The following is a 71,459-nucleotide window of genomic DNA, read 5'->3' as shown; positions in this document are numbered from 1 at the left end:
AGTGTGTAGTAGTGCATGAAACTGAACCTAAGTCTTCTGATTCCAAGTGCAGTGCCTGAAACACAAGACCCCTCCTCACATTTTTCTACTCTAGTGATGTTCCACAAATAGTACACCCAGATATTAAATTACCGGTACTTCATAAGCCCTCAGTCAGCGCAGAGCCCAATGACTCTCAGTGAGAGAAATCATAATTTCACAGAAATCAACCCCCGCCAGGAACAGACACCAGGAACAACAGCCTCTTTGCAAGAATTCAGCACACTGGCAAAAGAAAGAAGCACTAGCAGAAACTGGCCACAGCCCCATGACACTGGTCCTTGCCCTTCCTGACTAGTAGAAGAGTGAAGTACACCTTGGTACCTCCTGCTAAAACAACTGGTTGAGGCGGAACGTGGGCAAGATGCAGATAAAGCTCATTTGAAAATCTGGCCACTTAGGCAAAGCTGAGTCATGACTTGAGACACTTGTCCAGCTCTGAGGTCACAAAGTGCTCAGAGGCCCAAGAGGACGGAAGTAACCTCAGGAAGGGTGAAGAGAGAGTGAGTCTGTCTCACTTGAAAACCTTGGTTATGGAAGGGTAGCACCATTGTTGTATCCCTGACTCTGCTGTCCTGTGTGAGGGCATGTGGAAGTGACGGTCTTTCACACACAGGAGCTGGGGACTATACAGACTGACCCCTGAAGCATGGGCAGGGGGGTGGGGGGAAATCATTGAAGAACCCTGCACAGAAGACAACCCAGCTACTTCTCAGCCCTCCTCTCCCAGCTTCTAATACCAGAGAGGACAGGAATCCTTACCCAGCGAGGTCACAGTCTCATAATTCTCCCGCATCACATCCCTGTAGAGGGCTCTCTGACCCAGGTCCAGCACAGCCCATTCCTCCTCGGAGAAATACACAGCCACCTCCTCAAAGGTCACTGGCTCCACTGCAGCCATTTCCCTTCCCTGTCTTTCCATGGATTGGATGACCTGGAGCAAAATGTGGATGTTATTCTGCAACCTGTCAGGGCAAGAATAGACTCATAGACTTTAAGGTCAGAAGGTACCATTATGATCTTCTAGTATGACCTCCTGCACAACGCAGGCCACAGCATCTCACCCACCCACTCCTGTAACAAACCCCTGATCTATGTCTGAGCTACTGAAGTCCTCAACTTGTGGTTTAAAGACTTCAAGGTGCAGCGAATCCTCCAGCAAGTGTGGCTGGGGAGGTTTTCAGAAGGGATTTAGTCCATTTCAAACCCTGACTTCCCCCAGACTTTCTCTACCATTCTAGGGGAATGCTAAATTAGTGGCCTACATTTGGATTTAGGTGTCTAAATTATGCTCCTGTATTTAAAGATCCCATCCTTCATCACTTTATTTATAACACAGACCCATCTCCTCCTCCAGGGGACCACTCAGAAGTTTGTGGAATCAGATCCTAAAATTTATAGAATTTAATGCCTGACAGGACCACTGTCTGACTTTCAGTATGTCAGAGACCATGAATTGTTACCCAGTTAACCTTGCATCTCCCGAAAGACCTATGTTTGGCAAAACATATTTTCTAGAAGTTATCCAGTGTTGATTTGAAGACATCAAGAGAATCTACCACTTCTTTGGTAATTTATTCCAGTGGTTAATCACCTTCACTATTAAAATTTATGCTTAGTTTCTAATTGGATTTATCTAGCTTCAGCGTCCAGATACCAGCTTATGTTGGGCCTTTATCCACTAGAGTAAAAAGCCCTTTATTACCACTATTTTCTGTCCCTGAAGTGTAATCATACAGTGTAATCAAGTCACCTCCCAGTCTTCCAATATATTTATTTTTTATGATAAACTAACATATTGAGCTCTTGATGTTTCTCAATGTAAGGATTTTTTCCCCACCCATGAATCACATTTGTGGCTGTTTCCTACATTCTCTAAAAAGTCTCCAGCAAAAGAGATTTTGCCAGACTGGAGAGAGAACTGTGTCTGACATAGGAATTCCTTCTTTGTCAATGTAAAATGTCTAGTCCAAATTCTTAAAGCACTAGAACTGATTAAAAAGAAACAATCCTTTTTGTAATGGTAAAATTGTAACTTGCTCTTGTTCCCATTCCCTTTTCATTAACAGACTAATTGGCTTCTTATCAGACTTTCCAAAATAAATTTACAGAGGACAGAAACTATAAAGATAAACATAGCAATTGCCAGACTACATGAGAGGCCAGATGCATCTAGTAACTGTGAGGATGTTATAAGCAACTGAAGAGGCTCCTTTAGTCTGAAATTGTGCAGCCAACACTAACTGTCAGTGTCACTCTGTGCTCCAGCTATAATGATTAAAGAATCCACTTTGAGAGATTTCCCCTGACACTGTCCCCAGGGCAGCGCATCCCCCCAGCAGCACCGGGACTAGGCAGAGGCAGGAACTGGCTTTTCCTCTCCCTGCCCCTCACCGTGTCCCAGGAAAGTCTCCCGCTGCCTCTGCCAGTCTCTCCCCTGTCTCCCTCCTGCCCTCATCCCTCGGGCTGGAAGACTCGGTCCCTCCCCCGGCCCGGGGCGTTCGCTTTCCCGGAACTGGCTCGGCTCCTGCAGGCGCTCAGGGGGGCAAAGCCTGGGGGGGTCAGGGAGGGCAGCAGCTCTGGGACTCGCAGACCCCCGCCCCCGGGAGCGGAGCTGGGGCGAGGAGGGGCCGTTGGTGCAGAGTCACTTTCCTGCCCGGCCCCAGCTCTTTCCCCCGGGTCTCTCCCCTCACCTGCAGGCTCCGGCTCAGGAGCTGGTGTCGGCAGAGCCCGGGGCTGCCCCAGGGGCTGGTTCCAGCCCCCGGAGAAAGTCCCTCCCGGCTGGGTACAGAGAGTTGCTAGGGAAGGGCTCTCCCCGCACACACCCCGCTGGGGAGCAGCAGCGGCTCAGCCCAAGCTCCCGGCTCACAATGGAGGAGGCGAGGGAGGCTGTAGCAGCTGCAGCGTCTGACCCAGGAAGTTCAACCCTCATCTGCTGAGCAGCAGTTGCTGCCCTCCCCTCACTCTGCCTTGCTACCACCAGACTCTGCTTCCTGCAAAACAGACATAAAGGGGGGAGCCAAGGGCAAATTGGAGGGGTGGGATGGGGCCACTGTGTAGAGTGGGCAGCGAAAGGAGGAGGGCAGATATATGAAACCAAAGGCAGGGTGCAGGAGCTGGGGCTCAGGACGTGGGAGACATTCTCAGCAGCACCCTGTATCTCCATATGGTTTGATGGTTAATTCGCAGTGCAGCCCCCTGCCTGGACAAGGCAGCTGTGTTTTGTGTCTGTGTACGTTTAAATGAATTCTGTCAGCTGACATGGACGTAAGATGCAGATCCATGCAGCCTTCACAAATTTGACTTATCTGCTCTTGCTATTGCCTGAGCTGGACGGACCCCCTTTCCTGTAATCTACAGTAAATGTTTTTTCACTGTTTTTAATTATTTGTTTTGATAAGTTATTTTATGCCTTTTATTGTTCTTAACACTCCATCATTTCACTTGATTAACACTGTCCAGATGAGTGTCATTTGCTACCTTGTTTTTATAATAAATCATCATAAACAATGTTATTAATATTAACAGTAGTATTAATGTTAATTAATATTAACTGATGGTAGTAGATTAACCAGTCACATCTCACAATATTCTAATGTAAAACTGCCTGTATTTTAATTAATTTGTAATATACAATTTATAAATATAAATATAAAATTCCTCCATAGCAAATGCTTATTCTTCATGTTCTAAACTGACTATCGAAACTTCTTCAATTTTCTTTGATGCACCAATGAGGACTGCCTTTTTCAGCTGTTATTTTGCCTCTGTATCCAGCTTTTTTGTGCTTTTTTGGTGTGTGCTATAACTAATTTCCAAAATATTCTATATTTTATATGAAATCCATCTGAAAGGAAAATTCCAACTCTAATTATTATTAAATGTTGATATATAGAATTTAAAACTTTAATAATTCCAAAGTAATGATTCATGCACCAACAAATTAAGAATTTTTAAAAATAAATGCATTTTCAATTCTTTCATTGAATCATAGAATATCTGGGTTGGAAGGGACCTCAGGAGGTCATCTAGTATAACCCCTTGTTCAAAGCAAGATCAATCCCCATCTAAATCATCCCAGCCAGGGCTTTGTCAAGCCTGACCTTAAAAACCTCTAAGGAAGGGCATTCCACCACTTCCCTAGGTAACCCATTCCAGTGCTTCACCAACCTCCTAGTGAAAAAGTTTTTCCTAATATCCAACCTAAACCTCCCCACTGCAACTTGAGACCATTACTCCTTGTTCTGTCATCTGCTACCATTGAGAACAGTCTAGATCAGGGGTTCTCAAACTGGGGACATTGAGAATAGTCTAGATCAGGACCCCTCAGGGGGTTGCGAGGTTATTACATGGGGGGTCACGAGCTGTCAGCCTCCACCCCAAACCCTGCTTTGCCTCCAGCATTTATAATGGTGTTAAATATATTTTAATTTATAAGGGGGGGCACACTCAGGGGCTTGCGATGTGAAAGGGGTCATCAGTACAAAAGTTTGAGAACCACTGGTCTAGATCCATCCTCTTTGGAATCCCCTTTCAGGTAGTTGAAAGCAGCTATCAAATCTCCCCTCATTCTTCTCTTTTGCAGACTAAATAATCCCAGTTCCTCAGCCTCTCTTCATAAATCATGTGCTCCAGACCCTTAATCATTTTTGTTGCCCTCCGCTGGACTCCTTCCAATTTTTCCACGTCCTTCTAGTGTGGGGCCCAAAACTGGACACAGTACTCCAGATGAGGCCTCACCAATGTCGAATAGAGGGGAATGATCACATCCCTCCATCTGCTGGCAATGCTCCTATTTTATACTGCCCAAAATGCCGTTAGCCTTCTTGGCAACAAGGGCACACTGTTGACTCATATCCAGTTTCTCATCCACTGCAACCCCTAGATCCTTTTCTGCAGAACTGCTGCCTAGACATTTGGTCGCTAGTCTGTAGCAGTGCATGGGATTCTTCCATCCTAAGTGCAGGACTCTGCACTTGTCCTTGTTGAACCTCATCAGATTTCTTTTGGCCCAATCCTCTAATTTGTCTAGGTCCCTCTATATCCTATCCCTACCCTCCAGCATATCTACCACTCCTCCCACTTTAGCGTCATCTGCAAACTTGCTGAGGGTGCAGTCCACGCCATCCTTCAGATCGTTAATGAAGATATTGAACAAAACCGGCCTGAGGACTGACCCTTGGGGCACTCCGCTGCCACCTAGACATGGAGCCATTGATAACTACCCGTTGAGCCCAATGATCTAGCCAGCTTTCTATCCACCTTACAGTCCATTCATCCAGCCCATGCTTCTTTAATTTGCTGGCAAGAATACTGTGGGAGACCATATCAAAAGCTTTGCTAAAGTCAAGGAATAACACATCCACTGCTTTCCCCTCATCCACAGAGCCAGTTATCTCATCATAGAAGGCAATTAGGTTAGTCATGCATGGCTTGCCCATGGTGAATCCATGCTGACTGTTCCTGATCACTTTCCTCTCCTCTAAGTGCTTCAAAATTGATTCCTTGAGGACCTGCTCCATGATTTTTCCAGGGACTGACGTGAGGCTGACTGGCCTGTAGTTCCCTGGATCCTCCTGTCCTTCCTCCTTTATCTTTGCCTTTTTGTTTCTGGGCCTTTGGGATGCATTAGCTTCATATTTTCAAGGCTTTTTCCAAAACCACAAAGGCTAGATTTCCTTTCCTTTCATGAAACCTGTAGTTCTCAGCTCATCTCAATGCCAGCAGCTTGTGTTTCAGAAAATCTAGCAATATTGCCATAGTCATGATAAAATCACATGAGTCGGCAACACTGCAGGTTTATTTAGGCTATTACAAGATAGTGTCACTCTGTCAAATTCTGCATTCTGACAAGTTTACTTTTCTGTTTTGCCAAAATCATTTTTAAATTTTTTAAAATGAAATATCCTGTACTCCTTTGCATTGATCTCAGAAAACTAATTTTGCTGCTCTATCACAGCATTTTAAAACATGTGCATATAATGATTCTAACTAATCAATTAGGTTTACATTAGCACATTTCTATGACATAAAACATTGGCAATTGCTGTTTTTTTCTGTGACTGATAACAATTATTTCCCTGACTTCAGTAGTCATTGCAATGTTCACTCCCATGTAGTTATGGATTAAAATAAACCAGATTGTAATAAAAGACTTGCTGTCTGTGGGCTTCTCTTCACTGTAGAATAAACCCAGTTTATGAGCCTGGTATAGACAGCCAGAAAGTGCACCTCTGATAAGAGAGGTAGGGTATAGGCGGATGAGGGAAGTAAGAGATGGCATGGATGCCCACATCTGCACTATGCGGGGGAGGGGAGGGGAAAGGAATCATCATTGTAATGGATAACCTGTGAGAACCATATCAGTGAGCTGTACTGATTTGCCTGTCTGATTCAATGTGTTCCATTTCCTCATTGCCAGTTTTATTATAATTTATGGTGCTGATCTGAGATTTTATTAAAAGTTTTGTCATGAAATTCCTTCCTCTCTAGTGTGTGCTAAGCACTCACACACCAAAAGATTGAGCAGCACAAATCATTTATTACAAGTTAGCAGCTCATTCCTCCCAGCTATCACAATGTGAACTCCTGCCCCCCACCCGAGTATGTCAGTTATAAGAATGGAACTTCCCATGACCAAATCACAATGGACACATCTGTCCATGCACACTTCCACCCATGAATTGTATGGAGTGGTTCATTCCCCACCCAGAATTAATCATTGACAGCAGGACAATGGTAGTGAGGAGGAGAAACAACTGGATGCTCTAGTGGGAGGGGGAAGAGAGGGTGGCACCAGGGCTGGAATTTGCTGCTGCCTACTGGCCATCAGGCCAAGCAGCAGCACCATCAGTTAGTTCCCTAGTCTGCTGTTGCTCTTCCCACTGCAGCTGTCAGACCTGCTGTCTCACAGAGTGGTCATGAGCAATGTGGGACTGGACTATTACACAGGAAGAATTGGATACGCTTTGGGACTGGAGTAATAGAAATGAGATGAAATTTAATAGTACAAAGTGAAAGGTCACTATGGTCTAATTGCAAGAATTTCTGCTATAACCTAGGGGCTCATCAGTTGTAAACAGCAGAGGAGGAGAGAGACTGGGGTGTTTTAGTTGATAACAGTATAACTATGAGTTACCCATGTAATGTGGCCAGGAAAAAGGCAAATACAATGCTAGGATGCATCAGGCAAGGTATTTCCAGTAGAGATAGGGATGTATTAATGGCATTATACAAGACACTGTAAGACCTTCTCTGAAACACTGTGTACAATTCTGGTCACCCATGTTCAAGAAAGATGAATTCAAAGTGGGACAGGTGCAGAGAAAGGCTGGTAGGATGCTCAGAGAAATGAAGACTCTGTCTCACAAAAGTAGACTGAAACGGCTTGGCTTGTTTAGCCTAGAGAAACAAAGGCTGAGAGGTGACCAGAATTCTCTGTACAAATACATCAGGGGATGAACAACAGGGACAGGGAAGAGGTATTTAAGCTGAAAGATGTTGGCAGAAGAACAAATGAGGATGAACTGGCCATGTACAAATTTAGTCTGGAAATGAGAAAGTTTCTATCCATCAGAGGAGTGAGGATCTGTAAGAGAGTGGAGCAGTGGAGAAAACAACCTAACTAGCTTGAACAGGATGATATGACAGGACTGTCTGAAATAGCAGGGGACTGAACTTGATGTCCCAGGAAGTCCCTTCCTATGTCTTATGTTCGCTTATGACAGGGGTAGGCAACCAAAGGCGGCACGCACTGATTTTCAGTGGCACTCACAGTGCCCTGGTCCTGGCCACTGGTCCGGGGGGCAGGGCCGGCTCTAGCGTTTTTGCCACCCCAAGCAGAAAAAAAAAAAAAAAAAAAAAGCTGCGATCGCGATCGGCGGCAGCTCTACCACTGCTTCATTCTATGGCGGCAATTTGGCGGCAGGTCCTTCGCTCCCAGAGGGAGTAACGGCCCCGCCGCCAAATTGCTGCCGAATGGCCGGACGTGCCGCCCCCCTCTTCATTGGCCGCCCCAGGCACCTGCTTGCTACACTGGTGCCTGGACCCGGCCCTGCCGGGGGTCTCTGCATTTTAATTTAATTTTAAATGAAGCTTCTTAAACATTTTAAAAACCTTATTTACTTACATAGAACAATAGTTTAGTTATATATTATAGACTTATAGAAAGAGGCCTTCTAAAAACGTTAAAATGTATTACTGGCACACGAAACCTTAAATCAGAGTGAATAAATGAAGACTCGGCACACCACTTCTGAAAGGTTGCCGACCCCTGGCTTATGACCTTGCAAGTGCTCTGGACTCAGTACTAACACAGTTGCTACAGTGGATTTAATATCTAGGTTGTCCTTCAAAATACTTTATTGCTAGTGTCAATGTAAGAAAAAGCACCCAGCAATATATATATGCGTGTGCTGCCTGTAATCCTGGGCATTATTATGTTTGTCCTAATACTCCCTTCTGTGAATACCATGGTCCTGTGCACACCAGGCCACAATACCTCACAATTTGCATGTTTCATTTTGTCTCCCACTTACAGGGGCGGCTCTATGTTTTTTGCCGCCCCAAGCACAGCAGGCAGGCGGCTTTCGGTGGCGCGCCTGTGGGCGGTCTACCGGTCACGTGGATTCGGCGGCATGGCTGCGGGAGGTCCGCCGGTGCCGCGCCATCGCCGTCCCCGCCGCCGAATTGCTGCTGAAGCCGCAGGACCAGCAGACCTCCCGCAGGTGTGCCACCAAAAGCCGCCTGCATGCCACCCTCACAGCGACCGGCAGGCCGCGACAGCACGCGCTTGCTGCGCTGGTGCCTGGAGCCACCCCTGCCCACTTAGAACCTGGGTAAGGGGTGGGAAAGAGGAAGGCGCACTAGGGCCAATGGAACTTCTGCAGAGCCTGACCCAGAGCGGACATCATATTTAGTTAGACTGGTCAAAAACAGGCAAAGTCTGACCTTTTTTATCATAGCAACTAAATTCTGTGATCTTAAAGGCTCCCTTCTCACACTCAGAGTGCTGTGTTTGTCAGCTGCTGTTTCTACAGTGTCATTGACTTGATTCTTATGCTTTTTGCTTAACGTGGTACATTTTGCTGGTAAAGGCTTAGTCACCTAGTACAATCCCTGCAACGCAGTTGCCTTAGTCGGTGCTTTCTTTACTTTGGAATTGTTCGAAAAGGCAGAAAAATATTTGTCTCCGTGGTTGCTTTAAAATTTCTGTGGAATACAGCAGACCTCTGTCATTCTTTATCAAAAACAAAACAAAATACCAACTTTTCACATAAGTATCCAAAGTACCCTTCACTAAAACTTCAGAAAAAAAAAAGTGTGAGGGGGATGGAAAGCAACCAATTAACCCCGCGATGTCATGTTAAAGTACAAACTAACAGCAGCAAATTTAGCAAACTATAGGGTTACCATACATCCAGATTTCCCCAGACATGTCCGGCTTTTTGGTACTCAAATCCCCGTCCGGGGGGAATTGCCAAAAAGCCGAACATGTCCGGGAAAACAGGGAGGCAGCATAAGCCAGGGTCCGCCCAACCCCAGCACGACCCGCAGGGTCTGCAGCGCATTCCAGCCGCCCAGCTACATTGTAGCAAACTCGGGCAGGGGAAGGGGGGCGCAGCCGCAGAAGGCGGCGAAGGGGCCGCTGCTGCCCCCGGATGTCGGGCGGACCGTGCGCCCCAGCCGAGCCCACAGGACCATGGGGAGGCTGGGCCCAGCCAACGGCTTGGGCTTCCCTTGAGGGCAGGGACTCCCCGGCCACTGGGGGACCCTTCCTGCGGCCCCGTCACCCTGCACGGCAGGAAGGAGGCTGCGGCGCGGGGCGAGGAGTGCGGCATGTGCTGGGGCTGCAGGGACCCGCACTGCCCCAGTCACCGCTGAGCGTCTGAAGCCCCCGCCAGGCAGAGGCGGCGGTGCAGAGGCTGCAGGGGCGGGGGGGTGCAGGGGCTGCAGGGCGAGGAGGAGCAGGGCAGGCAGGGGCAGGGGGTGCAGGGGCAGGGCAGGCGGGGGGGTGCAGAGGCTGCAGGGCAAGGAGGAGCAGGGCAGGCAGGGGCATAGAGACTGCAGGGGCAGGGGGCACAGGGGCAGGGCAGGTGGGGGGGTGCAGAGGCTGCAGGGCAAGGAGGAGCAGGGCAGGCAGGGGCATAGAGACTGCAGGGGCAGGGGGGCGCAGGGGCAGGGCAGGGGGGGGGCGCAGAGGCTGCAGGAGTGGGGAGGTGCGGGGGCTGCAGGGCGAGTGGGGAGCAGGGAAGCACTTAGAAACCCCCAATTGGATTATTAGTCTGGGCTATGGATAATGGCTTGTTTTATTAGTACAAGGCCTGGAGTGAGTAGTTATGCCTGAGTTTTTAGCTAAAAATTTGCAGGCCCAAGAAGTTAACCCCAGGGCATCAATTCTGCACTCTCATTCTGAGAGACAAACAAATGACAACAAATGTACAGACATACTGCAGAATTACAAAAGTAATTCTGAGACAAGGAGTTGGTGGGGCACTTTGGCAATCTGGTAACTAGGCAGTAAATAGGCAGTTAGAACATATTAGCATTTAGGAATTATTAAGACATGCTTGATGCAAATTATTAATATTAATGATTGGAAGTATAATTATGGACACTTGTATCGATAATGAGTAGGCATTAATCCTGTTATGCACATGGAAAGTGATCAAATATGGTTCAATAGCCAACTGGTTACACAAAAGATAGTGTGATGAGGCATCTGCCTCACACTGGCAGATAAGGGGTTAATAGAGCAGCAAGCAGCCAATAGGGGAGGGGCTGTGAGGAGCGGCCAATCAGGGCCCAGCAGGCCCATATAAAAAGAGCTGCAGGAGAGTGCTAGATCAGTAGCCACCTGGTGCTTGAGAAGGGATACCTGTGTCTGGAGTAGGCTGCAACCCCAGTAGCACCTTGGGCAGAGCAACTGCTGGCAGACTGGGGAGCAAGAGGAACTTGCTCAAGAGGAATGGCGAACAGGGGCTGCTAACAGGGAGTTTCGCAAGGGAGTTTGGAAGGGGAGCAGGAAGGGGGCGAGGGTCCCTTGCCAGTTCCGTCTGTTTTCTCTTGATTCCCCTTAATACCTATAAAGCAACTACATTCATAACTTTTCGCTTAAACAACCCTTTCAGCTGACAGGGGGCTGCAGACAGGAGTTTGACAGAGGGAGGCTTACGATGGTTAGGAAGACCCGCAACACCTGTGCCAGCACTGCTACTGTCTCCTCCACCTGTGCCTGTAGCCAGACAGAGTGCCTAAGCATGGATGCCTCTACCCAGATCCTGGTGTGGTTTTGCAAAGACTGTAACTTGCAATTTCCACTTACTGATATCCAGGCTGGGGGGACCATCCAATGTGAGAGGTGCCTGCTGGTGGAATCTCTCAGGCAGCAGGTGGGAGAGCTACAGGAGGAGGTGGCTAGGTTGAGGAGCATCCGTATCCATGAGCAATTCCTCGACAGTGTCCATGTGGAGACAGCTGAGGTAGCTGTCCCAGTACACAGGACTGCTGATACACCACTGGTGGAGGAGGAGATGGCTCAGGGTGGACACTGGCAGCTGGTTACTTCTGGCAGCAGGCAGTGCTCCACCCTTGCTCCGAGCCCTCCTGCCGTGGTTATAGGTAACCATTATGCTCTTCTTGACACAGGAAAGAAGGAATCACTCCCTACAGTAAAGGAGGAGAAGCCTCGTACCCCTAAGGCTGGAAAGTCTGCTGCCACCACTGCGAATAGGAAACGTAGGGTAGTGGTGGTCGGAGACTCTCTGCTGAGGGGGACGGAGGCGCCCATCTGTCGCCCTGACATCTCATCTCGGGAGGTATGCTGCCTGCCGGGGGCCCGTATCCGAGACGTTACGGAGGCATTGTCGAGGATTATCCAGCCCTCTGACTACTACCCCATGCTACTCATCCATGTGGGCACAAATGATACTGCGCGGTGTGACACTGAGCGGATCAAGAGTGACTACAGGGCTCTGGGAGTACGGGTGAAGGAGTTTGGAGCGCAGGTGGTATTCTCTTCAATTCTTCCTGTCAAAGGTAGGGGCCCGGGCAGAGACAGATGCATCATGGAGGTGAATGCCTGGCTGCGAAGATGGTGTCGCCAGGAGGGCTTTGGCTTCCTAGACCACGGGATGCTATTCGAGGAAGGACTGCTAGGCAGAGATGGCGTTCACCTTTCGAGGAGAGGAAAGACCCTATTCGGACACAGACTGGCTAACCTAGTGAGGAGGGCTTTAAACTAGGTTCGACGGGGACAGGTGAGCAAAGCCCACAGGTAAGTGGGGAACATGGAGACCGGGGAGATGGGTCGGAAACGAGAGGGAGTGTGGGCTATATTGGCAGAGAGAAAGGAGAGTCAGGACAAAACTGGGAGGAAAGATCAAACCAGTATCTTAGATGCCTATATACAAATGCGAGAAGTATGGGGAATAAGCAGGAAGAACTGGAAGTGCTAATAAATAAATACAACTATGACATTGTTGGCATCACTGAAACTTGGTGGGATAATACTGTGACAGTGTACCCTATAAGGCTTTATGGGGAGGGGGTGCTTATAAATGTATGAACGACATAGCTGAAATATGTTTTGTGCTGCCTGGGCCATGTAACATATCTCCGTAAAGGTTCTGGTCTACTATATCTATTCATCCAATTTGTACGTATATATCATTTTCTACTCGAGGTTAAGAATATGGGCTGTATGCTTGCCTGATTTCTAAGTAAGCTTTGTGAGGCATTTGGTCAGCTTCTTTAGGAAGGAATTCGCCAGGTTAAGTACCTGATCAGGAGACACTTAGGGAACAATGCATCTTGGAATGCTCCAATCCACATGAGAAGTCTTCCCGGAGACATGCAAGATGCCATGTGGACAATGGCATCGGCCTGCAAAGACTGAGTCATGCAGGGGCATGTGACTTGCCCAGGTGACTCCAAAACTCCATCCTGGAGCTGGACTTTGCATAGGAGGGAGGAGGGGGGTCTCCACCCACAAGAGAGAGTCTATTTAAACCTGTGGGAGACCCCTCCATTTTGTCTTCAGCTGGCTAAAGAAGGAGCCTCTCCACCCCCCCCCCCCAGGATACTTGAAGGAGACTGAAACAAAGGACAGTAACTGCAGGGGGTGTGAGTGATAGCTGGACCCAGGCTAAAAGAAGATTAGCCTGTAAAAGGGAGCACTCTGGAACTGGTAAGGAAATTATCTGTATTCAGTTTGATTAGGCATAGATCTGCGCATTTTATTTTATTTTGCTTGGTGACTTACTTTGTTCTGTCTGTTACTACTTTGAACCACTTAAATCCTACTGTCTGTATTTAATAAAATCACTTTTTATTTAGTAATTTACTCAGAGTATGTATTAATACCTGGGGGAGCAAACAACTGTGCATATCTCTCTATCAGTGTTATAAAGGGCGAACAATTTATGAGTTTGCCCTGCATAAGCTTTATACAGGGTAAAACGGATTTATCTGGGTTTAGACCCCATTGGGAGTTGGGCATCTAAGTGCTAAAGACAAGCACGCTACTGCGAGCTGTTTTCAGGTAAACTTGCAGCTTTGGAACAAGTGATTCAGACCCTGGATCTGTGTCTGGAGCCAAACAGGAGTGTCTGGCTCAGCAAGACAGGGTGCTGAAGTCCTGAGCTGGCAGGGAAAACAGAAGCAGGGGTAGTCTTGGCACATCGGGTGGCAGCTCCCAAGGGGGTTTCTGTGATCCAACCCGTCACAAATACACATGATTGGAATGTTGGTGTGGATGGGTACAGCTTGCTCAGGAAGGATAGACAGGGGAAAAAAGGAGGAGGTGTTGCCTTATATATTAAAAATGTACACACTTGGACTGAGGTAGAGATGGACATAGGAGACGGAAGTGTTGAGAGTCTCTGGGTTAGGCTTAAAGGGGCAAAAAACAAGGGAGATGTCATGCTAGGAGTCTACTACAGGCCACCTAACCAGGTGGAAGAGGTGGATGAGGCTTTTTTCAAGCAACTAACAAAATCATCCAAAGCCCAAGATTTGGTGGTGATGGGGGACTTCAACTATCCGGATATATGTTGGGAAAATAACACAGCGGGGCACAGACTATCCAACAAATTCTTGGACTGCATTGGAGACAACTTTTTATTTCAGAAGGTTGAAAAAGCTACTAGGGGGGAAGCTGTTCTAGACTTGATTTTAACAAATAGGGAGGAACTCGTTGAGAATGTGAAAGTAGAAGGCAGCCTGGGTGAAAGTGATCATGAAATCATAGAGTTTGCAATTCTAAGGAAGGGTAGAAGGGAGAACAGCAAAATAGAGACAATGGATTTCAGGAAGGCAGATTTTGGGAAGCTCAGAGAGCTGATGGGTAAGGTCCCATGGGAATCAAGACTGAGGGGAAAAACAACTGAGGAGAGTTGGCAGTTTTTCAAAGGGACACTATTAAGGGCCCAAAAGCAAGCTATTCCGCTGGTTAGGAAAGATAGAAAATGTGGCAAAAGACCACCTTGGCTTAACCACGAGATCTTGCACGATCTAAAAAATAAAAAGGAGTCATATAAAAAATGGAAACTAGGACAGATTACAAAGGATGAATATAGGCAAACAACACAGGAATGCAGGGGCAAGATTAGAAAGGCAAAGGCACAAAATGAGCTCAAACTAGCTACGGGAATAAAAGGAAACAAGAAGACTTTTTATCAATACATTAGAAGCAAGAGGAAGACCAAAGACAGGGTAGGCCCACTGCTTAGTGAAGAGGGACAAACAGTAACAGGAAACTTGGAAATGGCAGAGATGCTTAATGACTTCTTTGTTTCGGTCTTCACCGAGAAGTCTGAAGGAATGCCTAACATAGTGAATGCTAATGGGAAGGGGGTAGGTTTAGCGGATAAAATAAAAAAAGAACAAGTTAAAAATCACTTAGAAAAGTTAGATGCCTGCAAGTCACCCGGGCCTGATGAAATGCATCCTAGAATACTCAAGGAGCTAATAGAGGAGGTATCTGAGCCTCTAGCTATTATCTTTGGAAAGTCATGGGAGACGGGAGAGATTCCAGAAGACTGGAAAAGGGCAAATATAGTGCCCATCTATAAAAAGGGAAATAAAAACAACCCAGGTAACTACAGACCAGTTAGTTTAACTTCTGTGCCAGGGAAGATAATGGAGCAAGTAATTAAGGAAATCATCTGCAAACACTTGGAAGGTGGTAAGGTGATAGGGAACAGCCAGCATGGATTTGTGAAGAACAAATCATGTCAAACCAATCTGATAGCTTTCTTTGATAGGATAACGAGCCTTGTGGATAAGGGTGAAGCGGTGGATGTGGTATACCTAGACTTTAGTAAGGCATTTGATACGGTCTCGCATGATATTCTTATCGATAAACTAGGCAAATACAAATTAGATGGGGCTACTATAAGGTGTGTCGGAGAAAAACTGAGTTCTCACTATTTTGTTAGGTACAGCAAGTCAGATGTTTATTAACTCTCACATGTGCAGAGGGAGAGAGCTAAACAGGTCTCTCTCTGGTAACTAATTACAGCAAGCATTTATACCTTTCATTACAAAAATAATGAGGGACAGCAGCATTTTTGTTTATACATAGGCCATCTTGATATCTCATTTCCTCAGTTGTTTTGACTCTTGCCAACATACAATTATTTTCTATACCTTATCTACCCAAGGTCTTCTACACTTTATCTATGCTGAGGTCATCATAACTTCTTACACAGCTCTTTCTCACCCGCCTCACACAATCCTCGCTTCTACAAATCTCGCGTTATCAGGGTTACAGTTAGCCTGACTCTTGCTAACAAACGTCATGCATTACAGTTCCCTTCTGTCAGTTCTTTTCTCTGCTTCCACAGGTGGGTGCATAACTGGCTGGATAACCGTACTCAGAGAGTTGTTATTAATGGTTCCCAATCCTGCTGGAAAGGCGTAACGAGTGGGGTTCCGCAGGGGTCTGTTTTGGGACCGGCTCTGTTCAATATCTTCATCAACGACTTAGATATTGGCATAGAAAGTACGCTTATTAAGTTTGCGGATGATACCAAACTGGGAGGGATTGCAACTACTTTGGAGGACAGGGTCATAATTCAAAATGATCTGGACAAATTGGAGAAATGGGCTGAGGTAAACAGGATGAAGTTTAACAAAGACAAATGCAAAGTGCTCCACTTAGGAAGGAAAAATCAATTTCACACATACAGAATGGGAAAAGACTGTCTAGGAAGGAGTACGGCAGAAAGGGATCTAGGGGTTATAGTGGACCACAAGCTAAATATGAGTCAACAGTGTGATGCTGTTGCAAAAAAAGCAAACATGATTCTGGGATGCATTAACAGGTGTGTTGTGAGCAAGACACGAGAAGTCATTCTTCCGCTCTACTCTGCTCTGGTTAGGCCTCAGCTGGAGTATTGTGTCCAGTTCTGGGCGCCGCATTTTAAAAAAGATGTGGAGAAATTGGAAAGGGTCCAAAGAAGAGCAACAAGAATGATTAAAGGTCTTGAGAACATGACTTATGAAGGAAGGCTGAAAGAACTGGGTTTGTTTAGTTTGGAAAAGAGAAGACTGAGAGGGGACATGATAGCAGTTTTCAGGTATCTAAAAGGGTGTCATAAGGAGGAGGGAGAGAACTTGTTCACCTTAGCCTCTAAGGATAGAACCAGAAACAATGGGTTTAAACTGCAGCAAGGGAGGTCTAGGTTGGACATTAGGAAAAAGTTCCTAACTGTCAGGGTGGTTAAACACTGGAACAAATTGCCTAGGGAGGTTGTGGAATCTCCGTCTCTGGAGATATTTAAGAGTAGGTTAGATAAATGTCTATCAGGGATGGTCTAGACAGTATTTGGTCCTGCCATGCGGGCAGGGGACTGGACTCGATGACCTCTCGAGGTCCCTTCCAGTCCTATAATCTATGAATCTATGAATCTATGAATCCTGGGTGGCTGCCGAGGCTGGGTAGTTGCTGGCCCTGAGGAAGAATGAAGAAGATGCAAGGGACATGGGGAAGTGGCCCAGGAAGACATAGCAGTAGGCTGCAATCCACAGGGTCCCTGGGCTGGGACCTGGAGTAGAAACCAGGCTGGGATTCCCCTGCCCCCCTCTCACCACTGGGGAAGTGGGGAAGTGGCTGGACTAGGAGCTAAATTCCCCTGGAAGGGGGGGGGGGGGGGGGAATATTGATAGTGACCCAGCCGGAAGGCTGAACCACAAAGAGGACACTACAGTTTCTGAGACTGCAAGTGGACAGCAGAGATGCAGTGACAATGTGCAAGTTATGGAGAGGGGGTGCTGGCCTTGAGCTAATCACCGGACAACAAGCAGGAGGTGCCAATCCAGGGGTGAGTAACATGCACTGTGACAAGAAGGTATAAAAGATCCAGTCTAGTTCTATAATTTCTGGGTTCTTTGGCCTCCCTGAATGGGTGTCAGCAGATTCAAGGCCTTCTAAGATGCTCCTGGTCATTTGTATCTGTATTTTCCTCATCCTTTAAGATGTGCAAGTGAGCTGTAACTATGCAATGTACCTCTTAATGCGAGAGCTTTAGCATTATTTACAGCTTTTTGTTGTTCACTTACAATAGTGAGCTCACTGACTTGTTTGTTATTGAGTCTCTCTCTAATGCACACACCCACACACACCACACCAACATATAACCAAAGAGAAACGTCTCTGTAGTAAATTTTTGAGAAAGAACCTGTGATAATCAATACATCGTAGGTATGTGATCATCAATACACATTATGTGTGATAAATGTACAGTTTTCTTATTGTTACAGGCAGCAGATAATGCAGTGCTCTAAACCACAACCCAGCCATGTTCTTCAGCCCCTGGACAATACAGGATACTAGGAACAACAGAATCTACTCCTCACTGTACCCCCCTGCAGCTGGGCTCTGAGGCCACTCCCTTCTCATAACCAAGCTCAGGGCAGTGAGAACAACTGCCCTTCGGAGCCCAGCTCTGTTGAGACATGTAACGCCCCAATCACTTTGAAACCAGAAAGCCCAAGAACAAGAATAGGTAGAGGCAAATTGTGTACTCACTACTCACTTCTGATGTTCTACTGTGTTCTGCCCTCCACTGCACTGTGTCATTATGATTTTTTTGTTTCACTATTATTTTAGTTAAAGGTTTATTTCTTGTTGTATATAATAAATTGTTTAATTATAAACTGGTAAAAATTCATCCATAAAGAGCCATTAATGCCTTTTACACAGAAAATCCATGCAGTTTAAATAACTCCTGGGGTTTTACAAAAGTATCAAGGTACAGACAGAAGGTAAAATAAGGAATGTCCACTTCTATCACATGTGAAAAAAGACTTCATTGCTCACAATCCATTTCCCTCTTCCTCTCCCCAGGTAAACAGCTGAATGTACAGCTGCACATTTTAGGCATGAGACTCAGTAACAGCAAGAGGCATCCCTGTCAGATTTGCCCTGGCTCTTTCTATCTTCTACTGGGTGCTCAAACTGCTGAGCAAGTCTTTGCAACTCAGCCTCCCACTTACCACCAAGCTTTTCACCCATACTCACAAATATTCTGCAAATATAACATGCAGCTTTAATCTTAGGCACATTTTTCCCTGCACCTTCCAATCTGTTCCACACACAGCACCACCTCCCCTTCAAAAGGCCTACTGCACACTCCACTGTCATTCTGCAACTATTGAGGCAATAGTTAAACATTTCCTTCTTTCTGCCCAGGTGGCCTGTGACTGGTTACATGAGCCAGGGAAATGGAAGATTCTAACTACGTGGACCTTTCTGGACCACCCTGCATTTATGTTTGTAAACCTGCCACTATTACCAACCAGCCCTTGGAGCACCATGGAGTGATACCCCTTTCTGAGCCTGGTGGTGGTGTGGCAAGTAATATTCACATGGGTTCCATCAATTGCCCCAATACAGTTTGGGAACCCCATGCATACAAAGCTTCCAATAGTCTCCTGAGCATTACCAAGCTTTATAATGCCATGCAACACTAGAATCATAAAATCATAGAATATCAGGGTTGGAAGGGACTCAGGAGGTCATCTAGTCCAACTCCCTGCTCAAAGCATGGCATCATGCAGCTGCATGACAATGGTCCCAACAGTCAATCTCTCTATGCTGAACTGGTTGGCCATGGACCGGTAATATTCAAGGGTGGCCAACTTCCAGGTGGCAATGGTGATCGACTTCTCCCGAGGGACAGGGAACTACATGTCAGTACACTGCAGCTCTAGGGCTAGTTCAGTACAGATCTTGAAAATGGTGTCTTTGCCATCCTGACATTCTCTCACCACTACTGATCATTCTGCAGACCTGGGATGACCCGTTTCCACCAATTGATGATGGTTACCCAAGTCCAGAAATGGAGTTGTATAGTGAGGAGCTGCTCCAGAAACAGCTCCTGTAAAAGCAGTTGCTGGGTGCTCTTCTTCCTCATCCTTGATCTATTTCTTCCACCACTGCTGAAGCTGCTGTTGCTGCTGGAGGAGATGCTGTTGCTGCTGCCACAACTCTTGCTATAAAGGAAGGAAAAGGAGAGTGAGAAGGGAAGGCAGGAGAGCCTAGAACAGTGGTTCTCAGCCCGCAGGCTGCTTGCAGTGCTATCACACGTCTGCAGCCCATGTGACATTCTCTGGGCCATACAGATAGTGTGTATATATATATATATATTGTGTAGATGCAGTGCACATAAAACACAGAGCTGCATTGCGGCCCACAATGGTAAATAGGGTGAGAACCACTGGTCTAAAATGGCAGAGGGACAATAGCATCATGCCAGATTGCCTCTAGGGAACTGATAGGAAGACTGCAAGCCCTAAAACGTAAGGGGTGATTGATTTATTTTATGTTAAACTGATGGACTGGGCTAATCTGAGTTAAAGAGAGGAGAGCCAGATTGGAGAAAGTGAGCCACCAAAAAAGGACTGAACACAGAACCTTTGACAGTGGGTTTATGCTCATCTATCCTGGTGATTCTGCTGTTCTTTGTATAAATGATTAAATCTCCATTGAGAGAGACTCTACAGCCCAGTAGTTATCTCCCTCATCTAGGAGGTGAAAGACCCAGGATGAAGTCCTTGCTTCTAATTGAGTAGAGATTTGAAGACATATCTCCAACATCCCAGGGAGTGCGTTAACCGCTTGGTTATTGTGAATCATAGAAATGTAAGCCTGGAAGGAACCTTGGAAGGTCATCTACTCCATCCCCCGACCCCACTGAGGCAGGACCAAGTATATCTAGATGCTTCCTCACAGGTTTGTTTAACCTGTTATTAAAAAAACTCCAGTTTTGGGGTTTCTACAACCTGCCATGGAAGCCTAGTCCAGTGTTTAATTATCTTTATAGTTAGGAATATTTTCTTAATACCTAACCTAAATCTCCCTTGTAGCAGAGTAAACTGAATACTTCTTGTCTGAGCTTCAGTGGAATGGGCATCTCTCTTCCACTTCCCCCCATGAGGAAGGACTGACCTAACTTAGGCACCTTACCCCAGGAGAAGGCTCATGGCTGTGAATACTAAACAGAGGGAGATGTCTCCCCCTAGCACAGAGTTAGATACCAAACTCCCCTTGGGGGGCAAGGCTTATGCCTAGGCCCCTCTTGCGGATCTAAGCGGATGTGACTTACCCAAGCTTACACAGGAAGCCTGGGGCAAAGCAGGGAATTGAAGCCATGTCTCCTGAGTTTCTGGTCAGAGCTCTACCAGTGAGCCACCCTTCCTGTGCAAAGAAGCTGATTCTGATGAATCCCTGCCCCAAAGAGCTTTCTGTGTAAATACTCATGCAGAGAGTAGATTGTTATCTTCACTTCACAGAGGAAGAACTGAGGCCCAGAGGATCAAAAATGGGACTCTGAAAGGTCCCAGACCCACTCAATAGGAGTTGGGTGCCTAACTCCCTTGTGGCCTTTGCAAAACCCCAGTCTAGGTGACTTAAAAAGCTCAAACAAGGAGTGTGTGGCACAACCAGGAATTGAACCCAGAGCTCTGAAGTCCCCATGCTTAGCTCCCATAGTGGAGATTTACCCCACAGAATTGTACCACCTAAATCAATTCATACACATTCTGTTTGTTTGGGGGACCGTGTGCTGACTGTGTGTGTGCTGAGCCTAGCGGCCTGCTAGGCAAGGCTGAGAGCTTCTTGATGAGGCTTTGATCCCTAAGCCCTTTAGTACCCATCAACCCTTAACCAGGGGACAGGGCTACTCAGGAAGAGCAGGGCTTTAAAAAGCCCACTCCTAAGCAACCAGAGGAGCCAGTGAACAGGAATGGTTAACAGGGGAGTTTTGCAAGGGAGTTTACAGGGAGAGTGGGGGGCTAGATACACCTAACATTCTTTAAACCTAAAGGTAAAACACCCCCTGATAAAAAGAAAAGAACAACATAGGAAACAGCTTCAGGAGTTAAAAGATAATGCAGGCAGAAGTCCAGCAACAAAGTGGGGGTTATCCAGTTTACTGCACCCAATGCCACATGTATGATTACCGGCCCTATGGGGGGGTGGCATATGTGTACCTCAGAGACCGTGTACAGGCTTTTGGAGATCAGAGTACCTGAACTGGAGGAGCTAAGGGAGACAGAGAGGTACATAGATGAGACTTTCCGGGACACAGAACGCTCCCACCCCCGGACTGACCTCCTCTGTGCTGTTGAGGAGGATGAAAGTCTCAGGGAAGGAGAACATCCAACTGGAGTAGAGGGAAATGATCCTATAGTTGGGACCTTCCTTCCAGATGATGATGTGGTAGCCTCACTGTGAGAGGATATCTCTCCAGGGGAGGGAACTCTGGTTATTTGGAAGAGACAGGTATTAGTAATGAACGATTTGATCATTAGAAACATAGATAGTTGGGTTTGCGATGACCGAGAAAACCACATGGTGACTTGCCTGCCTGGTGCAAAGGTGGCGGATCTCTTGAGACATCTAGATAGACTTATGTGTAGTGCTGGGAATGAGCCAGTGGTCGTGGTACATGTAAGTACCAATGACATAGGGAAGGATAGAAGAGACATCCTGAAGGCCAAATTTAGGCTGCTAGGTAAGAGATTGAAGTCCAGGACCTCTATGGTAGCTTTGTCGGAAATGCTTCAAGTTCCACACGCAGGGCCAGTTAGACAGGCAGAACTGCAGAGTCTCAATGCGTGGATGAGACGATGGTGTAGGGAGGAGGGGTTTAGATTCATTAGGAACTGGGGAAACTTTTGGGATAGGGGGAGCCTATACAGGAAGGATGGGCTCCACCTAAACCAAAATGGAACCAGATTGCTGGCACTTACAATTAAAAAGGTCATAGAGCAGTTTTTAAACTAAGGGCTGGGGGAAAGCTGACAGGTGTGGAGCTGACAGCGTGTGGTTCGGACAGAGACATCCCTTAGGGGAGGATCTATTAATATCCTAGTAAGGAAGAGAGGATGGAAAATGATAAAATACAGGTAGGATCTGATGAGAGAGAGTCAAATGAAAAAAAGTCCCATTCAATTACATCATGTAATGGCAGACAGCTAAAAAATGACTAGTTTTTAAAAAGAAGAACAGGAGTACTTGTGGCACCTTAGAGACTAACAAATTTATTAGAGCATAAGCTTTCGTGGACTACAGCCCACTTCTTCGGATGCATATAGAATGGAACATATATTGAGGAGATATATATACACACATACAGAGAGCATAAACAGGTGGGAGTTGTCTTACCAACTCTGAGAGGCCAATAGTTTTTAAAGTGCTTATATATCAATGCTAGAAGTCTAAATAATAAGATGTGTGAACTAGAGTGCCTCACATTAAATGAGGATATTGATATAATAGGCATCACAGAAACTAGGTGGAATGAGGATAATCAATGGGACACAGTAATACCAGGGTACAAAATATATCGGAAGGACAGAACAGGTCGTGCTGGTGCGGGAGTGGCACTATATGTGAAAGAAAGCACAGAATCAAATGAAGTAAGAATCTTAAATGAACCAAACTGTACCATAGAATCTCTATGGATAGTAATTGCATGCTCTAATAATAAGAGTATAGCAGTAGGGACCGCCTGACCATGATGTGACTGTGAAATGCACAGGGAGATTAGAGAGGCTATTAAATTTAAAAACTCAATAATAATAATAATAATGGGGGATTTCAGCTATCCCCATATTGACTGGGTACATGTCACCTCAGATGGGATGCAGAGATAACGTTTTTTGACACCTTATGACTGCTTCTTGGACCAGCTAGTCCTGGAATCCACAAGAGGAGAGGCAATACTTGATTTAGTCCTAAGTGAAGCACAGGATCTGGTCCAAGAGGTGAGTATAGCTGGACCGCTTGGTAATAGTGACCATAATAAAATTAAATTTAACATCCCTGTGGCAGGGAAAACCCCACAGCAGCCCAACACTGTAGCATTTAACTTCAGAAAGGGGGACTACACAAAAATGAGGAAGTTAAACAGAAATTAAAAGGTACAGTGCAAAAAGCAAAATCCCTGCAAACTGCATGGAAACTTTTTAAAGACACCATAATAGAGATTCAACTTAAATGTATACCCCAAATTAAAAAACATAGTAAGAGAACCAAAAAAGTGCCACTGGAGCTAAACATCAAAGTAAAAGAAGCAGTGAGAGGCAAAAAGGCATCCTTTAAAATGTGGAAGCTAAATCCTAGTGAAGAAAATCGAAAGGAGCATAACCCTGCCAAATGAAGTATAAAAATATAATTAAGAAAGCCAAAAAAGAACTTGAAGAACAGCTAGTCAAAGACTCAAAAAATAATAGCAACATTTTTTTAAGTACATCAGAAGCAGGAAGCCTGCTAAATAACCAGTGAGGGTCACTGGATGATCGAGATGCTAAAGCAGGGGTAGGCAAACTTTTTGGCCCAAGGGCCACATCTGGGTGGGGAAATTGCATGCAGGGCCATGAATGTAGGGCTGGGACAGGGGGTTGGAGTGAGGGAGTGCAGGGTGTATGAGGGGGCTCAGGGAAGGGGGTTAGGGTGCAGGAGGGGGTGCACAGTGTGGGAGGGGGCTCAGGGCACTGGTGCAGGGAGGGGTGTAGGATGCAGCAGAGGTTTGGGGTGCAGGCAGGGGTCTCAGGTGCAGGGTGCAGGAGGGGTTCAGGGTGTGGGCTCCGGCCTGGCACTGCTTACCTGGAGCGGCTCTGGGGTGGCAGTGGTGTGCACCGGGCCAAGGCAGTCTCCACTGGCCACCAATGGGAGCTTCAGGGGAGGCACCCACAGGCAAGGGCAGCGTGCTCAGCTCTCTGCCTCCCCTCCCCCAGGGGTTGCAGGGACGTGGTGCCGGTTGCTTCCTGGAGTGAAGCGGGGCCCGCGATGCCATGGTGGTTGCAATCCCGCGGGCTGGATCCAGCCCGCCGGCTGTAGTTTGCCCACCCCTGTGCTAAAGGAGCACTCAAGGATGATAAGGACATTGCGGAGAAACAAAATTAATTTTTTGCATCGTTCTTCACGGCTGAGGCTGTGAGGGAGATTCCCAAACCTGAGCCATTCTTTTTAGGTGACAAATCTGAGGAACTGTCCCAGATTGAGGTGTCATTAGAGGACATTTTGGAACAAATTGATAAATTAAACAGTAATAAGTCACCAGGACCAGAAGGTATTCACCCAAGAGCTCTGAAGGAACTCAAATGTGAAATTGCAGAACTACTAACTGTAGTCTGTAACCTATCATTTAAATCGGTTTCTGTACCAAATGACTGGAGGATAGCTAATGTGACGCCAATTTTTAAAAAGGGCTCCAGAGGTCATCCCGGCAATTACAGGCTGGTAAGCCTGACTTCAGTACCGGGCAAACTGGTTGAAACTGCTCATGAGACGCCTAATGGTCTCGGACACTATCCGTTGGTCCCGGGACATTTACACCGAGCACATCACCGGCCACCGCCAATACCAAGAGTGAGCCGGGGAGACCTCGTGCAAGAACAAAATGGTCAGATAAATAGATGAACATAATTTGTTGGGGAAGAGTCAACATGGTTTTTATAAAGGGAAATCATGCCTCACCAATCTACTAGAATTATTTGAGGGGGTCAACAAGCATGTGGACAAGGGGGATCCAGTGGAGATAGTGTACTTAGATTTTCAGAAAGCCTTAGACAAGGTCCCTCACCAAAGGCTCTTAAGCAAAGTAAGCTGTCATGGAATAACAGGGAAGGTCCTCTTATGGATTGGTAACTGGTTAAAAGATAGGAACCAAAGATAGGAATAAATGGTCAGTTTTCAGAATGGAGAGAGGTAAATAGTGGTGTCCCCCAGGGGTCTGTACTGGGCCCAGTCCTATTTAACATATTCATAAATAGGGTGACCAGATGTCCCGATAAAATGGGACCGTCCCGATTTTTAGGTGTTTGTCCCGATATCTTGCTCCGCCGGCAGTTTTTTTTGTTTGTTTTTGCTCCGTCGGCAGCACTCGGGTTTTTTTTTTGCTCCGCTTGTGGACCCCCACCCTCCCCTCCGCCCCCCGGTATCCCAATATTTTCTTCCTCTCATCTGGTCACCCTATTCATAAATGATCTGGAAAAAGGGGTAAACAGTGAGGTGGCAAAATTTGCAGATGATACAAAATTACTCAATATAATTAAGTCCGAGGCAGACTGTGAAGAGCTACAAAAGGATCTCTCAAAACTGGGTGACTGGGCAACAAAATGGCAGATGAAATTCAATGTTGATAAATGCAAAGTAATGCACATTGGAAAACATAATCCCAACTATACATATAAAATGATGGGGTCTAAATGAGCTGTTACCACTGAAGAAAGAGATCTTGGAGTCATTGTGGATAGTTCTCTGAAAACATCTGCTCAATGTGCAGCAGCAGTCAAAAAAGCGAACAGAATGTTGGGAATCATTAAGATAGGGATAGATAATAAGACAGAAAAGATCATATTGCCTTTATATAAATCCATGGTACGCCCACATCTTGAATACAGCATGCAGATGTGGTTGCCCCATCTCAAAAAAGATATATTGGAATTGGAAAAGTTTCAGAAAAGGGCAACAAAAATTATTAGGGGTATGGAACGGCTGCCATATGAGGAGAAATTAATAAGACTGGGACTTTTCAGCTTGGAAAAGAGATGACTAAGGGGGGGAATATGATAGATGTTTATAAAATCGTGACTGGTGCAAAGAAAGTAAATAAGGAAGTGTTATTTCTCATAACACAAGAACTAGAGATCACCAAATGAAATTAATAGGCAGCAGATTTAAAACAAACAAAAGGAAGTATTTTTTCACACAATGCACAGTCAATCTGTGGAACTCCTTCTTAGAGGATGTTGTGAAGGCCAAGACTATAACAGGGTTAAAAAAAGAACTAGATAAGTTCATGGAGGATAGGTCCATCAATGGATATTAGCCAGGATGGGCAGGGACGGTGTCCCTAGCCTGTTTGCCAGAAGCTGGGAATGGGTGACCTGGGATGGATCACTTGATGATTACCTGTTGTGTTCATTCCCTGTGGGACACCTGGCATTGGCCACTGTCAGAAAACAGGATACTGGGATAGATGGATCTTCGGTCAGACCCAATATGGCCGTTCTTATGTTCAAACCTAGAACCTGGCTGCTCTCAGTGCAAGGAACCATCATTTCACAGAGATCAACCCTGGCCTGGAGCAGGCCCCAGGGACACCACCCCCCTTCCAACAATTCAGCACATCAGGCTCAGAAGGTTGCCCTCGAGGAAATAACAAGCAGCTGGATCCAGCCCTGTGAGCCTGCTTCAAGCTTTTCCTGCCTGGTGCAAGAGCATCAAGAACATCTGGGGCCTCCTGCTAACACAGCTGGCTGAGGTAGAATATGAACAAGATGAAGGTGAAGCCCCTTTGAAAAGCTGGCCCCTGGGAGCTCAGGCAGAGCCAAGTCATGAGACACTTGTCCCTCTCTGAGACAACAGAGAGGTCAGAGGCCCAGAGGAGGGAACGTGCCTGAGGAAGGTGGTGGTAAAATAGTGAGTTTGTCCCTCTTAAAACCCTTAGTTATGGGAAGAGTAGCACCATCATTATATCACCGAGTCTCCTGTGGTGTGGGAAGGGGACAGTATGTAACACGCAGGCTCTGGGGACTATCAGGGCTGATTCACCTGAAATATGGGGGACCAGTGAAGATGCCCAAGCAGAAGCTAAATGTCTCTCCCAACTTCCAATACTCAAGGTGACAGGAATCCATACCCAGTGAGGTCATGGTATAACAATTCGCCTGCGTGGCGTTCCTGTACAGGTGTTGCTAAGCCAGGTCTTGGAGAGCTCACGGATGTTCAGTAAAATACACAGCCATCTCCTGAAAGGTCACCTGCTCTGCAGCCATTCTCCTTCCCTGTCCCCTGGGAGGACGGGATGATCTGGAGAGAAATGTGGCTGTTTATTCTGGAGCCTATCAGGGTGAGAAGGACAATTAGGAAAGTCTCATTAGGGGCTTTAGTGTATTTCATATCCTGAGTCTCCCCAGGCTCTGCTATTGTGGAGAAATGCAAAAGCCAAAATATTCAAAAAGAGCAACGTAAAGCAAACTCTTAAATCCATCTTCAGGTAGCATCTGGCATTTAAAGAATGTTGAGCCTGAAATATCGGGGATCATTTCTGAGGAAGCAGGACTTTGATAAGCAGGCAGGTACCTGAATGTGGATTTGGAAGCTCAAATGCAGACTCCTGTATTTAAAGATCCTGACCTGGTTGCTTAATTACAGCCGCCCACTGGGACTGAAAAAATGAAACATTCCCACTAGCAGAAGTTAAATTAAGTCAACTGGACCACTCCTATTTGTAAAGACATGCATGTGTACATGTTAGCAGCAAGATAAAACCTGTAAAGTAGCAAACAAATCTTAACTTCAAGCCATTAAATCCATATTCATCTTTCTCAGTATGGAGCCTGAGTTTGAAAATATTTGAAACTTGCAACACTGGGACTCAGTTCTGGTTCTCAGCACTTGTGATAATCAAGCCATTTATTCAGGTACCAGAATATGGATTTCAAAGCCTAAATTCAGACTCCTGTATTTAAAGATCCTGGCCTTGATTATTTTATTAGTCCTTAGACTACACCTTCCACTAGCAGGGAATGCAGGGAGACAGTGCTAAACCCACCCAGTGACGGGGATTAAATGAAGCCAGTGGGACTACTAACAGGCCCAAGAAAAGAATGTGTAAGTGTGTTAATAGACTCAAATCTTACTGAAGGACAAACACCAGCGTGCATGCACAATGGAGAATTATTCAACCCCTGAAACAAATGTACATCAAAACAGACCTTTAACAGACAGAGAGGAATGGATCTGACTTTAAACGCTTCGGCCTAGAGCCGAAAGCATCAGAATTGTTCAGGAATTGTTAAACACTCTTTTTATGGAAAAACAAGTGAATCTGACCGCAACTCCCCCTTCTCTCTCTCCCTGCACAGACCCTGCTGGGCATCAGCAGCTGGTCAGCCCGGGCTCCCAGATCACATAAGCGGGCAGCCAGAAGCAGCATCTGACCCGGGAAGTTCCACTCCGGATCTGCGACGCTGTAACAGCTGCTGAAGCCGCTGCTGCCCTCACTACCATCAGTATCTGCTTCCGGCAAGGGAGGCGGGCAAACGCTCCCCTGATGTGCGGTGGGAGGGGACAGCACAGCCTCTAGGCTGGATCAGCGACTCCCCTGCGGGGTGTGTGCGGGGAGAGCCCTTCCCTAGCGCCTCTCTGTGCCCAGCTCGGGGGACTTTCTCCGAGGGCTGGAACCAGCCCCTGCCGACACCAGCCACTGAGTCGGAGCCTGCAGGTGAGGGGAGAGACCCGGGGGAAAGGGCTGGGGCCGGGCAGGAAAGTGACTGCACCAACGGCCCCTCCTCGCCCCAGCTCCGCTCCGGGAGGGGCGGGGGGGATGTTACAAAGAGCTGCTGCCCTTCGGAACTTGCTGCTCTGCTGGCAGAGAGCGGGCTCATAGGACCCTCGGGGGATCTGGTCAGAGAGGGCAAATGGGGGTGTGTGGGGTGGGCACAGTCTGTGCGGGGGCAAACAGGCTGCAGGCAGGGGAAGGAGAGGGGCTGAACGGGAAAATCAGGGGCAGAAGCCAGGGTTAAGGAGGCACAGGCACAGCCAGTGGCAGAGGGGAACCCACGGGATAGGGACAGGGAAGGGATAAAAGCTCCCGCTAGGTGGGCTGAGCCCAAGGTCAGCGTTGGTTGCAAACGCGGAGGGGAGGGTCAGAGCCTGGCTTTCCACCCCCAAAACCTCACAGGATGGTGCAGTTCAGCATCCGCTTCCCAGGACTGTGTTCTTAAAGGCACAAGGCATCCCAATGCCTGGATAACGCAGCTCTTCCCTCTCTGATACCTCTTAGCATCTAGGGTTACCATACGTCCTCTTTTTCCTGGACATGTCTGGCTTTTCGGCACTCAAACCCCCGTCCGGGGGGAATTGCCAAAAAGCCGAACTTGTCTGGGAAAATGACGGCTCTGCTCCTCCCCTGACTCTTTGGCTCTGTTTAAGAGCCGGGCTGCCTGAGCGCTATGGGCTTCAGGCAGCCCCCTTGCCTCCGGACCCTGCGCCGCCGGAGCCCGGGAGGGGAAGTGCCCGGCTGGGGGCGCAGAGTCCGGAGGCCAGGGGGCTGCCCGAAGCCCAAGCGCTACCGGCTTCACGGTTTGTCGGGCAGCCCCCAGACCCTGCGCCCCCGGCTGGGCGCTTCCCCTCCCGGGCTCCAGCTGCGCTGGGGAAGTGCCGGCCTGCCGGGGGCACAGGGTCTGGGGGCTGCCCGGCAAACTGTGAAGCCGGTAGCGCTCGGGCAGCCCTTTCCGCGTGGCTGGGAGTGGGAGGGAGGAGGGAGCGGAGTTGGGGCGGGGCTGGGGGTGGGGAAGGGGCGGGGCCAGGACCCCGTGGAGGGTCCTCTTTTTTTATTTATTAGGTATGGTAACCCTAATTTACCTCCATTAACATTGTGCAGATGGATGTCATTGTGCTATTTAATTTAATTAATGTCTTCAGTTTCCTTTGATTGCCTTTGTCAATTTTTATTTTGCCTCTCAATCCAGCACCCTAGTGCTTTTTTACAAGTCACACTTGTGTGTAGAACTTGGTTCCCAAACATTTCACAGGCCAGATTTTTCAAATGTTGAAAGTACCTATTTTCTTTTGAAAATCCCACTTTTTTTGAGACCAGGGGCTGCTAACAGGGAGTTTCGCAAGGGAGTTCTCCAGGTGAAGGAGGAGCAAATACAGGACCCTTGGGGTAAGTGACTGTCTGTAGTGTGTGTTTGTTTGTGTTTGGGGGTTACTTGCTGTGTGCTGAGCTTGTGTTTGTCAGTCTGTTTGTTTGGTTGTTTGAAGGACCGTGTGCTGTGGCTGGCAGTTGGAAGCTGTGAACTTCAAAGGAAGGGCTGAAGGCTAGAAGCCTCTGGTAATTGGCTGAGCCTTAATCAGTGGGCGGGGCATTCACCCAGGCCAGGGCTTTATAAAGCAGCGCACAAGCGACCAGGGGCTGCTAACAAGGAGTTTCGCAAGGGAGTTTGGAAGGGGAGCAGGAAGGGAGCACGGGTCCCTTGCTGGTTCTATCTTATACCCTTTATTCCCCTTAAAACCTATAGCCCAAAGTACATTCAAAACTTCTTGCTTTAAACAACCCCTTCGTTAACTAGGAGAAAATGCAGGCAGAAGCCCAGCTGCAGAGTGGGGGCTATCCAGTTTATTGCACTGAGTGTAGCATGTATGATTACCTGCCCCGTGGGTGGGTGGCGTATGTGTGCATTCGGTGCAAGGAGCTCCTGGCCCTCAAAGAGCACGTACGGACTCTGGAGGCAAGGGTGGTGGAACTGGAGGAGCTAAGGGAGGCAGAGAGGTATGTTGATGAGGCTTTCCGGGACACTGTAGAATTGTCCCATCTCTGGTCAGACAGCCCCTGCGCTTTTAAGGAGGATGAAAGGCCCAGGGAAGCAGAGCAGTCAACGGGAGCAGAGGGAAACCTTCCCATAGTTGGGACCCTCCTTCCATACGGTGCTGGGGTTGCCTCTCGCACTGAGGTTACCTCTCCGGGGAAGGGAACTCCAGTTGCTAGGAAAAGGCAGGTATTAGTATTGGGACATTCGATCATTAGAAACGTAGACATCTGGGTTTGTGATGACCAGGAGAACCGTATGGTGACTTGCCTGCCTGGTGCGAAAGTTGCGGATCTCTCGAGGCATCTAGACAGACTTATGTGTAGTGCTGGGGAGGAGCTGGTGGTCGTGGTACATGTAGGTACCAGTGACATAGGGCAGGATAGGAGAGATGTCCTGGAGGCCAAATTTAGGCTGCTAGGGAAGAGACTGAAATCCAGGACCTCTATGGTGGCATTCTCAGAAATGCTCCCAGTTCCACGCGCAGGGCCAGGTAGGCAGGCAGAGCTTCAGAGTCTCAATGCGTGGATGAGACGATGGTGTAGAGAGGAGGGGTTTACATTCATTAGGAACTGGGGAAACTTCTGGAATGGGGGGAGCCTATACAGGAAGGATGGGCTCCACCTAAACCAAAGTGGAACCAGACTGCTGGCACTAAACATTAAAAAGGTTGTAGAGCAGTTTTTAAACTAGGAGATGGGGAAAAGCCGACTGCTGCAGAGGAGCATGTGGCTCTGACAGAGACTTCTCTTAGGGGAGAGTCTAATGATAGAGAATCTCCAGGTTATAGTCAGGAGCAGAGGATGGAAGAGGATAAAGTAGGGGCCAGATCAGATGATAAACATTCACATAAAAAAGAATCTGATACATCAGAAAAGGGCAGACAAATAAACAGTGACAAGTTTTTAAAGTGCTTGTACACAAATGCTAGAAGTCTAAATAATAAGATGGGTGAACTAGAGTGCCTTGTGATAAAGGAGGATATTGATATAACAGGCATCACAGAAACATGGTGGACTAAGAGCAATCAATGGGACACAATCATTCCGGGGTACAAAATATATCGGAAGGACAGAACAGGTCGTGCAGGGGCGGGAGTGGCACTATATGTGAAAGAAAATGTACAATCAAATGAAGTAAAAATCTTAAGCAAATCCGCATGTTCCATAGAATCATTATGGATAGAAATTTCATGCCCTAATAAGAATATAACATTAGGGATCTATTATCGACCACCTGACCAGGACGGTGATAGTGATGATGAAATGCTAAGGGAAATTAGAGAACTCAATAATAGTGGGGGATTTCAATTATCCCCATATTGACTGGGAACATTTCACTTCAGGACGAAATGCAGAGATAAAATTTCTCGATACTTTAAATGACTGCTTCATGGAGCAGCTGGTACGGGAACCCACAAGGGGAGAGACAACTCTAGATTTAGTCCTGAGTGGAGCGCAGGAGCTGGTCCAAGAGGTAACTATAGCAGGACTGCTTGGAAATAGTGACCATAATACAATAGCGTTCAACATCCCTGTGGTGGGAAGAGCATCTCAACAGCCCAACACTGTGGCATTTAATTTCAAAAGGGGGAACTATGCAAAAACGAGGGGGTTAGTTAAACAGAAGTTAAAAGGTACAGTGACTAAAGTGAAATCCCTGCAAGCTGCATGGGCGCTTTTTAAAGACACTATAATAGAGGCCCAACTTAAATGTATACCCCAAATTAAGAAACACAGTAAAAGAACTAAAAAAGAGCCACCATGGCTTAACAACCATGTAAAAGAAGCAGTGAGAGATAAAGACTTCCTTTAAAAAGTGGAAGTCAAATCCTAGTGAGGCAAATAGAAAGGAGCATAAACGCTGCCAAATTAAGTGCAAGAATGTAATAAGAAAAGCCGAAGAGGAGTTTGAAGAACGGCTAGCCAAAAACTCCAAAGGTAATAACAAAATGTTTTTTAAGTACATCAGAAGCAGGAAGCCTGCTAAACAACCAGTGGGGCCCTTTGATGATCGAGATACAAAAGGAGCGCTTAAAGACGATAAGGTCATTGCTGAGAAACTAAATGGATTCTTTGCTTCAGTCTTCACGGCTGAGGATGTTAGGGAGATTCCCAAACCTGAGCTGGCTTTTGTAGGTGACAAATCTGAGGAACTGTCATGGATTGAAGTGTCACGAGAGGAGGTTTTGGAATTAATTGATTAATTAACAACATTAACAAGTCACCGGGACCAGATGGCATTCACCCAAGAGTTCTGAAAGAACTCAAATGTGAAGTTGCGGAACTGTTAACTAAGGTTTGTAAACTGTCCTTTAAATCGGCTTCTGTACCCAATGACTGGAAGTTAGCTAATGTAACGTCAATATTTAAAAAGGGCTCTAGAGGTGGTCCCGGCAATTACAGACTGGTAAGTCTAACGTCTGTACCGGGCAAATTAGTCGAAACAATAGTTAAGAATAAAATTGTCCGACACATAGAAAAACAAACTGTTGAGCAATAGTCAACATGGTTTCTGTAAAGGAAAATCGTGTCTTACTAATTTATTAGAATTCTTTGAAGGGGTCAACAAACATGTGGACAAGGGGGATCCAGTGGACATAGTGTACTTAGATTTCCAGAAAGCCTTTGACAAGGTCCCTCACCAAAGGCTCTTATGTAAATTAAGCTGCCATGGGATAAAAAGGAAGGTCCTTTCATGGATTGAGAACTGGTTAAAAGACAGGGAACAAAGGGTAGGAATAAATGGTAAATTCTCAAATGGAGAGGGGTAACTAGTGGTGTTCCCCAAGGGTCAGTCCTCGGACCGATCCTATTCAACTTATTCATAAATGATCTGGAGAAAGGGGTAAACAGTGAGGTGCAAAGTTTGCAGATGATACTAAACTGCTCAAGATAGCTAAGACCAAAGCAGACTGTGAGAACTTCAAAAAGATCTCACAAAACTAAGTGATTGGGCAACAAAATGGCAAATGAAATTTAATGTGGATAAATGTCAAGTAATGCACATTGGAAAAAATAACCCCAACTACACATACAATATGATGGGGGCTAATTTAGCTACAACAAGTCAGGAAAAAGATCTTGGAGTCATCGTGGATAGTTCTCTGAAAATGTCCACGCAGTGTGCAGAGGCAGTCAAAAAAGCAAACAGGATGTTAGGAATCATTAAAAAGGGGATAGAGAATAAGACTGAGAATATATTATTGCCCTTTATATAAATCGATGGTACGCCCTCATCTCGAATACTGCGTACAGATGTGGTCTCCTCATCTCAAAAAAGATATACTGGTACTAGAAAAGGTTCAGAGAAGGGCAACTAAAATGATTAAGGGTTTGGAACGGGTCCCATATGAGGAGAGATTAAAGAGGCTAGGACTCTTCAGCTTGGAAAAGAGGAGACTAAGGGGGGATATGATAGAGGTATATAAAATCATGAGTGATGTGGAGATAGTGGATAAGGAAAAGTTATTTACTTATTCCCATAATACAAGAACTAGGGTCATCAAATGAAATTAATAGGCAGCAGGTTTAAAACAACAAAAAAAGGAATTTCTTCTTCACACAGTGCACAGTCAACTTGTGGAACTCCTTACCTGAGAAGGTTGTGAAGGGTAGGACTATAACAGAGTTTAAAAGAGAACTGGATAAATTCATGGAGGTTAAGTCCATTAATGGCTATTAGCCATGATGGGTAAGGAATGGTGTCCCCAGCCTCTGTCTGTCAGAGGATGAAGATGGATGGCAAGAGAGAGATCACTTGATCATTGCCTGTTAGGTTCACTCCCTCTGGGGCACCTGGCATTGGCCACTGTCGGTAGACAGGATACTGGGCTAGATGGACCTTTGGTCTGACCCGGTACGGCCTTTCTTATGTTCTTATGTGTCTCAATACCTTTTAAAAATCTAACCCTAAGGGCACTACTATACTATCTTTTCTGAAATCCTTCTCAAAGGTGAACTTCTGCTGTAATTCTCACTAAATATAAGTACACAATCCTGGACATATTAATAACCAGAAGTATTCAAAATCATGAGTTATATACCCAAGAAGAATGAAATGAAAATACATAAATAATTACATTTGGGATTCTTTTAACTTTCTTTTTTTGCTTCTGAGCCTTTAGGGAACACACTCTTCATACTTTTGCTGTCACCTCACCCAAAGAATTCATATACTTAAAATGGTTGTACATTCCTATAGCAGTTACTACCATTCCGGACTTCCAGTAACATGCGACTCCCCACTCCCTTTGTAATTGAAAATGTATTAAAAATCCTTTTTTCTGTAAGTAATTCCCCATCCTGTGAACACTGAAGTGCACAATTTACTCTTCAACAAATTAAATAAATGAATACATGTTGATTTTTCTACTGAATTGTGTATCCTTTTAATTACATATTTTAATTTCATAGACTTTTATGTATGCTATGTATTTTGTGATACCTTTCAATGAAATTCTTCATTCTGACAAGTTTATTTTTCTGTACTTCCCAAATTTTTTATTTTTTTATTTTTTTTGGACATGAATTATTCTGTTACTCCTTTGCTTTGGTTCCCTTTTGGAAAAACTAAAGTGCTTTGTCTCCACTATGTTTTCATGGGGAGATAGCTGATGCCTGTTAAGTATCCCAGGGTATTTGAGTCTGAATGTCTAGAGACCCCCATTTGGGTGGGTGCCATGGAAAACCATTTAAAGCCTTTTAAACTAAAGAAATTAACAGAGGCTTTCAAACCCTTCCCCCCCCCCCACCAATTTCTCTTATTCTCTTCCCTTATAAAGGGCATGTCTATGGGGTATAACACTGAGGATGTGAAGTTTATGCACATATGTTACAGAGAGAGAGGAAAAAACTAAGGAATGACGAGGTTTTGGGCAAAGCCTGGTTTGTTGGTCTAGGAGCTATAGCTTTATTAGGATCTGAATTTCAATTTGTTGCTTTAAGGTGTGAGACACCATGGAAGAGACCTTTAAAGGTAAAATTAGATGCACTACTTTTACATTTTATAGCTAGATTTGCCTGTTTTTTCCCCACAGTTCTAAGGAATGACAATTGCTTTTGGGCCAAAGCATTGTTTGTTGGTCTAGGGATATGATTCTTGCTTACAATGCAAGCAGTCTGGGGGTTAAAACCCATAGAAACCCTTGCAAAGGTTGTGTTCACTCTTGTACCTTAAATTTTTTTTACTAGGTTTTCCTGTGTCTATGGGTATTATTTTGTTGGTGGTTTCTCTTTTTATTTTTAATTCTGAAGAATGACAATTTACTTTTGGCCAAAGCATAGCCTATTGGAGCAGGAGTTATTCTGAGGAAAAAACATTGTGAGGATAAGGCATCTCAGTTTAAGCAGTGGGGAAAAGGCCTGAGAAAATGAGTCTGAAATGTGATCAGAGGGGAACATGCTGACATGAGTGTGCCAAAGCACAGAAGTGCAAATTTTGTATTGAAAACTTGTTCAATGTGTGTAACAGCGGTGATAGTGGGAAGTCCATATGAAGAACAATGGTAGATTTTTCTGCCTAATAGCTTGTGTTTAAAAGGTATACATAAATATTTCAAATACTGTTTTCAATACTTTACACTAGTTTCAATGTTCTGTGCATTAACAGACAATCCATGGACTGATCTACAATGGAAAGAGACTGTCACGGAGTCACCCGGGCGATGATCTGGAACTACTCCATATGAAGCCAGTCAGGACTCTGGGGGAGCGTGCCTCCTCTCTGTGAGCATACTGTCTCCAGGGCAAGAAGCTTACACAGCTTCGACCTTCCTGGGTCTGACCTCAGAGCATTCAGCATCCCCTTCCACACCATGCGCTTCCCGCAGCGAGTCTGCCCGGGAGGGGCTCCTGGGGAAGCCAGAGGGCCCTGCACCCCAACTCCACAGTCAGATGTGACTCTCAGCCAGCTGGTAAAACAGAAGGTTTATTAGTCGACAGGAACACAGCATAGAACAGAACTTGTTAGCACAGAAATCAGTGACTTTCAGCCAAGTCCATCTTGGGGGGAGGGGAGCCCAGAGCCAGGGCTTTGGCCCTCCCCCTGAGCTCCAAGCCAGCCGAGACTGACTCACTTCCAGCTGCCTGGCCCCTGCCCTACCCATTGCTCCTCCTTCAGCCTTTATCTCGCTTTAGGAGCCACGAGTCACCTAGTCACATCCCCCTCCTGGGTCTCGGGTTATGAAGGGGCGGCCATAGCATCTGTGCAGGCAGCTGGAGCAACCCCTGAAGAAGTCACACACCCTTATTCCCACCACCTAGTGATTGGTGCAATACACAGGGAAACTGAGGCACACACACACACAACATAACAAGGGAAAATCCCCACTTCATCACAGAGACTAATAAAGAAATAACACCTTCATTAGGAGTTTTACATGCAATAGGCCCGAGGTTTAACTCTTTAGAATGCTTTTCCCAATTACAAAAATACCTTTCTTTCTTTTCAAATGCAAAATAGAGATTTCACAATGGTAGCAAGCTGTGACAGGAGTGCCCCATCCACCACAACTCGCTACTCTTGGATCAGAGGAAGGGGAAAGGTGAGAGGTAGCAAGTTGTAGCACCCATCACAACTTGATACCACTGAGCTATAGCCTGGGGAAAGATAGAGAATGAAGAAAGGGCGGAGGTAGCAAATCGTGATGGGGATGTCCCCAGCCCTCAAAATCTGCTATCTCTGGGCTAGGGTATGGGGAAAGGCACAGGCAGCAAATTGTGATGGGGCAGCAAAAGAGAATGCCCAGGTGTTAGTAGCTTCTAGCAGTAGCAAATCATGCTGGTGGCATATTTCTATCCCCAGGGGGATCACAGGGAGTGGGTGATGGTAGCCGTAGTCACTAGAGGGGTCTGGCTATTTGCTAACTGAGGGGGGTGGGGCTGCTCTCTCTCTCTGAGGCAGCATATTGGGGCTAAACTTCTGGGTCACATGCTGATTCTGCCTCTGAGTCCATTGGCATCTGGGATCTCAGGCTCTGCTGATTGTTATGGGGGGAGGGATAAGCTCACTGGTTTGAGCATTGGCCTGCTAAACCCAGGGTTGCGAGTTCAATCCTTGAGGGGGGCCATTTAGGGATATGGGGCAAAAATCTAATTGGGGATTGGTCCTGCTTTGAGCAGGGGGTTGGACTAGATGATCTCCTGAGGTCCCTTCCAACCCTGATATTCTATGATTCTTTATCAGCTAAAGATATTTAGCTGCTCCCCTGAGCGCCTGCAGGAGCCGAGCCAGCTCCGGGAGAGCGAACGCCCCAGGCCGGGCCAGGGACCGAGTCTCCCAGCCCGAGAGGAGGGGGTGGGAGGGAGACAGGGATAGAGACTGGCAGGGGCAACAGGAGCAATCAGTGGGGAGGGAGGTTCCCGGCTCCCATCACTGCCCAGCTCCATTTCCTGCAGCACCCCGGGGCAGATTGACTTTCCTGGGACAAGGTGAGGGGCAGGGAGAGGAAAAACCACTTCCTGCCTCTGCCTATTCTCCAGGGCTCTGAGGAAGCGAAATCTGTAAAGATGACCACTCGTGATGAATCTGATAAAGTGGCTCCGTTTTTATACCCTTATGGCAGACATCACACAGGGGTCTAGACGTCTGACTGTGTATCCCCTCACCTCTTCCATACTCTGATAGGAAGGGGAGGCAAAATTGATCCCCTCCTCCCTCTCCTCTGGGAAAGGGTGTTGGGGACCAGGACATGGGTGGTCATGTCTAGTGGTCAAAGCAGGAGTCAGTCCTAATGGTCAGAGCCATGGGTCACAGCCAGGATCAGGAACCTGCAGCCAAGGGTCAGAACTGGAATCTGAGGCTGGATGCCAGAACCCAGGGTTACAGCTGAAGTCAGAAATGGGAGGTGAGGGCTAGAAGCAGTTACCTGGATTGAGGCAAGGAAAGGGCAAGGCAGGAGTAAGGCTGGGAATAAGCAGGAGCTACCACAGCCATGGGCAAATACACTGAACAGCCACAGCAGGTCTGCTAAGCCCCTCAGCCCCTGGTGGCTTGGCCCATCAGGCAGCTCAGATGGGGCCCAGCTGTGCTCATTACTGTGCCTGGGGTTCAGCTAGCGGGTCCTTGCTCCTGACCAAGGACTGGGAGGGGTATTTGATTTATCTCCTGGGCAGTTAGCTGGGTTTGTTCTGCCTTGTTTTACCCACGTTAGCAGGTGTAATATCCTTGTGGCTTCCTGCCCAGCATGACTCACCCCTGGCTGGAGCTCCCATTTTCTTTGAGTGTTCAGCTGTGATGTGGAGGTGGAGGTGGAATTGGTCCCCTCCTTTGTTTCCTCTGGAGAAGCGTTTTTTTTCCCGGGGGGTGGAGTTCTGCTGATCTTCCCAGCAGTTACTTTGGTTTGTTTCTGTGATGCAAGAACCCCAGGATGCCAGGTGGCAAGGGGGTTACAGGAATGTCCTGATTCTTGTAAGTACATTGTGTTTCACCAAAGAATGACCTGTGCAGTCTTAAATGAAAATTGGGGTCACAGTGGAAATTAATATTGTTGTGAAATATATGTACGGATCCTGCGGAAGGGTGTGTGTCTAGATCCTGAAAATATGGTTTAAAGTCTGTGTCATGGCAGAGTTGTGTGACGCAGTAGGGAGCGGGGTGGATTGACCCGGGAATGTCATCTAGTTTTACTGGGACTGTCTGCATTGGGGATGGGATAGCAGGGGATGAGCCTGTAACCTGAGCCAGGAAGGGGGTGGGGCCAGGTGACACCTTTGCCAGGGTAACTGGACAAAGGCTAGAGGAGGAGCTGGGGGGAGGGGAGAGAGCCTGCTGGAGGTTTTTTTGCTTTCAGTTTTGTGCTGGGTGGTGGAATGCAGGGAACCCCAAGGCTGCGGTCTAAGCTCCCTGCCCCCCAGAAGGACTCGACTGCGGGGTCCTGGTTGTACCTACAAGCTCTGTTTTAGACTGCGTTCCTATTGTCCAATAAACCTTCCATTTTACTGGCTGGCTGAGGCCTTGGCTACACTGGCAATTCACAGCGCTGCACTTGCTGCGCTCAGGGGTGTGAAAAAACACCCCCCCCCCCGAGTGCAGCGCTGTAAAGCGCCAGTGTAATCAGCGCCTGCAGCGCTGCACGCTCTCTCGCAGCGCTGCAAGCTATTCCCCTCGGAGAGGTGGAGTACCGGCGCACCAGGCAGAGGCTGCTACAGAACTTTTACTGGCCCAGGGTCTTTACCATTGTCCATCAATATTGCCAATCCTGTGACCCCTGTCAGAGGGTGGGGAAGGCCCGGAACAAGGGGAAAGCAGCTTTGAGACCTTTGCCCATCATAGAGGAACCTTTCCAGAAGGTGGCCATGGACATAGTGGGACCTCTCAGCAAGGTGACCCGGTTGGGAAAGAAATACATTCTGGTGGTGGTAGATTTCGCCACCCGCTACCCCGAGGCAGTGCCTTTAGCTTCCATTGAAGCAGATGCGCTCCTGACCATTTTCAGCCGAGTGGGGTTCTCCAAGGAAGTCTTGACAGACCAAGGATACAACTTCATGTCGGCCCTGCTCCGGTGCTTGTGGGAGAAATGTGGGGTCCGGCACAGCTTATCATCCCCCAGTCCAATGGGCTGGTGGAGAGGTTCAATGGAACTCAAAAGTTTTTAGCATCATCTTTAATGAACCAGCACCCGCAGGATTGGGACAAGTACTTACCTCACCTGCTGTTCGCGTACAGGGAGGTACCCCAGGAGTCTACTGGATTTTTGCCTTTCGAACTGTTATATGGAAGGAGGGTAAGGGGGCCCCTGGACCTGATGAGAGACGAATGGGAGGGGAAGGCCACTCCCGATGGAGAGTCAGTGGTGGAGTATGTCCTGATCTTCTGAGAGAGACTTGCTGAGCTCATGGGCCTGGTCAGGGAGAATTTAGCCAGACCCCAGAGGAAGCAGAAGGTCTGGTATGACCACACGGCGCAGGCCTGCGTCTATGCCACCGGGGATCAGGTGATGGTTCTCATCCCCGTGAAGAAAAACAAACTACAGGCTGCTTGGGAAGGTCCTTTCGAGGTTGTCAAGCAGCTAAATGAGGTAAACTATGTGGTGGAGCTGTCTAACCGGGCACACCACCACCGGGTGTACCATGTGAATAAGATGAAGCCATATTATGACAGGGGGAATGTGGTGTTGGCCATGTGTGGACATTGGGAGGAGCAGGGTGATGACCCTTTAGTAGACCTATTCCCTGAGACAAGTACTGGCTCCCCCTGGAAACCAGGTGGAGACAGGAAGCTGAGAAGTGCAAGGTGTGGATGGCTGAAGTATCTTACCTAGGTCACTGGGTGGGGAATGGCTGCCTAAAGCCAGAACCAGCCAAAGTAGAGGTAATCAGAGACTGGCCTGCCCCCCAAATCAAAAAACAGGTCCAAACCTTTATTGGGATCATAGAATATCAGGGTTGGAAGGGACCTCAGAGGGTCATCTAGTCCAACCCCCTGTTCAAAGTAGGACCAATCCCCAGACAGATTTTTTTCCCCAGATCCCTAAATGGCCCCCTCAAGGATTGAACTCACAACCCTGGGTTTAGCAGGCCAATGCTCAAACCACTGAGCTATCCCTCCCCCCCTGGTGGGGTACTATCAAAGATTTGTGCCCCACTTTAGCTCCATAGCCACCCCCATCACTGAGCTATGCAAGAAGGGGAAGCCAGACAAGGTGGTCTGGACCAAGGAGTGCCAGGAGGCTCTCCGGGCCCTGAAGGAGGCTCTGGTCAGTGGCCCAGTTTTGGCAAACCCAGACTTTGACAAGCCTTTTATGGTGTTCACTGACGCCTCAGACGTGGGACTGGGCGCAGTGTTAATGCAAGATGATGAAAATGCGGAGAGACACCCCATCGTGTACCTGAACAAGAAGTTGCTAGCCTGGGAGCAATACTATGTGGCCATTGAGAAGGAATGCCTGGCCATGGTGTGGGCCCTCAAGAAACTAGAGCCATATCTATTTGGGCGACACTTCACCGTGTACACCGACCACTCTCCCCTGACCTGGCTACACCAGATGAAAGGAGCCAACGCCAAGCTCCTGAGGTGGAGCCTCCTCCTGCAGGATTATTATATGGATATGGTCCATGTGAAGGGAAGTGCCAACTTGATAGCGGATGTGTTGTCCTGGAGAGGGGGTCCTGAACTTCCCCAGGTCACTGGTCAGAGTGACCCCGCTCAGTTCAGTCTCAAAGGGGGGAGAGATGTGTTGCAGTAGGGAGTGGGGTGGATTGACCGGGGAATATCATCTAGTTTTATTGGAACTGTCTGCATTGGGGATGGGATAGCAGGGGATGAGCCTGTAACCTGAGCTGGGAAGGGGGTGTGGCCAGGTGACACCTTTGCCCAGATAACTGGACAAAGGCTAGAGGAGGAGCTGGGGGGAGAGGAGAGAGCCTGCTGGAGGTTTTTTTTTTTTTTTTTTATTTCAGTTTTGTGCTGGATGGTGGAATGCAGGGAACCCCAAGGCTGCAGTCTAAGCTCCCTGCCCCCCAGAAGGACTTGACTGAGGGGTCCTGGTTGTACCTACAAGCTCTGTTTTAGACTGTGTTCCTATTGTCCAATAAACCTTCCGTTTTACTGACTGGCTGAGAGTCATGGTGAATCCCAGGAAGAGGGGTGTAGGGCACTGAGTCCCCCACATTCCGTGACAAGTTGACAAACAGGTTTTCTGTCAGATAGGAGAAGTTTAGTCACCTCTCTCTGCTGAGATGTAAATTAAGTACTGGAATCCAGTGCCATGGATACACATTTACATACAGGGCTGGCTCTGGCTTTTTTGCCGCCCCAAGCAAAAAAGACCCAAAACAAATGTTCAGGGCGGTCGGAGCGGCGAAGCAAAAAAAAAAAAAAAAAACGGGGGGGGGGGCCGGCTAGTGGGGGGGAGGGAAAGGGAGAGCGGGGAGAGAGAGAAGGGGGTCGGCCAGGCCTTCCTTCAGCCGGGGCGTTCACCACTCGGCCCCTTCCGCTGCGCTGCCTGCGGGGAGGGCTCCATGCCGCTCCCGCCTGCAGGTGAATTGAAGGTCGGTGGGGAGGGAAGGACGTGGGCTGCCAGGTTTGCTGCAGACCTGGCACCGGCTGGGGCAGGCGGAGTGTGCAGCCCGCTCCCAGCCGGGTGTTCCCCTCCTCCACGCTGCCACCTCCTAGAGGGTGGCTGACTTGGAGCACAAAGAATGAATTTTGGGGATATAAATGGAAGGCAAAGAAGACACCCTTTTATCCTGCACCTAGGAAGTAAACAGGTGGTTTGGTTACCTTCATGAAAACAGGATCTCAACCAACCTTGGTTGAAATGCTGCAGAAGACATTGGCTGAGATAAAACTTCTTTAGATAGGCGGTTACCCTGTTAAGTCTCTAGAAAGAGTGTTATGATTTTTGTTGTGTATGTCTTCAATATCCTTACTCACTGCCACTTGAACCTTGAATCTTTATTAATGAACTTATTGTGGTTTTCACTATAGATATATCTAAGCTAGATGTTGATCCTGAACTGAATCATACCAGCTAGTGTGTATGCTTTTCCTTTGGGGACAGCAACTTGGTATTTTTTTGTATGGTTTGTGGATAAGGGGTTGGACACTACAGGGGAATGCTTCAAAGGGACTTGGGGATTAAGGTGCACCTATTGTTAACCTGCAAGGCAAAGTAAAGACTGGCATCTCCAGAGGAGAGTGCATTAGTGGCTAGCAGACTGGTAGTGTCAGGGAGCTTGGGACAGATTTTCATTACCAATCTGCCTGGGCCCACTGTTGATCAGGCTGGGGCCACAGGATCTTTTGGGGAGGAGATGACGAGGCTGTGACAATGCAGTTCTGGCGGAACCCAACTGAGAGTGCCAACTCAGGACAAATTGCTCAAACAGGGCAGTTACAGCCCAAGGCTGGGGTTTTTTCCACCTCTAAGGCAAACCAAACCAGCCAGACTAAGAGGACTTCGGTCTCACCCCAGTGGCTAACAGCAAGTCTCACAAGCAATCTCCTTAGACACTCCAATTTCCCAGTATTACCACCAGTGCCACTCATTATGGGGACAAATGGCTATGGAAACCAATACCCCAGTAAAAGAAAAAGGTTCTCCTGATCGCAAAGGAACAAGCCCCAGACCCAGGTCAATATACAAATCAGATCTTACCCACAAATTACACTGTTGCCAATCCTTTAGAATCTAAAATCTAAAGGTTTATTCATAAAAGGAAAAAGATAGAGATGAGAGTTAGAATTGGTTAAATGGAATCAATTACATACAGTAATGGCAAAGTTCTTGGTTCAGGCTTGCAGCAGCAATAGAATAAACTGCAGGTTCAAATCAAGTCTCTGGAATACATCTCCCGCTGAGATGGGTCCTCAGTCCTTTGTTCAAAGCTTCAGCTTGTAGCAAAGTTCCTCCAGAGGTATGAAGCAGGATTGAAGACAAGATGGAGATGAGGCATCAGCCTTATATAGTCTTTTCCAGGTGTAAGAACACCTCTTTGTTCTTACTGTGGAAAATTACAGCAAAATGGAGTCTGGAGTCACATGGGCAAGTTCCTGCATACTTTGCTGAGTCTCAAGGCATATTTGCCTTCTCTCAATGGGTCCATTGTATAGCTGATGGTCCTTAATGGGCCATCAAGCAGGCTAGGCAGAGCTAACACCAGTTTGTCTGGGATGTCACCCAGCAGCATAGCCTAAGTTTGAAATACAGACAGTATAGAGCCAATATTCATAACTTCAACTACAAAATTGATACACACATCTAGACAGCATAATCATAACCAGTAAACCATAACCTTGTCTTAGACACCCCATTTGACCCCCTTTATACAAGATTTGTGTGCCACTACAGGACCTTGGTTGCAACAATGATCTATGTGGTCCTAGATTATATCAATAACGTCACAGAGGCACACACCAAGTGTCTAAATTTTTAAAGCTTTATTAATAAAATAATAAAAATACATCTGAGAATGCTGGGAACACTCCCATGTCACTCAGGGGAAGAAAGAAAGCATTAGATCCCCAAGCCCTAACCCACTTTCATACCCAAACATGCACTACCCAAAGCTGGCCAGGCCTGGGTATAATGTAAGAAGAGGGGAAGGGGTGGATGGGAGTTCTTGCCCTGGGCCCAGGTCGTCTGGGGGATCCGCTGTAATCTCCGAATTGCTCCAGCTCTCAGGAGGGTTTTAAGTCCTGGGTTCCTTGGGGGTGTTCCATTCCATGACCTCTGGTCCTGGTGCTCCTTGTGCCAGTCCAAACCGCTTTCTGTGGTCTCTTTCCCTTTCCCAAAACATCCCGGCTCTGGAGACTGTTTTCTTTTCTGTCTTGGCCTTCACTGGTCTCGCTGTTATCTTTGCAGCTCTGTGTTTCACTTAGTTCTTCTTTTCTCACAGCTGGTTGGAGTTTGGGGGGGTTGGACTCTCCCCCCCCCCCCCTTCTGTCTTGGCGGGTAGCAGCTGGCCTTGGGCTGGAGTTCTCTTATCTTCAACTGAGCTTGTTAATTGCAGTGTTGAGTTAACCCGTTCTCTGCTGTTTTCTTTTTCTTCACCCCCCTTTTTGGCCTCTTGTGACCTACAAAGAAACCTTCCACTCTCCACTCACACACCTTTAACCCTCCCAAAATGCTTTGCAAAGCTTGCAACAGCGTTAGCAATATACAGTGCTGATCTGTCTTCCCAGGGGACTCCCTAAGGGGAGGGGGCCATTGGGTGTGACAAGCTGACACCCAGCTAAGCACAAGAATGTCTGCATCATGCTGGATGCAGGTGGGTAACTAGATGACTTACAGTCCTAGGTACCCTAAGAACCATCAAGGTCCACCTTTGCTTTTCCTCTCTGAAGTTCCTTTTTCCCCCCAGCACAGGGAGTGACTCCTGTCTGGATTGTCTCCCTATCCCAGCAGGTGAGAGGATGGTGAGTGAGAACAAGGAGGGGAATCCTCAACAGGAAGGTCCTGAGCATGTGGAACCAGGTGAGATGATATCAGGAAGATCTGAAGAGGATGTTTCTCAGTGTGCTGAGCAGGGAGAAGCCAGTGAAAGTCAGTGCAAGCCAGAGAGGCAGCAGAGAAACCATGCAAGGGAGAACCAGTGTAAATCTACTCACAGGAGCCGAGTGGTCAAGAAAATCAAAGAAACTGTTCAACAGAGAATCCCCAGTGGAGATAGACCCCATACATGCAGTTTCTGTGGGAAAAGCTTCTGCTGGAGATCAGCCTTTATTAGTCACCAGAGAACCCACACAGGAAACAGACCCTACAAATGCAACGAGTGTGGGAGAAGCTTTAGTCAGAGCTCAACTCTCACTATTCACCAGAGAATCCACACTGGGGAGAGACCCTACACATGCAACGAGTGTGGGAAAAGCTTTAGTCGGCGTGGAAACCTTTTAGCACATCAGAGAATCCACACAGGGGAGAGACTCTACAGCTGCAATGAGTGTGGGAAAAGCTTTAGTCAGAATGCATACCTTCTATCACATCAGAGAACCCACATGAAGGAGAAACCCTACATATGCAATGAATGTGGGAAAAGCTTTAGTCATAGCTCACAGCTTCTATTGCACCAGAGAATCCACACGGGGGAGAGACCCTACATATGCAATGAATGTGGGAAAAGCTTTAGTCTGAGCTCACACCTTCTATCACACCAGAGAATCCACACGGGGGAGAGACCCAACAGATGCAACGAGTGTGGGAAAAGCTTTAGTCGGCATGGAAACCTTCTCTTACATCAGAGAACTCACACGGGGGAGAGACCTTTCAAATGCTCAACATGTGGAGAAAGCTTTGTTCAGCTCTTGAAACTTGTTAGACACCAGAGAATCCACACTGGAGAGAAACCCTATAAGTGTAATGAGTGCGGGAAAAACTTCGGTGACAGATCACACTTTAATAAACATCAGAGAGTCCACACAGGAGAAAAGCCCTTTAAGTGCTCTGAGTGTGGGAAAAGCTTTGGTTCAAGCTCAGATCTTATTATACACCAGAGAATTCACACAGGGGAGAAACCCTATAAATGCATTGAGTGTGGGAGAAGCTTTGGTCGAAGCTCAGACCTCACTAGACATCAGAGAAAACACACAGGAGAGAAGCCCTACAAATGCCCCAACTGTGGGAAAAGCTTCAGTGACAGCTCTGCCCTCACTAAACACTGGAGAATCCACAGAGGGGAGAGACCCTACAGATGCAAGGAGTGTGGGAAAAGTTTTCGTCACATCTCAAACCTTCTATTACATCACAGAACCCACACAGGAGAAAGACCCTATAATTGTCCTGACTGTGGGAAAGGCTTCAGTCGAAGCTCAAATGTTATTACTCACCAGAGAATACACACAGGGGAGAAACCCTTTAAATGCCCCGAATGTGGGAAAAACTTCAGTACACGTTCAGCCCTTACTGCACATCAGAGAATCCATAGCAGAGTGAGACCCTTATCAATGTCTTGACTGTGGGAAAAGTTTCTGTAACAGCTTAGTTCCTATAATCTCCAGGGAACCCACACAGGGAGAAACACTACAAATACAATAAGTACAGGAAAAGTTTTAGTTGAGCCTCACACATTCTATTACATCAGAGAACCTACATTGGGGAAAAAACCCTATAACTGCCCTGACTGTGGGCTAAGCTTCAATTGGAGATAAACCGGTATTACGCATCACAGAATCCACACTGGAGACAGCCTGTAAATGCTTTGAATATTAGGATCAGGCGAGGCTGGAGTGGCCATGCAATAAGGATGCACAATAGTTGTTAAAACAGAGACTGAAATCACCGTTCTAGAACAGAGCCCTGTAGGACGAGAGGCTGAGATAAGATTCCCATGCTGTGATGGGATTTGATTATTACTTCTCAAGAAGCTCTGAACACCCTCTGTTCAGCTCCTAAATTTGTTTGGTGCTAGAAAACTCTCTTATATTCTGTGACTTCTCATTTATTCTTCATAGTTTTTTAGACCTGGATCCACCAAGGGACTTCAGCGTTACGATGCTGAGTGTTGTGATACCACACTTCTAGACAATCACAGAAACAACACTGGGATCCACAAAGCCTGAGTTAGGCACCCGGGCTGTCTATAAAATGAATGGGGAGAGAGAGACATCTCAGAATGTGACTCACAAAACCAAGCATGCTAGCTGGGGAGCCACCTAAGCTAGCCAATGGGAGATGCTAAGGAGACAGAGGTGTCCTGAGTCCTGCCCTTTTCATGTACATAGGTACCTAAGTCTGGGCTCCAGGGAAGCACCTGTCTCTGCTTGTGATTCATAAACTAGGAATGATAAGTGCTCCTCTGCCGATGGGGCCCCATCCAGTTGGAGTGTTCCAAAGTCACTTAACGCTACACAAAATACCTGGGGCATAGGAAAAGAGGACAAGGACCTCTCTTATACCCTTTAGCCCAATGGTTGAGGTACTCACCCAGGAGGTTCAAGTTTCTATGCTGTTCAAATCCCTTCACCTCACCAAGCAATCTGCCACCTCCCAAGTGAGTGCCCTAGCCATAGGATATTCAGAGGTGGAGGTATTCCTCAATCTCCTTTGTTGAACCTGGTCCACTGTATAAAAGTATTCAGCTAAGAGATGGCAGATTCTATGCTATTGAATCTCCAAGAAAAGGATGGAAAGGAATTTCTTGTGATGCCTGAATGCCCCTGCTGGATGGACAAGAAACTTGCTATGACAGTTTGACCTGTCCAGTTAATGAATGACCACCTGCAATAAAAGGAAATGCCTCTCCAAAAGAAAAAGGACAATGGAAATTTGCCTAATATGTCCTTTTGGGGTAGACTGAGTCCCCCATTACAACCACATGGAGTGATTATGCATAAAAAAAGGGTTTGGGCTAGACAATCCAAGTTCCCTGTAAGCTGCATGTCGGCATGGCTGTGTAGCAACCTATTTAGCACTGTGCAAGTGCTTAGGGAACCCGCCTGGGGACCTGCCACAGATGGCGGAAGGGTGCCCCTCCCCCGGCCCCAACTCACCCTGTGGCCTGGACCTGACGTGGCCTGGACCCAGGCATGGCTAGATCGGGCCCAGGCACAGCCGGAGCGGCCTGGACCTGGCTGGGGTGGTGTGGAGTGGCCCAGACCCTGGTGCAGTCTGGGTGGCCCTCCCCGGCTTGGACTTGCTGGGGCCAGGTGAGGAGCAGCTATCCTGCAGCCCCAGCCTCAGAGCTCCCGCGGCAAGGACAGGCACCTCTTCCCCCCCCAGCCCAGGTGCTGCTGTGGGGAGAGAGCGCTGGGGGAATCCTCTTTCCCCACCGTAGCCCTGGAGCACCCTCTTACACGCCAAACGCCTCATCCCTGGCCCCACCCCAGAGCCTGCACCCCCAGCTGGAGCCCTCACAGCCCTGCATCCCAACCCTGAGCCCCCTCCCACAAGAATTCCTCGGCCCCACCCCATCACATGAATTTTGTTATGTGCACCAATATGAAGGTGACGTGTCACACATCACCTCCATATTGGTGCACATAACAAAATTCATTCCACACATGGGTGGAAAAATTAGAGGGAAAACTGCAAAAAGCTCTGTCCGGCAAAACCTACCTCCAGCAGATTGTGATCAGCATATCAACCCCTGATTCAGAGAAAGCTGGGTCATTCTACATGAGAAGTATTTGTTTAACTCTCCCTAAGAGAGCAATTTTCTTTGACTGAGAGTCCTTGGGATGCTAAACTCCAGAATCCCAATAATAAGTAGCTTGGAGGGAAAGATGTTTCCCAGAAGAAAGAATCCTAAACCAAGCTACAAAGAAGAAGACTTCACCCACAAAAATAGAAGGGACTGGGAGGGTGAGCAGAGCCACTTCATTAAAGTTCAGAAAAAATTAGGAAATCAGTGCTCATTGCTAAAATGCACAGGTACTTTCTGTGCTTGCAAGGAAGATAGACATTAGTCTTGGCGCGTGTTTTCCTAGAATACCTAATCCACTGGAGTTCAGATCTATTCCATAAAACCAGACTTTTGGACTGGTAGAAACTCTTCATTGGAAAATACCAAAGTCATATAAACCCGTGGCAGCGCTTTGAAGTGCGAGTGTGGTTGAGCGTGAGTGCTGGGAGAGAGCTCTCCCAGTGCTCCTGGTAATCCACCTCCATGAGGGGAATAGCTCTGAGCGCTGGGAGCACGGCTCAGAGCCTGTCTATACTAGCGCTTTAAAGCTCTCAGACTTGCTGCGCTCAGGGGGGGTGATTTTTCACACCCCTGAGCCAGGAAGTTAGAGTGCTATAAAATGTAAGTGTAGACAAGCCCTTAAAGTAGACTAAGGCGATGTCTACACTGCGCAGCTTACAGTGGCACAGCTGTGCTGCTAACGCCTTGCCACTGTAAGGAACCCAGTGTAGCTGCTGTTTGTCGGCAGGAGAGAGCTAAGAACACTCCCTCAACCTTCTTGATTAACTTTAATTTGAATATGTAGTGTTGTCATAGCCATGTGGGTCCCTGAATCTTAGAGAGACAAGGTGGGTGAGATAATAGCTTTTACTGGACCGACTTCGGTTGGTGAGAGAGACAAGTTTGAAAGCATTCTCAATAAAAATATTATTTCATCCACCTTGTCTCATTAAATTGAATTAACATTTGATTAATTAAACTGCTTTTTGAATGTTCACACTTGTAAACTTGCCTATTAACTCCACCAAATCAGAGTTAATCCTCTTGGCTCTGATCTGTTGTATAATAATCACATTGGGTGATTCTTGTACCACAGCTTGTACAGGGTTCATTGTAATTATTTTCCAGCTAGACACATGTCTAAACAATTCTGAATTTTCAACTGTAATAATTATATAATTGTGAATTCTTAGCTTCACTATGCTACCTTCATAAGATTGAAGTAAGAGAAATAGTAAGAGTTTTACTAGATTTTGTTGAGTTGTCATTACTTTCACTTCTCCCATCCTACCCAATTTATCTAGTTTTGTCCAAATTCATTTTTAGTTTAAAAGTTTTAGTAGCAAGTTGAATCACCGTGTGGTATACTAGTTATTATACTGAATTTATACTTGGTTATTTGATACTATTTTTTTAAGTTTAGCTGTTTAATTCTATCAATAATGCTTAGCTACTAGTTAATCTTAATTAGGATAAACAACCTGTGGATTTTTTTAGTATCCTAAATAATTAAGTGCATACCATTGTGGTTAATCCCCATAGTTTTTTGAACTTTATACTCAGTTTTATAACACTAGTCCATTTAATACTTGCTTTCTATTTTAGAATGTCATATTTAATTAGGAGGTTATTTTAAGAATGGGTAAATTGTATCACTCATTTTATTTACCATTTTTCATCTGGTGTATCTCATTTGCATAATCCTTATTGATTTGATTGGTTATTGGTTTCTTCTGCCATTTCTGATTACTTAAATAAACTCTTCTTTATTTAAAGCCAAGTACAGTGGTTTATTTTACAACAAGTGGGGAGATTTCAGCTGGTGAAGATGAGCCACCTGGGGTAGTAGAGAACATACAGGTAAGCACACAGGCTGACATGGGTGTGATGCAATGCAGTGTGGGATAGCAGTGGGGGGGGGCATAGTTAATACAAAATAGGGCTACGTGCCCACAAATCTTATATCCATAGAACTCATTCTGTGATGGACTAATATCACTTCCAATGAGGATTAATTAAAGTGGGAGAAAACATCAGATGAATGGAAACAAGAACTTTTATTTGTGAACTCAGAGCAGTTTATGCTAAAATCCAAATATTTTACTTGAACACTCTCATGTAGAAAAAAAAATGGAAAAGTTACAATCTATCAAATATGAATATCCTGTTTGTATGCATGTATCCTCTTTGTATAAAAAGTTACAAATGGTGACTATATACTTGTATTTCAAATGTGTTTGCTACTAGGGTAACACCCATGAGGTAGTTTACATCCAGTCCACATTGCGAATGAACTATTCAAGTTGATGTCCCATTAAGGAACAATTAACTCTTACAATGGATATAGAATCATAGAATATCAGGGTTGGAAGGGACCTCAGGAGGTCTCGTCCAACCCCCTACTCAAAGCAGGACCAATTCCCAACTAAATCATCCCAGCCAGGGCTTTGTCAAGCCAGGCCTTAAAAAACCTCTAAGAATGGAGATTCCACCACCTCCCTAGATAACCCATTCCAGTGCTTCACCACCCTCCTAGTGAAATAGTGTTTCCTAATATCCAAACTAGACCTCCCCCACTGCAACTTGAGACCATTGCTCCTTGTTCTGTAGTGCAGCTAGGGTGGGAGCAGGGGGAGCGGCTACTCCCACTAAGCAGGAAAATGGCGCCTTTTTAATTTTTACTCACCCAGCAGCGTTCCGGGTCTTCGGCGGCACTTTTACTCATTCGGCGGCGCTCCAGGTCTTCGGCGGCGGGTCCTTCAGCCGCTCTGGGTCCGCTCCGGGTCTTCGGCAGCACTTCCGCAGCGGGCCCTTCAGCCACTCGGGGTCTTTGGTGGTGGGTCCTTCAGCCGCTCCAAGTCAGTTGGGGGTTTTCTTTTTCTTTTTCTTTTTCTCTTTTTCCTTCATGGCAGGTGGCACCTTTTTAATGTGTTCGCTTCCCCTGCTGCTAAAACTTGTCTTCACCACTGTCCTTGTTCTGTCATCTGCCACCACTGAGAACAGCCTAGCTCCATCTTCTTTGGGAACCCCCCTTCAGGTAGTTGAAGGCTGCTATCAAATCCCCCCTCACTCTTCTCTTCTGCAGACTAAACAATTAGAGGTTCCCTCAGCCTCTCCTCGTAAGTCACATGCCCCAGCCCCCTGATCATTTTCGTTGTCCTCCGCTGGACTATCTCCAATTTGTCCACATCCTTACTGTAGTGGGGGACCCAAAATTGTACACAATACTTCAGATGTGGCCTCACCAGTGCCATAGAGGGGAACAATCACTTCCCTCAATCTGATGGCAATGCTCTTACTAATGCAGCCCAATATGCTGTTAGCCTCTTGGCAATAAGGGCACACTGTTGACTCATATCCAGCTTCTCGTCCACTGTAATTCCCAGGTCCTTTTCTGCAGAACTGCTGCTTAGCCACTCGGTCCCTAGTCTGTAGCAGTGCATGGGATTCTTCCATCCTAAGTGCAGGACTCTGCACTTGTCCTTGTTGAACCTGGTCAGATTTCTTTTGGCCTAATCCTCCAATTTGTCTAGGTCACTCTGGACCCTATCTCTACCCTCCAATATATCTACCTCTCCCCTGAGTTTAGTGTCATCCGCGAACTTGCTGAGGGTACAATCCATCCCATCATCCAGATCATTAATGAAGATGTTGAACAAAAACGGCCCCAGGACTGACCGCTGGGGCATTCCGCTTGATACCAGCTGCCAACTAGACATGGAGCCATTGATCACTACCCATTGAGCCCGACGATCTAGCCAGCTTTCTATTCACCTTATAGTTCATTCATCCAATTCATACTTTAACTTGCTGCCAAGAATACTGTGGGAATACAGAGGCTGCTTAACTCCACAGAAAACACTAGTGTGGGGGACCTAAGCTCATCCCACCCGATGGCCTTTCTGTGGATATTTTAGCTAGAATATGCCTAATGGCCATCCTATGAGTCAAATGCCCTTGCATGGTTTGATGACTTTCTCATGTGACCTGGACTCCATCTTGTGCCTGTGATTTTCCACAAACTAAGACAGGGGTTCTCAAACTGGGGGTCAGGACCCCTCAGGGGGTCATGAGGTAATTACATGGGAGGTTGCGAGCTGTCAACCTCCACCCCTTACCCTAACCCTTACCAGGCCAGAGCCATCAGCAGAGGAGCATGTAATTTTCCCAGTTAGTGAATTGCACACAGAGAGATCACTAGGCACTAGTGATTCCCACTTGCTCTGTGGAACTGCTTCACTAGGAGAGACTAAAGGAACCCCACATCAAACTACCCCACAACTCAGTGGCTTGGGTACTCACTTGAAAGAGGACAGATCCCTGTTCAAATCTGTCCTCCTCTCAGGTGGAGGGAGAACTTCAACGGGAGGTCTCCCACATGCTGAGAATGTAAGCTCACCACTGGGGAAAAGTTTTGTGGAGTTAGACAGCCTCTGAACATGCTTAGTAGATGGGGACCCATGAGCAGAGGGGCATCTAACTTCCCTTGTTTGTGTATTGGAAGCAGAGATAGGCACATATCTCTGAGAGGTCAGCATATACCCCTCTCATCAGCATCTCCCATTGGCTAGCTTAGGCAGTGCCCCGCTTGCTGGCTTTTGTGAATCACTTTCTACATTGCCTATCTCTCCCCATTCATTGTATAGGTGCCTAACTCAAGCTTTGTGGATCCCAGTGTTGTTCCCATGACTTTCTAGGTACCTAAAATTTAGGCTTTGCAACTCTCAGGGCGTGTCTACACTATGAAATTAAGTCGATTTTATAGAAGTTGATCTTTAGAAAGCGATTTTATACAGTCGATTGTGTGTGTCCCCGCTGAGTGCGTCCTCAATACCGTGGCTAGCATCGACTCATCGAGTGGTGCACTGTGGGTAGCTATCCCACAGTCCCCACTGCCCACTGGAATTCTGGGTTAAGCTCCCAATTCCTGATGTGGCAAAAACATTGTTGCAGGTGGTTTGGGGTACATGTCGTCAGTCTCCCCTCCCTCCCTCCTTGAAAGCAACAGCAAACAATCGTTTCACATCTTTTTTCCTGGGGTATCTGTGCAGACACCATAGCATGGCAAGCATGGAGCCCGCTCAGCTGCGCTCTGCTTTTGTGAGCATTGTAAACACCTCGCGGATTATCCTGCAGTATATGAAGAGCCTGGCTAGGAGCCGCCAGCACGAGGATGATTGTGAGGAGGACATGGACACAGATGTTCCTGAAAGCATGGGATGTGGCAATTGGGATATCATGATGGCATTGGGGCATGTTGATACAGTGGAACACTGATTCTGGGCCCGGCAAACAAGCAGAGATTGGTGGGACCACATAGTGTTGCAGGTATGGGATGATTCCCCATGGCTGCAAAACTTTCGCATGCATAAGGCCACTTTCCTGGAACTTTGTGAGTTGCTTTCCCCCACCCTAAAGCGCAGGAATACCAAGATGAGACCTGCCTTGACAGTTGAGAAGCGAGTGGCAATAGCCCTGTGGAAGCTTGCAACGCCTGACAGTCAGGAATCAATTTGGAGTGGGTAAATCTATTGTGGGAGCTGCTGTGATCCAAGTAGCCAAGGCATAAGAACGTCCATACTGGGTCAGACCAAAGGTCCATCTAGCCCAGTATCCTGTCTACCGACAGTGGCCAATGCCAGGTACCCCAGAGGGAGTGAACCTAATAGGTAATGATCAAGTGATCTCTCTCCTGCCATCCATCTCTACCCTCTGACAAACAGAGTCTAGGGACACCATTCCTTACCCATCATGGCTAATAGCCATTAATGGACTTAACCTCCATGAATTTATCCAGTTCTCTTTTAAACGCTATTATAGTCCTAGCCTTCACAACCTCCTCAGGTAAGGAGTTCCACAAGTTGACTGTGCGCTGTGTGAAGAAGAACTTCCTTTTTTTTGTTTTAAACCTGCTGCCTATTAATTTCATTTGGTGACCCCTAGTTCTTGTATTATGGGAATAAGTAAATAACTTTTCCTTATCTACTTTCTCCACATCACTCATAATTTTATATACCTCTATCATATCCCCCCTTAGTCTCCTCTTTTGCAAGCTGAAAAGTCCTAGCCTCTTTAATCTCTCCTCATATGGGACCTGTTCCAAACCCTCTAATCATTTTACTTGCCCTTCTCTGAACCTTTTCTAGTGCCAGTATATCTTTTTTGAGATGAGGAGACCACATCTGTACGCAGTATTCAAGATGTGGGCGTACCATTGATTTATATAAGGGCAATAATATATTCTCAGTCTTATTCTCTATCCCCTTTTTAATGATTCCTAACATCCTGTTTGCTTTTTTGACTGCCTCTGCACACTGCGTGGACATCTTTAGAGAACTATCCACGATGACTCCAAGATCTTTTTCCTGATTTGTTGTAGCTAAATTAGCCCCCATCATATTGTATGTATAGTTGGGGTTATTTTTTCCAATGTGCATTACTTGACATTTATCCACATTAAATTTCATTTGCCATTTTGTTGCCCAATCACTTAGTTTTGTGAGATCTTTTTGAAGTTCTTCACAGTCTGCTTTGGTCTTAGCTATCTTGAGCAGTTTAGTATCATCTGCAAACATGGCCACCTAACTTTTTACCCCTTTCTCCAGATCATTTATGAATAAGTTGAATAGGATTGGTCCTAGGACTGACCCTTGGGGAACACCACTAGTTACCCCTCTCCATTCTGAGAATTTACCATTTATTCCTACCATTTATTTCCGGTCTTTTAACCAGTTCTCAATCCATGAAAGGACCTTCCCTTTTATCCCATGACAACTTAATTTATGTAAGAGCCTTTGATGAGGGACCTTGTCAAAGGCTTTCTGGAAATCTAATAAACTATGTCCACTGGATCCCCCTTGTCCACCTGTTTGTTGACCCCTTCAAAGAACTCTAATAGATTAGTAAAACACGATTTCCCTTTAGAGAAACCATGTTGACTTTTGCCCAACAATTTATGTTTTTCTACGCGTCTGACAATTTTATTCTTTACTATTGTTTCGACTAATTTGCCCAGTACTGATGTTAGACTTACCGGTCTGTAATTGCCGGGATCACCTCTACAGCCCTTTTTAAATATTGGCGTTACATTAGCTATCTTCCAGTCATTGGGTACAGAAGCTGATTTAAAGGATGGGTTACAAACACTAGTTAATAGTTACACAATTTCACATTTGAGTTCTTTCAGAACTCTTGGGTGAATGCCATCTGGTCCTGGTGACTTGTTAATGTTAAGTTTATCAATTAATTCCAAAACCTCCTCTAGTGACACTTCAATCTGTGACAGTTCCTCAGATTTGTCACCTACAAAAGCTGGCTCAGGTTTGGGAATCTCCCTAACATCCTCAGCCGTGAAGACTGAAGCAAAGAATTTGTTTAGTTTCTCCACAATGACTTTATCGTCTTTAAGCGCTCCTTTTCTATCTCTATCATCGAGGGGCCCCACTGGTTGTTTAGCAGGGTTCCTGCTTCTGATGTACTTAAAAAACATTTTGTTATTACCTTTGGGGTTTTTGGCTAGCCGTTCTTCAAACTCCTCTTTGGCTTTTCTTATTACATTTTTACACTTAATTTGGCAGTGTTTATGCTCCTTTCTATTTACCTCGCTAGGATTTGACTTCCACTTTTTAAAGGAAGTTTTTTTTATCTCTCACTGCTTCTTTTACATGGTCGTTAAGCCATGGTGGCTCTTTTTTAGTTTTTTTACTGTGTTTCTTAATTTGGGGTATACATTTAAGTTGGGCCTCTATTATGGTGTCTTTAAAAAGTTCCCATGCAGCTTGCAAGGATTTCACTTTAGTCACTGTACCTTTTAATTTCTGTTTAACTAACCCCCTCATTTTTGCATAGTTCCCCTTTTTGAAATTAAATGCCACAGTGTTGGGCTGTTGAGATGTTCTTCCTACCACAGGGATGTTAAATGTTATTATACTATGGTCACTATTTCCAAGTGGTCCTGTTATTATTACCTCTTGGACCAGTTCCTGTGCTCCACTCAGGACTAAATCTAGAGTTGCCTCTCCCCTGGTGGGTTCCTGTACCAGCTGCTCCAAGAATCAGTCATTTAAAGTATCAAGAAATTTTGTCTCTGCATTTCCTTCTGAGGTGACATGTTCCCAGTCAATATGGGGATAATTGAAATCCCTCACTATTATTGAGTTCTTAATTTTGATAGCCTCTCTAATTTCCCTTAGCATTTCATCATCACTATCACTGTCCTGGTCAGGTGGTCAATAATAGATACCTACTGTTATATTCTTATTAGAGCATGAAATTACTATCCATAGAGATTCTATGGAACATGTGGATTCACTTAAGATTTTTAGTTCATTTGATTCTACATTTTCTTTCACATATAGTGCCCCCCCCACCGCACGACCTGTTCTGTCCTTCTGATATATTTTGTACCCCAGAATGATTGTGTCCCATTGATTGTCCTCAGTCCACCAGGTTTCTGTGATGCCTATTATATCAATATCCTCCTTTATCACAAGGCACTCTAGTTCACCCATCTTATTATTTAGACTTCTAGCATTTGTGTACAAGCACTTTAAAAACTTGTCACTGTTTATTTGTCTGCCCTTTTCTGAGGTGTCAGCTTCTTTTTTATGTGAATGTTTCTCGTCTGATCTGGCCCTTACATTATCCTCTTCCATCCTCTGTTCCTGACTATAACCTAGAGAATCTCTATCAATAGACTCTCCTCTAAGAGAAGTCTCTGTCTGATCCACATGCTCCTCTGCAGCAGTCGGCTTTCCCCCATCTCCTAGTTTAATCAATAACCTTCTGCTAACAAGGGTAGTGACTCTTGGAAATGTGCAGGTCATAGTGGATGCCTTTGCTGCAATGGGGTTCCCTAACAGTGGTGGGGCGATAGATGGAATGCATATCCCTATCTTTGCACCGGACCACCTTGCCAAACAGTACGTAAACCTCAAGGGGTACTTCTCAGTGGTGCTGCAAGCACTGGTGTATCACAAGGGCCGTTTCACCGACATCAACGTGGGATGGCTGGGAAAGGTGCATGACGCTTTGGACCTTTGGCTGTTTGAAAAGCTGCAAGAAGGGACTTTCTTCCCAGACCAGAAAATTACCGTTGGGGATGTTGAAATGCCAATAGTTATCCCTGGGGACCCAGCCTACCCCTTGTTCCCATGGCTTATGAAGCCGTACACAAGCAACCTGGACAGTTGTAAGGAGCAGTTCAACTATAGGCTGAGCAAGCACAGAATGGTCGTAGAATGTCTCTTTGTACGTTTAAAAGGGCACTGGCACTGTTTTCTGACTAGGTTAGACCTCAGCGCAACCAATATTCCCATTATTATTACTGCTTGCTGTGTGCTCTATAATATCTGTGAGAGTAAGGGGGAGACGTTTATGGCGAGGTGGGAGGTTGAGGCAAATCACATGGCGGTCAATTTTGAACAGCCAGACACCAGGGCGATTAGAAGAGCACAGCTAGGCGCGCTGCACATCAGAGAGGCTTTGAAAAACAGTTTTAATGACTGGTCAGGCTACAGTGTGACAGTTGTGTGTGTTTGTCCTTGATCCCCCCTTTGTTGAATATACTTCCCTGTAAGACAATCCTCCTCCCACCTTCAACCACAGCTGGCAAAGGAAATAAAGTCCCTATTGTTTTGAATCAATTCATTCTTTATTTATTAAAAAACAAATTGAGATCACTGACAATGCTGACTAGTAAAAGGTAGCCAGGGTGGGGTGGGGGAGGAGAGAAGAACAAAGCCACATTGCTTATTGTAGTCACACTACAAATCAAGCTGTTTGAATGGCAGCCTTCTGTTGCTTGGGCCATCCTCTGGAATTGAATGGCTGGGAGCCTCCCCCGCGTTCTTGGGCGCCTGGGGAGAATATGGAACTTGGCGAGGAGGGCAGGCGGTTACACAATGGATGCAGTGGGGGTCTGTACTCTAGTTGACTTTCCTGCAGCTCCACCAGATGCCCCATCATGTCTGTTTGCTCCTCCATTAGCCTCAGCATCTTCTCCTGCGTGTTCAAATCATGCTCACTGAATGCTTTCCTGGCCTCTGCCACCGAATGCCTCCATGCATTCAGCTGTGCCCTATCAGTGCGGGAGGACTGCATGAGCTTGGAAACATGTCATCGCAAGTGCGGTTTTTTTTTGCCTTCTAATCTGTGATAACCTCAGGGATGGAGTTGATACAGGGAGTATAGAAACATTTGCACCTGCAGTGGGGATAAAAAGGGAGAGTACAATTTCTGAGAAGAAAAGGGAGACTTTCTCACAGTGAATCAAGCAATTCACAGCAGCCAGCACATGTGTTTTAGGTACAAGGGTCGCATTTTGCCTTTTATATTGAGCGCCTGCCGGTATGGTGACACATCACACATGGCTGGGCAACAGAATTCGGTTTCCAGGCAGCTATGGTAAGCCCAAGGGTATGCGGGGTTGGCTTCTTCCACGTTCATACCATGTGGGAATGGTTTCAAACTGCAGCGCCCTCCTTTCTCATAGAAAGCAATGCCAGTTGGGTTTGCTGTTTAAAAGAAAGGGGCTGCAGTTTTGGGGTGGATGTGCAGCACACCCCTCCCCCCACAGCATGCCTATTCTCCGGGATGATCCATTTTAGCCAAGCGCAAACAGCCGAGCATGACCGGGGTCTAATGTGCCGGGGATCACCAAACAGAGGGGATTACTGTTCCATTACAAAAATTCCCCTATTTCAACCAGGTGACCATGAATGATATCACTCTCCTGAGGCTGACACAGAAAGGTAAAGACCGAATGTTGCATGAATTTGACCAAAACCCAGGACCATTCACTGCCATGCTTTGTGCTGCAATGATTCCAGACTACTTGCTACTGGCTTGGCATGGTAAAGTGTCCTACCATGGACGATGAAATAAGGCAGCCCTCCCCAGACACTTCTGCAAAGGCTTTCAGAGTACCTCCAGGAGAGCTTCATGGAGATGTCCCTGGAAGATTCCTGCTCCAGTCCCGGACACGATAACAGCCTTTTCCAGTAGCGTGCATCCCAAGTCTTCAGGGCAAATCAAACATTAAACACAATTTCTTTTAACCCCTGTAGTGTAGTTACAAATGTGCACTCACCAGAGGTGGCTTCTCCGCCTTCAGGGTCCGTGAACAATATGCCTTGGGAGGGTATTGGCTCCAGGCAGTGGCGTAGCCAGCTTTTAAGAGGAGGGGGAGCAAACATAGAAAAGACGCCCCCCCCTTGGCTCCTCCTCTGCACTGCCTCTCCCCCCATGGCTCCTCCGGCCCTGCCGTGCCCCTCCCCCCATGCTCCCCCTCGCTCCTCCGGCCGCAGCTGACGGCCGCCATGCTGTGCCCCCCGCTTCTCCGGCTGCGCCCGCCGCCCCCCCATGGCTGTTGGCTGCGCTGCGGGCCGCCAGCCTGCGCCCCCCCGTCGCTCCTCCGGCCGCAGCTGCCGGCCACGCTGCGGAGGTGGGCAACTGAGAGGGGGAAAGCAGTGGGCAGGAGGAGAAGGAGCTGACTAGACCCATGCTCTCCCCAGACCACCATGAGGGAAGAGAGAGAAGCCGCCGCCGCCTCCCAGCATGGACCTAGCAAACTCCCCCAGCAGCCACCACAGGACGGCGGCGGGGTGGCTGCCCCCCTCGCCCGCCCCGGGAGCGGCCCAGAGAGCCTGTGGAATGGCTATGTGAAGAGCTGCATGACCCCCCCTGAGGCAGGACCCCCCCAGGGGCTTCCTCTCCCTGCTGCTGCTCCCCATCGCCTCCCCCAGGGCTCTGCTCAGCCTGGGTGCCCTGGCCGCCTTTGTCCTCTCGCTCCTGCTCTCCTACGGCCGGAGCAGCCCCTGGGGCCAGCAGGGCGAGAGTGGCTGGCTGGGCCCCTCGGCGCTGCGCACCCTGCCGGAACTGTCCCACTGCCTCAGCCCCCTCTTCAGCATCGCCTGTGCCTTCTTCCTCACCTGCTACCTGGCCCAGGACAAACACGAGGAGCCCGGCGATGGCGGCAGCCTGTGCCCCCCCCTTGCTGCTCCGGCCATGGCTGCCGGGCCGCACTGCAGGCTGCATGCCGCGCCCCCCCCCCGCTCCTCCGGCTGTGCCCGCCACCCCCCCATGGTTGCTGGCCATGGGGCTGCGGGCTGCCAGCCTGCTCCCCTCCCCTCGCTCCTCTGGCCTGGGACAGGCACGAGGAGCCCACCGGCGGCAGCCTGCGGGCTGCCAGCCTTTGCCCCCCATCGCTGCTCTGGCCGCGGCTGCTGGGCCGCACTGCAGGCCGTATGCCATGCCACGCCCCTCGCCCCACCCCCGCGCTCCTCCGTCCACTTTTGGAAAGGCGGGGGAAGCGGCTGCTTCCCCTGCACCCTGCTAGCTATGCTACTGGCTCCAGGGTGAGGAAAAGCTCCTGGCTGCTTGGGAGAACAGATTCTCTGCTTGCCTGCTGTGCATTCTCCTCCTCCTCCTCTTCCTCATCCACAAAATCCTTCTCCATGTTGCGTGTCCCCGGACAGTAGTGGGGTAGTGGTTGGGTCCCCCCCTAGAATGGCACACAGCTGATCATAGAAGCGGCATGTCTGGGGCTCTGACCCGAGCGACCATTTGCCTTCTTTGTCTTTGGTAGGCTTGCCTGAGCTCCTTAACTTTCACACGGCACTGCTGTGTGTCCCTGGTGTAACCTCTGTCCACCATGCCCTGTGCAATTTTGGCATATTTATCAGCATTTCTTCTACTGGTTCAGAGTTCTGCCTGCACAGATTCTTCTCCCCATACAGGAATCAGATCCAGTGTCTCTCGTTCACTCCATGCTGGAGCTCATTTGCGATTCTGGGACTGCATGGTCACCTGTTCTGCTGAGCTCACCACGCTGACCAAAAAGGAAATGAAATTCAAAAGTTCCCAGGGCTTTTCCTGTGTACCTGGCTAGTGCATCGGAGTTGAAAGTGCTGTCCAGAGCGGTCACATTGGAGCACTCTAGGATAGCTCCCAGAGGCCAATACCATACAATTGCACAGCGCTGTGTCTGCACTACCCCAAATACCCCAGTATTCTTGCCAGCAAGTTAAAGAAGTATGGGCTGGATGAATGGACTATAAGGTGGATAGAAAGCTGGCTAGATCATCGGGCTCAGCTGGCAGTGATCAATGGCTCCATGTCTAGTTGGCAGCCATTATCAAGCGGAGTGCTCCCGGGGTCTGTCTGGGGGCCAGTTTTGTTCAATATCTTCATTAATGATCTGGAGGATGGCGTGGACTACAACCTCAGCAAGTTTGCAAATGACACTAAACTCAAAGGAGTGGTAGATACACTGGAGGGTAGGCATAGGATACAGAGGGACCTAGACAAATTAGAGGATTGGGCCAAAAGAAATCTGAAGAGATTCAACAAGGACAAGTGCAGAGTCCTGTATTTAGGATTGAAGAATCCCATGCACTGCTACAGACCAGGGACTGAGTGGCTAGGCAGCAGTTCTGTAGAAAAGGACCTAGGGGTTACAGAGGACGAGAAGCTGGATATGAGTCAACAGTGTGCCCTTGTTGCCAAGAAGGCTAATGGCATTTTGGGTTGTTATAAAGTAGGAGCATTGCCAGCAGATCGAGGGACATGATCATTCCCCTCTATTCAGCATTGATGAGGCCTCATCTGGAATTCTGTGTCCAGTTTTGGGCCCCACACTACAAGAAGGATGTGGAAAAATTGGAAAGAGTACAGCGGAGGGCAACAAAAATGATTAGGGGGCTGGAGCACATGACTTATGAGGAGAGGCTGAAGGAACTGGGATTGTTTAGTCTGCAGAAGAGAAGAATGAGGGGGGATTTGATAGCTGCTTTCAACTACCTGAAATGGGATTCCAAAGAGGATGGATCTAGACTGTTCTCAGTGGTACCAGATGACAGAACAAGGACTAATGGTCTCAAGTTGCAGTGGGGGAGGTTTAGGTTGGATATTAGGGAAAACTTTTTCACTAGGAGGGTGGTGAAGCACTGGAATGGGTTACCTAGGGAGGTGGTGGAATGTCCTTCCTTAGAGGTTTTTAAGGTTAGGCTTGACAAAGCCCTGGCTGGGATGATTTAGTTGGAGATTGGTCCTGCTTTGAGCAGGGTGTTGGACTAGATGACCTCCTGAGGTCCCTTCCAACCCTCATATTTTATGATTCTGTGAACATAAACTAAAGTAAATGATGGAGTATTAAAAGCAATAAGAATCATAAGTATATATTTTAAATAAATAATTTAAAGGAGTGAAAACCACGTTTGCCGTAGATTGCAGGAAAGGGAACCCAGTTCAGGCAATCAGAACCAAAGTAGGGAACTGCTCTGAGGCTGTCTGCATCTGCATGTTACATGTTTGTAAACTGAAATGGAATTCTTTTAAACACCAGAATATATGTGATTAAAAACCCATGATCTTTATGAGTGAGCCTAAAATATGTCACGGACTCCAGTCTCCTTCAGCAGCTTAGTACATCATTTCTGCCTTGTCTAAGCATTGGGGTACATACACAACACCTTTAACACCCAGCTCTGGGGCAGAGGGGATTGAGATCATTCCCCCCCCCCTTTTTAATCCCAGCTGCTTCACCCTGTTCCTGATTTTACCTGTCTGCCCCTCTCCCTCCCCTGCCCACACTGTGTCCCTACCTCCCCTCGATACTCCGCCCCCATCATCTAAATCCCTTTCATTGCAGGAAGCAGAGTCTGGTGGTTAATGGTAGAGGCTTCAGCAGCTGTTACTGCTCCTCAGCAGATTGTGGGTTGAGCTTCCTGGGTCAAACGCTGCTGCTGGCTGCCTCCAGGCTCCATTGTGACCCCGGGATTAATCTGCTGCTCCGCGGGGTGTGTGCGGGGAGAGCCCTTCCCTAGCGCCCCTCTGTGCCCAGCCGGGGGGACTTTCTCCGGGGACTGGAACCAGCCCCTGGGGCAGCCCCGGGCTCTGCCGACACCAGCCCCGGAGCCTGCAGGTGAGGGGAGAGACCCGGGGGAAAGGGCTGGGGCCGGGCAGGAAAGTGACTCTGCACAAACGGCCCCTCCTCGCCCAGCTCTGCTCCCGGCGGAGGGGGCTGGGGTCTGCGAGTCCCAGAGCTGCCGCCCTCCCTGACCCCCCCAGGCTCTGCCCCCGAGCGCCTGCAGGAGCTGAGCCAGCTCCGGGAGAGCGAATGGCCCGGGAACAGAGAAGTAAGAGCTGCACCAAAATTTCAAACTGAACTCCCCCCATAAACAAAACCAGTGTATCTGGAGTGGGGGCGGGGCTGTGAGAACGGGCAGCACCTGGATGGGGTTGAGGGAAAAGTGGGCAGTAATATTATTATTGTGTTGTGGGATTGTACTAATGTAAAGCTGTATGCAGTGTGTTTATAGCCGTGTTGGTCCTAGGATATTAGAGAGACAAGGTGGGTGAGCTAATATCTTTTATTGGATGAAGAGAAGTTGGTCCAATAAAAGATATTCCCTCACCCACCTTGTCTCTATCCTGTAAACCTCATTGGTTAGAATCATTGCAGGCACATCTCCTTAAAAACTGTGATATAGCATTGGCATAAGGAATTTCTGAGACCAATGCAAAAGAGTAACAGAATATTCATTTCAGAAGAATCTTTTTTTTTTTTTTTTGGAAGAACAAAAAAGTAAATGTCAGCATGAAGGATGCCACTGAAATGTATCAGAACAAAAATATTTAGCGGAGAGGAAAAGGCTGTGAAAGTGGGCTGCCACTTATGAGATACAAAGAAATCAGCCCATCAAGGATGACCCTGAGTCCTTAAACCTGGAAAGCTGAGGCCTGGGCTACACTGGTAATTCACAGCGCTGCACTTGCTGCACTCAAGGGTGTGAAAAAACACCCACCCTGAGCGCAGCGAGTGCAGCACTGTAAAGCGCCAGTGTAATCAGCGCCTGCAGCGCTGCACGCTCGCTCGCAGTGCTGCAAGCTATTCCCCTCGGAGAGGTGGAGTACTTGCAGCGCTGTGAGAGAGCTCTCGCAGCACTGGCGGCGCGACTACACTCGCGATTCACAGCGCTGCCGCGGCAGCGCTGTGAATCTGCAAGTGTAGCCAAGGCCTGAGAGTGTGTATTGAGCACACCTACAGATTTCCCAGGAAAGCTACTTCAAAAAAAGGATGATCCTGGCTTGAGGCAACCCAGCTATGAAAATAGAATGTTCAATTAGAAATTCAAACTTTTTCAGGCGATAAATGATCATTAATGTGGCTAATGAAGTATGAAAGCATGTGCCTCAGTGTTAGCAGGATGGGAGAATTAGTTACAGAAATTTGGTTTATTTTTTAACTAGAAATGGGTGAGAATTATATAATTGGAAGTGCAAAATGGTATTAACTGTTAAAGCAATGTATAAATATTTTAGACATATGCATTCTTTGGGAGTGGTCACAGCCAATCAGTGATTGCAGTCTCCGCTTGCAAACAAATTCCTCTACCCAGAAAAAAAAAGAAGAAAGTAATCAAGTCCTTAATTTTATGGAGTGTGAGTGTTCTTATTGGTATCAATGTGTCTAGGAGGTAGTCAAATACATACACCCATTGTTACCAACTTCGATGATTTTATCTTGAGTGTGGCAATATTTGTTGTTTTTATTCTGAAAGAACAGCTGGAATCAAGAGACTGCTTTTGAATCACAGAATAATAATAAGAGATTCTAACCTTCATGGTTGTGGAGGGAAAAAGAGCTTGAAAATATGAAGCTAGTACTCTCTAAAGGCTCAGCATCAAAAAGATAAATAAAAAGAATCCAAAATGTATTTTTTTTTTTAATCATAATTCTTCGGGGTTGAATTTGAATTCTTGAGGTTGTCAATATTATATTTGTATGTTTAGCAAAAATTGCCTTTGAGAGGGATTGTGTAGAATCATAGAATATTAAGGTTGGAAGAGACCTTAGGAGGTCACCTAGTCCAATCCCCTGCTTAAAGCAGGACCAACACCAATTAAATCATCCCAGCCAAGGTTTTGTGAAGCCGGGCCTTAAAAACCTCTAAGGATGGAGATTTACCACCTCCCTAGGTAACCCATTCCAGTGCTTCGCCACCCTCCTAGTGAAATAGTGTTTCCTAATATCCAACCTAGACCCCACTGCAACTTGAGACCATTGCTTCTTGTTCTGTCATCTGCCACCACTAAGCTCCATCCTCTTTGGAACCCTCCCCCCTTCAGGTATTTGAAAGCTGCTTTCAAATAACCCCCCCCTCCCCCCCCCCACCCGCCCACCTCCACCACTCTTCTCTTCTGCAGACTAAATAGCCCTAGTTCCCTCAGCCTCTCCTCGTAAGTCATGTGCCCCAGCCCCATAGTCATTTTTGTTGCCCTCTGCTGGACTCTCTCCAATTTGTCCACATTCCTTCTGTAGTGGGGGGACCAAAACTGGACGCAGTACTCCAAGTGTGGCCTCACCAGTGCTGAATAGAGGGGAATAATCACTTCCCTCAATCTGCTGGCAATGCTCCTACTAATACAGCCCAATATGCCATTGGCCTTCTTAGCAACAAGGGCACACTGCTGACTCCTATCCAGTTTCTTGTCCACTGTAATCCCTAGGTCCTTTTCTGCAGAACTGCTGCTTAAGCAGTCAGTTCCCAGGCTGTAGTGGTGCATTGTATTCTTCGCTCCTAAGTGAAGGACTCTGCACTTGTCCTTGTTGAACCTCATCAGATTTCTTTTGGCCCAAACTTCCAATTTGTCTAGGTCGCTCTGGACCCTATCCCTACCCTCCAGTGTTATCTACCTCTCCCCCCAGCTTAGTGTCATCTGCGAGCTTGCTGAGGGTGCAATTAATCCCATCATCCAGATAATTAATAAAGATGTTGAACAAAATCAGCCCCAAGACTGACCCCTGGGGCACTCCGCTTGATACTGGCTGCCAACTAGACATCAAGCCATTGATCACTACCCATTGAGCCCAATGATCTAGCCAGCTTTCTATCCACCTTATAGTCCATTCATCCAATCCATACTTTTTTAACTTGCTGTCAAGAATACTGTGGGAGATATCAAAAGCTTTGCTAAAGTCAAGGTATATCATGTCCACCACTTTCACCATATCCACAGAGCCAGTGGATTTCATACAAGACAATGGTACTCCTTTAGACCTGAGCAGATAGTCAAAGTTAAGGGACTGACGGCTGCTCCAGTTGGGAGGAGAATTTGACAGTGGACTCTGGGACCTTTATAGCAGTCTTATTTATTTACAGTGTCCTGTTATCTTGAGCCCAGGAGAGATCAAAAAACTAACGAACAAAAACCCCAAACCAACCACTCAGTTCTGCCAGTCATCTTATTCAGGCTGGTTTACATTTAACCTGAATGCAGGGACGCTAAGTAGTTTAAAAACTATACCTTTACTCATCATATAACTTTTGAGAGGCTTCCATGCCCCCTTTTTGCTTTATGTCCCCGCCCAGACTCATGTTTGGACATGTACACTTTTGACCTGGTGGTCATTTTGGGGGAAAAAAAAATGCATCAGGACTAAATGTATAAATAGTGCTTTGTGGGTTTTTTGTTTATTTACATTTAAAGCTGTTGTTAAGGTCATTTCAATAGGCCAATAGCATAAAGAAGCGTTAAGTCATTTTAAAATAAATTATGAAATAAAGCAGATTATCTCTGAGAGAGAGTTAGCTACGTGGAAAGGCGACTGTAGAAAAACAGAGGGATAATATTCAGAAAGAAGGGGGGAAGAGAAAGACCAAGAGAATATAAAGTGGATTATCAGAAAATGTGAGAGAGAGAGAGTTAGTTACATGAAAAGGGGAAAAAAGACAGAAAGAGAGAGGAAAATAAAGTGGACAAAAAGAGAGAGTTGTAAAACAGCAAGAAAGGAAAATGCAGCTCTCTGACCGAATGGCAGGGAGAGAAAATGAAGACGATTATTACAAAGTGTGTGAGAGTGTTTAAAAAAACAAGAAAGATAAAAGCACCTCACCCCAAGAGCAGTCACTAATCAAATGCCAGTAATTCCAGGACAGCAGCCTCAGACAAGCCAGGCTCAAGGCTGAGCCAGTTAGAAGATATTCTTTCAATGTGTCATAGAATATTAAAATGAATGTATTTCCCTGAACCAATCATAATGGGCCATAATGGTGGGGCATGGCTATTCTCCATTGCACTGTTTAATCACTTTTGTTGAGCCAGTCAGGAATGGCCTTCTGAGGACTGGAACATTTGTAAACCCCCAAGCAATGATTGATTGACCGGTGTGTGTATAAAAAACCTACTTTTTTGCAAGGCAATTTAAACTAGGAACCTGTAGGTTCTGATCATGGCCTTTTACAAGATACCTACAGATGCCAAGAAGTTCAGATTGCCTCTGGGAGCACCTACATGTGTTCAGAAGAGAGAGCCTGCCTACACTTATTTCCCTGAAGAGGCATCACTGGTACCGAACCCCGCGTTCTATCCAGAAATCGAACCAAAGAACTAGGGAGACTCTATGGGGCCATCGCCTGTTGTAAATAAGGCAAAAGATGTAAAAGTACTTCAGGATAGGATGCAGAGGCATTTGTTGATGAAGCAGTGACCAGAAGGACTTGGTTAAAAGCAAATGAAGAAAAGTATTTTTTCCACACTGGGGGTGGGGAGAGGGGGATTGGTGATAGGACTGGGAGTATTCTTGCATGATAGCCCCTCACCCTGCTGATATTAGAGTGGTGGTGGAGGTTAATTCATCATACATGTACATGGATATAGTGGAACATCGGTTAGTGGGGGACTACTCTCTTCCGTTGCTGTGCTGTGTTCCTAGCCAACTATCACGGGTGACAAATTCCATTAAGTATCCATGAGTAAGCAGCACATCAGATCCATCTCTACTGAAATAAAGACACAATGGAATAAACACGTTTCATTTTGTTTTGGGAAAGTGATCATTAAACTGCATGTGCACCCCAAGAAAGTTGAAGGATGTTGACTACACAAAATTAGGGGGCCCCCTCTCTGTATAGAAACTATTACAAGGCTCAGGCTGGTTATGCCTTGCTGGGTTATCCTGTATTACCAGCTATGTATGAGGATGGTTTAGGAAGGATGTTCCACAGTCTTTTTAGAAAAACAGTAACAATTTTGAGAAAGGGTCTAGAAATCAGTAAGCCCCACATGAAAATAGCTGTTACACAATTTACATCTTTGGTTGTAATTTTGTCTAGCGCTGTTATGAATGAAGTGGGCATGCACATAAAACAGGAAGGTTCTGGTCTTGCGGTGATTAGGAGCAAAAGAGCGGCATCAAGCCTTCCATTTACAGGGTCTCCCGGCACTTTAAAAAAGAAAATAAAAGCTGTTAAAAGATGATGCAGCCATAAGCCTAGAAGACTCTCTAAGAAGAGGAAGCAGAGCATCACCCATGGTAAAAGGGATGTATTTTAAAACTCAAAATGGCTTTCATTCATAGCAATTCTGAAGAATTGTCCTAAATCAGAATTGGGTCTGTTTCGAATAGCCCTGCTCAAACCAACATTGAGAATAGTTTTTATGCCAAGGTGCCACCTTTGGCTACCTTAACTGTGATTTCCCCTCTAGAATTTTTTTATTTTATTTTGAGGCCTGGGGCTCGTTACCTAGACCTCACAGCACATTGCTGTACCTGTGCCACAAGGTTCTGAAAGAAGATGGGGCGGACACTAACAAAGATGCCACGTCACCCTAACAAATTACCCCATCACCACCCTTTTTAACCAGCTGGATGTCACTGTAGGTGGCTGTCTTATCAGCCAGAGCAACAATTGTTACGCTTACAGAATCTTGATAGAATTGATTCTGAACTACACCAATCATACCCTAGCTACACACGTTTCCACAGGCATGTTTCAGAGAGACAGCAGGGGCCCACAATAGCACCATTTTGGACAGTGTGGGTAACAGGTTTTATACTCAGGGCTGACCTAACAGCCATCAGCAGAAAGCTGGATTTGCTGGGACCTTTACACAGTGATTTATTTTTTCAAGAAAAATTGCTGCTGAAGGACATGGACTTCAAAAATTAAAGTCAAAGAAACGTTTTGCCTGATGAGTGGGAATGCCACTCAGAATTGTAAAGTACACATTATTTCAGCGTCCTGTTTTGTGAAACAAGTGAAAGTTACTCAGGGGTTTGTTTGGGCCATGCAGAGGCTCTAACAACCACCAACGCTAAGTACCCTGGACTGGGTGGGCATGATGAAGGTGTATAGTATTCCAGCTGCAGTCATGTCAGTAACCAGGAAAACCTCTTTCGGGGGCAGTTACCAAACAGTTTGTTATTGGCTTTATAGATCATGATGCCTTCAGTAGTAATTACTTTAACAGCATTTTCAACTTTAAACATTATGACATTAATTTTGTGGACTTATATGTGGATGGTGAGTAGGTGCAAGTTAAACCTCTACAACCTGATTTTGAGAAATGGAAATGCATGAGGGAGTACGTGGATCTCACACAAGCTACTGGGAAAGATGTAAAAGACTGAGCATGCTTGATTGATCCTGGTGAATTTGCACAGGCCTACATGCTGTATGCCTGTAACCTGACCCCAGACCAGGAATGCACTGATCATTATTCTCTCATTGAAACTGGAAACTTGAGAGTAGATTTGTTTTGCCGCAGCACTGCCCTCTACAGTAAGTTTGACAGTGTATAGGGTTTCTGATAATGTGCTCAAGTTTAACATAGAAGGAACATCCTATCTGATGATACTGGATTTTGAACACTGTGCAATTAACACATATTTTATCAGAGGATGCTTCTTTTTTAGATATTTTTCTCAGCGACCTGCTCCTAAAGGAATCTATGTCTGGAATACCCTTGGGGCTTATTGTTAATACCCACACCCACAACTTACCCAGGGAACACTGTCTGGCCCCTTTACTACCAAAACATGGACCAGGCAAATTTTTCAATTCCAACAGATTTCCCCAAGTCAGTAACTTCTTTCCTAAAGCTAACATGACTTTTTAAAATGGTAACTCTAATAATATTGTGTTTCACCAGGGACACACATCTCCCTACTGGTAACCTGTGGACAGAGGCAACTCATTGAGAGTGGGGGTGTCACATGCCCCCCCAGATTTCTGCCAGGGTTTG

At 46.8% G+C, this 71,459-nt stretch overlaps 2 protein-coding genes, 1 long non-coding RNA gene and 1 pseudogene across 12 annotated transcripts in view; 2 read left to right on the top strand and 2 right to left on the bottom strand.

Annotated features, from left to right (window-relative positions):
* LOC117887133 overlaps positions 1-2,932 on the bottom strand; it is a 154,460-nt pseudogene extending 151,528 nt beyond the window's left edge.
* A 15,882-nt stretch (positions 2,933-18,814) lies between these two features.
* LOC117887221 lies at positions 18,815-28,520 on the bottom strand. 3 transcript variants are annotated; one of them, XR_004648134.1, is made up of 4 exons: positions 28,273-28,520; positions 27,107-27,396; positions 21,656-21,805; positions 18,815-19,536 (listed from the first exon to the last, which is right to left on the bottom strand). It is a non-coding gene; the product is annotated as an uncharacterized LOC117887221 (long non-coding RNA). The 3 variants fall into 3 exon arrangements; XR_004648136.1 differs by having other exon boundaries at positions 27,195-27,396; XR_004648135.1 differs by having other exon boundaries at positions 27,107-27,364.
* A 69-nt stretch (positions 28,521-28,589) lies between these two features.
* Positions 28,590-51,759, top strand: LOC117887163 (zinc finger protein OZF-like). 7 transcript variants are annotated; one of them, XM_034789475.1, is made up of 4 exons: positions 28,590-28,781; positions 30,159-30,227; positions 36,481-36,596; positions 45,716-49,206. In XM_034789475.1, exon 4 carries the CDS (start codon positions 45,727-45,729, stop codon positions 47,260-47,262), a length of 1,536 nt encoding a protein of 511 aa, XP_034645366.1. In that variant the 5' UTR covers positions 28,590-28,781; positions 30,159-30,227; positions 36,481-36,596; positions 45,716-45,726; the 3' UTR covers positions 47,263-49,206. The 7 variants fall into 7 exon arrangements, 6 of the variants coding, with proteins under 6 accessions (XP_034645366.1, XP_034645370.1, XP_034645369.1 ...); XR_004648123.1 differs by lacking the exons at positions 36,481-36,596; positions 45,716-49,206 and adding an exon at positions 51,207-51,759; XM_034789479.1 differs by lacking the exon at positions 36,481-36,596 and having other exon boundaries at positions 45,719-49,206.
* Positions 51,760-68,912: 17,153 nt separating this feature from the next.
* LOC117887187 (zinc finger protein 501-like) overlaps positions 68,913-71,459 on the top strand; it is a 21,003-nt gene continuing 18,456 nt past the window's right edge. For both annotated transcript variants that reach the window (XM_034789520.1, XM_034789519.1), the window contains exon 1: positions 68,913-71,459. This exon is cut by the window's right edge and continues 970 nt beyond it. The gene's annotated coding sequence lies outside the window, so the exon portion shown is untranslated.

The sequence above is a fragment of the Trachemys scripta genome, chromosome 14, assembly GCF_013100865.1.
Source record: "Trachemys scripta elegans isolate TJP31775 chromosome 14, CAS_Tse_1.0, whole genome shotgun sequence".
Classification (NCBI taxonomy): domain Eukaryota; kingdom Metazoa; phylum Chordata; order Testudines; family Emydidae; genus Trachemys; species Trachemys scripta.
This window is presented reverse-complemented; position numbering and strand designations above follow the sequence as displayed.

What these genes read in the sequence shown, in the direction of transcription:
- LOC117887163 (XM_034789479.1), top strand. Translation starts at nt 45,727, where the DNA reads ATGGTGAGTGAGAACAAGGAGGGGAATCCTCAACAGGAAGGTCCTGAG.